General features: G+C 51.0%; 5 protein-coding genes across 5 annotated transcripts; 2 read left to right on the top strand and 3 right to left on the bottom strand.

Moving 5' to 3' along the window:
- The first annotated feature begins 1,687 nt into the window (after positions 1-1,687).
- LOC100907941 (gastric triacylglycerol lipase) lies at positions 1,688-4,077 on the top strand. The gene is made up of 8 exons (XM_003743394.2): positions 1,688-1,715; positions 1,823-1,908; positions 1,991-2,310; positions 2,407-2,557; positions 2,768-2,878; positions 2,990-3,166; positions 3,281-3,436; positions 3,638-4,077. Exons 1-8 carry the CDS (start codon positions 1,688-1,690, stop codon positions 3,983-3,985), a joined length of 1,377 nt encoding a protein of 458 aa, XP_003743442.2. The 3' UTR covers positions 3,986-4,077.
- Positions 4,078-9,559: 5,482 nt separating this feature from the next.
- LOC100907801 (transcriptional regulator ATRX homolog) lies at positions 9,560-13,233 on the bottom strand. The gene is made up of 3 exons (XM_029111497.1): positions 11,905-13,233; positions 10,924-11,759; positions 9,560-9,635 (listed from the first exon to the last, which is right to left on the bottom strand). The coding sequence occupies exons 1-3, from the start codon at positions 13,231-13,233 to the stop codon at positions 9,560-9,562; spliced, it is 2,241 nt and encodes a 746-aa protein (XP_028967330.1).
- Positions 13,234-28,432: 15,199 nt separating this feature from the next.
- Positions 28,433-29,809, bottom strand: LOC100907663 (cytochrome P450 3A14-like). Its single transcript, XM_003743392.1, has one exon. It carries the CDS (start codon positions 29,807-29,809, stop codon positions 28,433-28,435), a length of 1,377 nt encoding a protein of 458 aa, XP_003743440.1.
- A 1,270-nt stretch (positions 29,810-31,079) lies between these two features.
- On the top strand, positions 31,080-43,302 carry LOC100907515 (5'-3' exoribonuclease 1). Its single transcript, XM_029111496.1, is given in 35 exon segments — positions 31,080-31,154; positions 31,614-31,756; positions 32,115-32,204; positions 32,323-32,598; positions 32,711-32,823; positions 32,909-33,091; positions 33,224-33,471; positions 33,565-33,782; positions 33,928-34,083; positions 34,169-34,327; positions 34,439-34,632; positions 34,763-35,061; positions 35,147-35,290; positions 35,380-35,550; positions 35,669-35,799; positions 35,964-36,158; positions 36,255-36,450; positions 36,548-36,658; positions 36,743-36,901; positions 37,018-37,161; positions 37,240-37,518; positions 37,625-37,787; positions 37,876-38,014; positions 38,127-38,445; positions 38,619-38,735; positions 38,846-39,056; positions 40,721-40,908; positions 41,022-41,330; positions 41,423-41,541; positions 41,655-41,817; positions 41,916-42,093; positions 42,260-42,456; positions 42,562-42,692; positions 42,902-42,992; positions 43,039-43,302. Coding segments are annotated over 35 exon segments (6,273 nt in total).
- A 752-nt stretch (positions 43,303-44,054) lies between these two features.
- LOC100906066 (trafficking protein particle complex subunit 2-like protein) lies at positions 44,055-45,121 on the bottom strand. The gene is made up of 4 exons (XM_003743383.2): positions 44,969-45,121; positions 44,619-44,746; positions 44,298-44,525; positions 44,055-44,183 (listed from the first exon to the last, which is right to left on the bottom strand). The coding sequence occupies exons 1-4, from the start codon at positions 44,999-45,001 to the stop codon at positions 44,141-44,143; spliced, it is 432 nt and encodes a 143-aa protein (XP_003743431.1). The 5' UTR covers positions 45,002-45,121; the 3' UTR covers positions 44,055-44,140.
- Positions 45,122-62,002: the final 16,881 nt, after the last annotated feature.

Raw genomic sequence — 62,002 nt, 5'->3', positions numbered from 1 at the left:
GCCTTCAAGTTGGACGATGGGAGAGTATGGCACGCCGACAGGCTCGCCCCGTGCGGCGACTCGTCCACCGTCGGAGAACACTCCCAGGGAGAGGGAGGGAAGACAAGCACGCCGAAATCATCAAAAGCGGGAACAAACGTCCAATCGCCTCTCTCGCCGAGTCCACCCATGTCGCTCAGGAGAGCGGATCTCGGGTCCGACACTTCGGAGGAATGGATGGACGTGAATGACGAGGACGGCGGCTTCTCGCCCAGGGGACTGAAAAGGTCTAGAGTGAGCGACAACAGTCTGGGGAGCGGAACCGAATGTAAACGACTCCTTGTAGATAGTGACTTCGATTCGAGTTCCGATGGAGGGGAGAATGTAGAATCCGTAGATGGAGATCGAGATAGCGCCGCCTAGCGGGAACCGATAGCATTCGGAGGAAAACAATAAAGACGTCTATCACTCGCGCGCGGACCGAGCTCGGCGTACGTTTCGTGTCTGTTTGATTCGGCCGGTAACTCTAAACATACCCACCGCTTGTCCGTCGGACCCCGCTTCCGCTCATGAGCTCCTTCTCCGCGTCTTTCTGCACAAATCACGGATTGCGGGAATTCGCGCTACCCTTATATCTCTCCTCGTTCGCGAAAAGTGAAACCTGAGGATTCGCATCAGTCAGGCGCCTGCTCCCCGCCGGGTCCCCACGAGGATCCGGCTTACGAGGCTTCCCGAGCTCCTGATTCTGCTGAATTATTCAGATCTCACGTTTCCCCCTGTCACGTCTCGACCTCATGTGCTGTTATCGATTGAAACACTCAAGTTCCGCTCAATTTCTCGTGATTTTCGGAATATTGGGTGCAGCAATCGACTTACGCGACGAGACAGTCTTGAGCATCAGGGACATGTCCGTCCGTTCGTTCGTTCGAGGGCTACAGGAATCGTCTCTCTCTTCAGCTTCGTCAGTGCGCCTACAGGGCAGATAATAATCCGTAATGGCACTCGAACTTGCTCCAGGTTTCTGCCCATCTGAAGGAAGCGAAGCATGAAACGTAAACGAATTCTGCACTCGAACAGCAGATGGTAAATCCTGAGCGGCACTCAGCAGCCGCACAACGGTCGGGGTGGGATTGAGCTAATGGTATGCACAACGATTGGCGAGAGATTCGCTATCGGGAAATCGAAGCGCTCGGAGCGAGGGAGAATGAGAATTCGGATTCCGGAGGACCAACTCCAAAGCGCCTATTCATAGGATTGTAATGGTGAATATTTTCCGAGGGAATAGCCGCGGAAGCCGTGCGAGAGGGCGCCTCCTGAGTGAGGACGCGACGTAAGCTGCGTGTGAATACGGCTTCCACCCCTGACTTGGTCTTTCTGAGCGCACGATGAACTCAAAGTCGTTTTCTGCTGGAGTCCCTGCTAGCCCATTCCATAAAGCTGGAGAGATCCCGGATGTCGGGACATTCTTAGAAAGGAACTTGATCATTGTGCCGCAGTGACGCGAGAACTTCCGTTGTTTCCACAGATCTGCTGCTTCGTTCTAACGCCTGTCTTTCCGTGGACCATAGCGGACAGGAAAAGAAGTCTGGATCGGACCATTGAGATGTCAACAACGTTGACGGTTCAATGGAGCGCACAGCGATGTACCAACGTCGATTGAATGACTTCCCGAACTCTCGGCATTTCCGAAGAGCTCTCACGCTTGGAAATGGCGTCCGAGAGAAATGTCAAAGGATGTGAGTCTCCTGATTTTCTCGAAGTTCTAACCGGCGTTGATGGCGAATAATGATGCACGGAATCGTGAGTCTAGCTCCTAAGAAATTCTATAATTCCCTCTCTTCAGATATCCTGGTACTCGCCGTGACTGTTTGCTCGGTATCAGCTTTCCGGCTTGACCAAGAATTGGACCTACTCAACAGAACGAATCTGGTGAGGGATTAATTCTATACTGCATCGTGCTCTACGTCGCATCTATGCAGGAGAAACTCTGATAACGAGATCCACCCAGAAGGGTTATGCTGCTCTACACGGAATGACTTTGGAATCTGTGGATGCCGTGACAGCCGATGGCTGGGTCCTCCAGCTTCATCGAGTCCGGAACATGAAGACTTTCAAGAAGTCCCTCTCAGCGCCTGTGCTCCTCTCGCACGGTTGCGCCTGTTCTTCCGTTGACTTCATGGTCAATCCGCGGAATGAGAGCTTGGCTTTCATGCTGGCCGATCGCGGTTACGACGTCTGGGCGATCAATTACAGAGCGAATAAATTCAGTGACAAGATGATCAAGGGCGGAAGGGCCACAAAACCCAATGCAACCGACTTCTATCGCGCAACGTGAGTCCGTGTAGCAATCCGATTTTTCAATGACTGACCGCGTATTTCTCTGAATCGTTCGAGCCTTCCTCCGACCGGTATCCTGGCTACTCTCAGGTGGCAATATATGGCCGAGTACGATTTTCCCGCTGCTCTGGATAAAGTACTCCAGGTCACCGGGCAGAAGAAAGTATATCTCATCGGGCAGTCGATGGGAGCTACCACCTTGTTCGCCGCCTTGTCTGAGAACAAGAAATACGACGATAAGGCAAGGGCAACCCTCATTTTCAGTTTGAGTTCGAATTCTGGATTTCGTTGCTGAAAGAGAAGTTTCGGAGCTCCCCCCCCCGGAATATTCCTTCTTTCTCTACCACTCCCCTCGAAATCGATGTGACATGACATTTCCAAGCGTGAGAGCTCTTCGGAAATGCCGAGAGTTCGGGAAGTCATTCATTGAGTCTGAATTTCTCCTCATCAGATTCTCCTCTACGCGGCGCTCGTTCCGGTGATCAGATTCGGAAATGATACCGCGGAATCCTTGAAAGCGTCTTTTTCACTCGCACCTACTATACCTTCGTTGGCGGGTCCGGTGAGTCTGTGACTGGGAATACTCGGCCGACTCTGTATAGGCCACCCGGATACGTAAGGGCCATGTCCGGTACGGGGCCTTGTCGAAAAAAGCCGCTGGATTTATTTGCAGGAAACGTTCGAATCTTTGTTCGGTCGTCAACTCTTCGATTTGAGTATTCCTGGCGTCGAAGCTCTCAAGGAGTTCATACAGAGCACAGTCTGCAGCAAAGTACCGGAATTCTGCGAATTGATGTCTAGCCTAATGGAAGCCCTGATGGGCGGAAATGCTAACCCCCACATCAATCAGGTGAGGAAGTTTTTCAATTTTCTGGAGGGGTACACCCTGGCAGGGAAATGAATGGGATCAACAGATCGGACGAGCGGTACTCGAGAGCCTCGAAAGAGCTGCTCGCAATTTCAGACACGCGAGGCTCTGTACAACATTCATAATCCTGCGGGTGTGACGGCGATGAATCTGTATCAGTTCGCGCGTCAATTCGGCAAATCGGTCTGGGAGAAGATGGACTACGATGAAGTCGCACAGACTGGAAAAACCAACATGCAGGAATACGGAAAGGTATAATTCAGAAAGCTGGGGATTTCAATGGGAAACTGTATGTATGCTCCCCTTCTCCGCGACGCATGTCGCTCGATCCATTTCTCTCACGAATTTAGCCACGACGCCGACCGGAGGACGAGTTTCAAGCAAACTAAGGAATCGAATCTTGATCGCTGAGCTCCACAATAATTGGTTATTATCAAGAGGTGAATATTGCAGACGAAACCGCCGCGATACAACTTCTCCGACGTGACTGTCCCTGTCCAGTACTACTTCACGAAAAACGACAAGTACTTTGGGGTGGCTACGGCACAGTCCCTGATCAAGGATTTAGGAATCAAAGATTCTGATTACAAAATGATAGACGGAAACGGGTTGGAGCACCATGACACCGTGTGGGGCTGGGATGCCCGTTGCTACGTCTACGACCACTTGCTCGATCGTCTCGACGCCTTAGAATCATCGAGGAGTCTGATCAGGAAGGTATTCCGACAGAGAATGTCAAGGTCTGCGAAAAGCCTGCCTTTCGAAGACGGTTGTCCAACCAAGCCCAAAAGTCGAGCATGATTTAAGCGGGGCACCCAAGAGGATCCCGTGACTAGCTAGCGTCAAGTTCAAGTTTTGCTGCTTCTCCGAATGCTGAGTAAATCGCTCGAATGCTCGAATATTGTTCTTCCTCTCTGTTTGGGGCCGAGCGCGATCCCTTTGACGCGATCCAAAACCAGTGTACGCTGGTGCCTTCTCCCGAGGGTGTTAGGACGGTCATAGCCGAAGTGTGAGGAGATACGAATCCCAATTGTGAGCAGATTTCAGGGTTTCCATTCAATGACAAAAGTATCCATGCAGAACAGAGCTCCTCCATAAAGGCATACCCAGCGAGCCATGCATTCTCGGCTTAGAAAGGGCGATTCGAGTAGTCCAGACACGCCGTGTATCGGAAAGTCGAGGCGAAAGCTACAAGCTAAAGGCATCGATGAACGGATCGTGTCGCGTTTCCAAGCCACGTTGCTCCCGACAAATGTTTCAAACCGTGGAGGATGTTCTCGCCGAACAGCTCGATAAGTTTTTCGGAGCTGTCCTTCAAGAGCTGGAGGAACTCCCCTGGATCACACGACCCTTCGAATATCTCACGAAAAACTCCGCCCTGGAAATTGAAGGGCCGAAGGGCCCCGCGGAGGGACTGGTGAAAAAGCTGGACGTGGAGTCGACGCTAGAACGTCGCCCTAGAGAGGAACGAGGACACCGTCGACAACGCCGATTCGGATTTCCTCGGTCGTACTGCGAACGATTCCCGGCCAGATATGACGTCGTTCCTAATACTGACCGCTCCGAGACTCTCGGCATACGTCCCTCTCATTGGGTCCCCTGTTTCTTGTCGGAGCCGATTGTGGCTCCAATTGTGAGATTCGCAAATAATATCTCCGCCGACCTTGGGAAGTTTCCGGCCAAGGACCCAGAAATGGTGTACGGGTAAGATCGGTTGTGAAGAACATCATGGCGCTGCTGACGAAATCGGTTTTCAGATTCAAATTGCATGCTATAAGTCTGGAATTGTTGCCAAAGAATGGGATCGGGCGTGGAGACTTGAGCGTAGCGATCCGTTGAGTTGAGCGCATCCCACGGCTAGACAATGAAATTGACGATTCTCGGGAGGGGGAGGGGGGGTTAGAGACGATCTTTCGATGAGGGACCTCTCCCTCACCTATACCGATGCGACAGTGTGCTCGAGACTATTCGGCAAGACGAGGTTCATATTGCCAACACTTGACGGTGGAATATCTGGCGAGGCTTCGATGACGGAATCGCAAGACGCTGCGATCTTCTCAGCGAAACCCTCCGGAAGTGGTTGATACGGTTAATCTACGTGCTATCTTGTTTTTTCGCGTTTGTCGCGCCCCTAGACCGCTCTCTTCTACGTTTTTCGTTCGAGAATCCATTGTTTGATCTCAGGTTCCGGAGTCGGGAATCCAGCTTTGCTTCTCCTGAGAGCGTGCTCTGCGATATATTGAACTTGAGCTACCCTTATCGTCCATATCGTCGTTGCTCGAGGCTTCCAGTTTCCGTACAGCTGTGCAGGACATCCTCGATCTCTTGACGATCCGAGATTGACCCCTGACGTCCCTTGATCGGGGACAAGAATCAGCTAGGACTGCGAGTGGAACACTTATCCTCCAGCTAGGTACTACAATCGAAATAATCGACGGAATCGATAGCGGCTATGAGAGAGACGGCCACTCGCAAGAGGAGAAGCAGCCGATCGGGTCGCCGCCGATGCACGAATATCTAACGGAGGTGGGGCTGATGGGCAGGCAGTGACGCCGACCGGTAGCCGCGGCGCTGCGCCGATAGAAGTACCTATGGGCAAGAATAGACGGTCATATTTCGGGCGATTCGAGGAAAATACAGGAAGATATTTCGGGACCGGGCGACTGGATCTTCGCGCGAAAGTCACCATATCCAGAGAGTCCCATGCTGGCGCTTCAAAAAAACGCAAGGTGCTCCTCTCTATTTAGCAGCCGTGTGCGAGTGAGATATCTAATATGAAAGCGACCTTGAGCGGAATGTCTCGTATACGCATAGCTCCTCCACCGAAGAGTTCCGACCGCGGAGAGTTCCTCATTCAGAAAGTCCTCGCTATGGGGAGATCCCCACACCACCAGCAGGTATCATTTACAAAAGTCCCCCTTACAGAATGTTCCCTACACTCGAAATCCCTTGCTGAAATATCTCAACACTATTACGAGGCGTCCATCTCGGCGGGACTCCAGTGAACGAGATATATCCGGAAATGCGCTTGATGACGGTTCCGTAGGCTGAACTCCGGATGATCCGACGGCTCCAGAATGGCGGTCCCTCGATGAGCGCACGGCCGGGAGCTCAGGTCATGATTCTGGAAGCGGAACTCAGATTTCCCTTTCCTCAATATGGATGATGCCCTCGGCTCTCCAAGAGACTTCACGGATGGTCCCTGTTGGGCGGAATCTCACTGCGAGGCGCCCAGAGAATTCATATATCTCATGATCTTGTAGTCGAACTGCAGGACGACAGCAACAATGGTCACACAGAACAACAGGTACTTGAGGAAGCTCTGAATATCTATGGTGAACGTGGCGACTTTCAGAATATCGCAATCATCTCGCACACGGAGAAGTTCAACTAAAGCCGCGTCGATTTTGTAGGGGCCGCTTCCCTTTGAGCTCATCCTCATCGCTCGAGCTTCTGTTTTCACATACTTCTCCCTGATGCTCGCACATTTCCGGACCAAGGAGAAAATCAGGATGAAGTTACATAGGAGACATATGACGACGAAAACGCGTATATACGGCTTAGGCTTCTGAGCGAGGCATTGGTTGAAGGAGAATATCACGAGCATGAGCATATGCAAATGAAACAGGATCAGAGGAATAGCGAATAATTGATTCGTTTCTCTCACAAGATCCCTTATCCGCCTCCTTTGGCTCAGTACAGCGTCCCTGAAACCTGAGATATTTGGGTTTGTGAGCGCGAATTCGAGGTTCTCCTGCAGACTCAGGATGTTCGTGACAGCATCGTGGTACAGAATTATGGAGCTTATCCTCCAGATTGCGTGGGACAGGAAAGCGACAGAGGAGACCCGTAAGAGGCGATCTTCATTCCCGATGATGCTCCAGAGGGTGAAAACCAAATGGGATGAGTTGCACAGAACGGTTAGGCTCACGTCCCTCAAGCATCGACCGCTTCCCCCCAGGACGAACTCGAAGCGGTCGTTCTTCCTGATGAAACTCATGTTCCAATACAGGGCGGAAAACAGAGTGATGCCTATGAGCACGAAGTCCGCGGATGAAGTCAGGCTCAACCTCTCTCTTTTTGAGGGAAGCCTCGCAGTCACGTAAGTTATGAAGCCTCCACAGTAGATGGCCGTCTTAAGGAAGAAGACAACATAGCAAAGGTGTCTCAAACGAGAGTTGCGCGCTACTCCCAGAAAGAGGCCATCAATGGCGCAGAAAGCCCAGAAGAAATTGTCCACTGTCATTAGACGCATCAAGCGTTGAATCATGGATCGCACAGCTCCGCGCGATCGACTCATCCGATCAGGGACCGACAGCGAGATCCGGCATGAGATCGCCGGTTGGATGCCAATGTTCTGGCGAGGGCCCGAGTCATCGGCAGAGGTACCGGGGTTGTGTGTCATCCAAAGAACTCAGAAGACGGAACTCCCGGATCGATTCCGAGCTCCTATTCACGATATTATTCGAACGATTGAGATCGGGGGTGAGACACAATCCACCGTGATCCATCTCGGATCGCCGTGGATTCGGTTACGGAGGGTCTGACAAGTAGATCGCATTGTGGGAGGAATTCTTCTTTCAGGCTCTGTCGAGAGTCTCAAGCGGGGGAAGGGGGTGTACATGACACAGCGAGCTCCAGCGAATATTGAACAGAATTCATCTGGCCGGAGCCTACAGATAGAATGGAAAGAGCGTCCAAGTCCCTCTGAAAGGTGCGACTTCCTGGACGGGAATGCGGTGAATGAATTTATTCATGAATGTTCTTCTTTTCGAAGGCTCCCAAACGGAGCATAGCTCTACTTCCGATTCAGGGTCCGGCTGCGGGAGAACGATTGCTCCGAGATCAGAGCAACCCCGATTCTGGCCTCATGTGGATGTTTTCACTCAGATGACTCTGTTTCATGCATTAGCAGCGAAAATCGGAAGACGTAGAGCTCAGCTCTCCGCTTAGCATTTTCGCCAGGGGCCAGGAAGCCCGATGGGCGCCACAAATATGATTCTTCGATCGAAAACGAATGACACATTTTTTATTTAAAGTCGGTACCGGCTCTCTATTTGTCTCTGGGCTATCCGATTCAGGTTTGATCGCCCAAAGAATTTATGTATCCTATAATTCTGTGGTCGAACTGAAAGACAACGCCGACGAGGGTAATGCAGAATGACACATACTTGATAAAACTATGCATATCAATTGTGAATGTAGCGACCTTCAGTGCATCGCATTCATCTCGCAGACGGAATACCGCGAGAAGACTTCTGTCGATCCGAGAGAGGTTACCTTCAAGCAGGCTCATCTTGATCAACTCACCTTCGATTTCGAGATTCTGTTCCCTGACTCTCGCACATTTCCGGACTATGAAGATAATCAATATGGAGTCACCAAGCAGACATGCGGAGAGGAAGCCGATCCTGCCTGGGTCAGATTCTAAGGCGAGAAGATGATCGAAGCAATATATGACCAACATGAGCGTGTGTGAATAGAACACCGTCAGCGGGATCCCGAAAAATTGATTGCATTGGCTCACACGGTCTCGTATCTGCCATCTCTGACGCAGCCAGTCCTCCCTTGCCGCTGAGGTATTGGGACATTTGATCGAGAGACGGAGGTCCTCTTGAAGCTTCAGAATATTCACTATTGCGCCATTGCAAAGAATCGAAAAGTTCGTCCTCCGAATATTGTGGAAGAGGAAAGCGATCGAGGAGAGCCGCGAAGGCCAGTCCTCTCGTCTGAAGACGATCCAGAGGGTGAAGACGAAATGGGAGAAATTGCAAAAAACGAATAAAAGTACATCTTTGGAGCATCGATCGAGTTTCTGCCGGACGAAGTCGAAATGGTCGTCTCTGAGGATGAGCGATACTCTCCAATACAGAGAGCCGGAAAGCGTTATGCTCATGACAAAGAGGTTCGCGGCTAGGCCTAAGCTGAGTCTCTCGGCCTGGTTCGTCAATTTCGAATGAACGTACGCCGTCAGACCTCCGTAATAGAGAGAGGCTTCGGCGAATGAGAGCACGAAACAGATGAGTCTCCAACGGGAGCAATGAGTCGATCCGAGACAGAGGCCGTCGGTTGCGGAAAGTCGCCGTGAATGCTTGTTCCGTGTTGTCGAGCGCATCGGTCCGATGACCCTGGGGGTTGAGGGACCCAGGAGTCACTCCAATGAATTCATGAATCTCGACCGAATGCGGAGCTTAGGAGCGAGAGTCGCTCGCCGAGAACTATAATCCGAACATCCAGCCTCTCCAGGGTCGGTGTCTTGGTAGTCAACGAAGGAGACCGCTGGGCGGAACTTTCGAATCGATGCCTTGCCCTTCTTCTCGGAAAGCGATTCCCTAGGTTGGGGCTGGAACACACGACGCCGCAATCGATTTCGAGTCAAGCTACCGCGACGCGAAAAGTCTGACAATCGGAGCCTATTGTGGATCTGACATTAGGGTTTGTCAGGAATGTTCTGAGGATGTATTGTGCCCGAAGCCGCGCAAAGCAGTCATTATATGTACAATCGAACTCAAGCGAATAGCACTCAGAGTTCAAGAACAGCGCTGGACAGGCAATGGAATATCAGCTCGAGCGCTGAACGAGGCAACGAATACGTCATTGAAAGTCGCATGCAGTACCTAGTTAGATATTTCTTGGAAACTTCAGGGTGAGTGGAACCAGGATGCATGGACCCGCTGGCGCTGACTAAGGAACTATTCCGGGACTAGGCCACTCCTGTCCCCTCCCATGCCATGCCTGGACCCGGAATCGATACGATTCTCCATGACTGCGGCGAAATATACTAACCGCAAACAGTCTCATATTGGGCGGTTCTTCACTGTGACTGTTTGAATTCCGGATTGGAATTCCATCAGGTCGAATGTGGCGCCATTCGATGCGAGGGAGGAACATTGTGGTCCAGGCCCTGCGGAACTGTGCAGGCCACGGTCATCGAACGCCCAATTGCTAGCGCGACTTTCCCGTCGCAAATATCTGCCGCAGATAGGGCAGTATCCAAGCGATTCGCGGGCGATACGTCTTTCCTTCCCCGCCCCCGCTCCGGAGACACTGCGGCTCCGCGCTCTGATGAGCAGGGGATGCTGCGTGCGAAAACGACGGGATTCGTGGAACTCCAGGTCTACCTCACTTACGGCTGTGCCCGGCTTGCGGGTTATTTACCGTGCGAGACAGTCGAGAAGAGAGAGCCGATGATGAGAGAGAGAGAGAGAGAGTCTTGATGATGAACATAGCCTACTGACTAGCCTTGGAACCTCCCTGGAGTCAGACAGGGGATCAAATAATGATTTTAGAGCGGTCATCATCGACGTCATGTTATCTGACATAGGCGCATTCTACACGCACGTCCTCACGACGGATTTTTCTTAGAATTTTTCAGTGGGGCTGTCAGTCCCCATGCCGCAGTATCCAATAACTGCCCGAAGGAGGAGTTTTCGGCCTGCGCTCATGCCACTTCAGGCTTCTGAGGGGGGCGAGGGTTCATTTCGACCAAGGAGGGTCTTCGAAGATCCGTAAGGAAATCCCATCGATGCATTGAGCCTCTTCCCGCAGACGAATCACTTTGCTGTGACCGTGTCTGCTTGTGGGAACGGCCGCGCAGATCACCTGCGGAAGGTTCGATTATTTATTATTCAGGCGGACTGCGCTACTGGGAGCCTGAATCACGCAGGCATGGGACGCATAGAGCCTACTCTCCATCGGGTGAGACATGGCGGCTGGCCCGACATGCTGGGGAGAAGAACTCACTCTGTCGCTCCCGCTCATACTCCAGCCAAGCTTGTTTTCGTTCCGCGTCGGTCAGCTCGACCTCGACGTCTTTGCGCAGGAAAGAATCGTGCTCGTGATAAGCCTGAATGGCTCCTCTGCAATTCATCAGAGTTTCCGCCAATACGCGATCTTTCGGGAGGGCCAGCGTTCTCTTGTCTTTTTTCTCTGGTTTGAACTCGTACATGGCTTTGAGATCCGATTTTTTGAAATGACGCTCGAGGTGCTTCTTGTCGACGACACTCGAGGCTAGCGCTAATTTATCCACTTGACGGTGGTAGATCTTCTCTTCCATGGTGGCATGAGCTATCAGACGGTAGACGTAGACAGGTTTCTTCTGGCCGAAACGGTACGTCCGGAAAATCGCTTGGATATCGTCAGATGGATTCCATGAGACGTCGACTACGATAATTCGATTGGCGCCCGTCATGTTCGTTCCGATACCGCCGGCTTTCGTGCTCACCAGAAGCAAGCGAGCCCTCTCGTTGTCCGAGTCGTTAAGTTGATCGATGTATCTCTCACGGGCTGCTACGGAAGTGTTCCCGTCTATTCGAAAATAATCCACATCGCGCTCCCAACGTCGAGAAACGGCATGCTTGGGAGCTCCTCCCATGCGCGAATACCGCTCGAGCTCCAAATACCGCTCGAAGACGTCCAACGAGAGAAGACTCGTGCTGAACAGGATCACTTTATCCCTGACGAGCTGGCATCCTCTGAGAATATTCATTGCGACTTGGAATTTCGACGAGAGATCCAGTTTCAATAGATTCTCGACTTTCCCGACCACGTGAGGACGCCACCACGATGAATCGTCCTGTAAGAGTCTTTCATTATCGGTCTTTTCCACAGCGAAGGACTGTGCCGAGCTCAGAAAAATAAAGTGTTTCATGGTGAGAGGGATGCATCATTGTCCTCCGTTGCCCACATTTGTGGCCATCGATTCTTGCTCCGATCGTCACCTCTGAACGATACTCCGAACTCTCAGCTATCCGATTCCTTTTTCGTTTACTCCGTCTTTCGTAAGCCCGAACGACTCGTCTATAGTCTTCGCTGCGGGAATCTTCAGTAGCGTCGATCTCGGACTCGGAGTCCGTTCCGGAAGCATCGTCCGGGCCTCTGTCCGCCTCGATCGCCTTCTTTCGTCTTTTCTCACTTTCCAACAGTAGGTAGGGGTGTGACCACACCATTTTCAGGACATGGTAGTCCTGGAGGAAGCTTCCTTGCGAGTCTCCTCGGATCGTGACCCTCCTCGAGCCAATACCTTGTAAATACCGCCGGTACAGTTTCGTTTGCAATTTTGAGAGATGGATTGAAATCACGTATTCGATCTTGTTCGGTAGATGTGGGGCCAAATGACTGTAGTCACAACGATGCACGGTCTCGCTGAGCGCTTTGTTCAGTACATGAACTCGCGCTTTCATCTTCCTCACCACACTCTTGTCGGCGTCCGCCTCCTGGCCGAGCGTGATCGGTTTCACGAAGCGCTCGTTGAACTCCGCTCGGGTACCGAGCGAGTCGGGTCGTACGAAATTCATCATGCAATAATACTCGATCATGTTGTTTTGGAGAGGGGTCCCCGTCAAGATGAGTCGCCGTCGCGTTTTTATTGAATTCAGAAGCTTCGAAAGCTGAGTTCTGGAATTTTTGATGATATGGCCTTCGTCGCAAATCACGAGGTCAGCTCCGGGATTGAGAAGTATTCGCTGCCTCAGTACTTTCAGCTTCGATTGCATTTGGGTCATTATCCTGAACATTGAGTAACTCATGATGAGGACTCCTCCCTTTTCGTGCCACGATCTGAGCATTTCCATGCGGTCGCCAGTGGTCTTCGCGTGACGGAACTCGTGGGTCTCGATCTCTCCCTCAACTCGGTCGTTCCCGTCGATCCATTCCCTGATTTCTTTCGCCCAGTTGAGTTCGACATTGCATGGACAGAGAACAATGACTTTACGAATGTGCGAACTGAGAATTTCGTTGGTCAGAATTGTGTGTAGGAAACAGATGCTTGTGAAGGTCTTGCCCAATCCCATACAGTGAGCCAAAATGGCTCCGGAACCGATACCGCCTCTACGGACATGAGCGACGGATCCGATGATCGTATTGTAAGCGAACTTTACGCCTTCGATCTGATGGGGTTTCATCGATTGAACGAGCGCTCTGTCGACCTCCACGGGAGCCTTGTCGTCCCCAGCACCGTGCTCGAGAACGCACGAAAATTTTTGAACGGTAGTATCGGTATGATCTTCGTTTGACGCTGACTCCTCAGTATTGACATCGAGTTTGATCATCGGTAGTTTCGATTGGGCTCGGGGTTCTGACCGCCTCTATCATTATCTTGTGCACTTCGTTGTGCTCGCATGTCAAATCTCCTATCATTCCCCACGAACCGAATACCGTCTCTTCCATGGAAAGAACGAATGTACGAGACAGAGAGCTCGAATCCTGTTGTCGAATTGGAGAGCTATAGCGACGCAACTTGTGCAGAATGCTATAAATCTCAGAGAATTCACGGTATTCAACGGGGAAGAGGCTACTCGCGGAGCGTCTCATTCTCCCCGAAGCGTTTTACCCACAGGGAATCCGCGTACCATGATGGATGACCGTGAACCGTTGGAATCATGGGCGCATGTTCGAGCTCGAGGCTCTGTCCCATGAGCGTGTTTTCGGACAATGGAAGGTGTAGGAGACGCTTGACAAAACGCGAAACAAGCAGGACCGTCGTTCCTCGGGCCTCAACGACGCGATCGGCGGTGCCGATCATTGGCCTACGATAGATTTGGCCTATCGCTTCCCAGATACCGCTGGCGAGCATTCTCCAACAGGTTTTGATGTTTTTTTGTTACCCGCTTCTCCCCCGAGTTCTGCGCGCTCATCCTCAGATAAAGGTGTCGGCTGCCTTCCCTGTGCTGGTCGATGCTCCTCTAGAGGGGAGCAGCTTTCCCTCTCAGCTTGAAACGTCTGTCGGATATCCGGGAGCAGCGCGGAGCTCCGACCCCGCTCTACGCTGACATTGGAGCCGACTGACTCCATTCATGGCAAGAGAGAACCTAGATGTCCCAGGGCTCTCACCATTTTATAGTCGAATTGTAGAGCCATTGCGACGCATGTGATGCAGAAAGCCAGGAAACTGAGCAGATTTTCGACGCTTAAAGCGAAACAGGCTACTTGCAAAACATCCCATTCGTCCCTGAATGCGATCACTTTGAGAAGATTCACGTAATCCATGTGATTTCCGCCAGAGATCCGTCTGACGACCAGGTATTCGAGCTCGACGCTGAGCGCGGCGACGGCAGAACTTTTCTTGGTTATGTGGAAAATCACGACAATCAGACACAATCGTAGGGCGCTGAAGATCGACGTGTCCCGGATTGTGTTCTTTTCCTCTAACATCCGAGAAAACGTGAAGATAACGATCATTACTATCTGGCAATAATACACCGCGAGAGGCAAGGCGAAGAGCTCGTTGACTTTCCCGATCAGTTTCCGAACTCTGCATTTCCGAGAGATGATGCGCATCGGATTCAACGGTGAGAACGTTTCCCCCACGAAGGCCGAGACAGCGTTGACTCTCAGAATGTTGTTGATAGCATCCTCGTACAGGACGAAAAATGTCATAGCATTGAAATCGAAGTACAGAAAGCACAATTCGATGAAACGTGCCGTACCGTTCCTCGCCGCGAAGCATCGCTCTACGTGTAACACCTGAATCGACGTTACGCAGAAGAGAGTGAGAGCCATGTCACGGGAACACCTCGTGCGGCGCTTCTGAAGGACGCGGTGATAATCGTCGTTTCTGAGGATGAAGAGCAGCCTCCAATACATGCGGGCTAAGGAGAAAAAGACCACGTTGACCACGGTGATCAACTTAGCGAGGTTGAGCGGCTCCTCTCTGAAAAAGATGTCTCGTTTCAGGAACTCGAAGAGATAGAAGCACCAAAGGACGACGTTCGCGAAGAGCGTCGCCGACGATACGAGCTTGAGCCATGGATTCTTCGAAAGCCCCAAAAACTGTCCATTGATCGCGCACACGATCCAGAACACGCAGTCGGGAATTGGGGAACCTTCCACGCCTTCAACTCCGGACGTCGAGCGTTTCCCGAGTATGCGATCGGGTCCGTACCAGCGCTGGCCGTTCACTTTTCGTAGATTCCATTGATCCGACCAGTCATCGAAATTTCCTCTAACGGACATCGGGGAAAATTCCTCGTCCTTCGCCTCGCAGCGGTTGAGATCGGTTCTCCGAGTGAGCATCGTGAGCCGTGAGAATACCGGCATCCAATGAAAGCCAACGAGCGCTGGATTTCAGCGCCGAATCGTCCGAGGGTAAGTCCAAAAGCCACGCTCGAGGGTAGGGGGGATCGAATCTCGAACCCATCCAGATCGGAGTGATGGACGACGACTCTATCGGGGGAATTCACAAAAGTTTCTCGAGACTAATAGCGATTGAGTGCTCTTAGCTCGGGAGTGCGCGGGCTTCGGATATCGGAGTGATGCTGATTGACCACACGAACGACTCGTCATATGATTGGACGAGATCATACGCCTCGACCTTCAGACTGCTGGTTTCAGTCATTTTCGAAGACGGGGAAAGTACTCACTGTGGATGGTTCGGCAATTTTTAGGAGCAAGTCGTTCTCGGACTAGTTCTTTGTTCTCGGAATCCTCTTGGGCTAGACCTGGATGGACGTCCCCGACCTCCTTGTTGATAGTCATGCTGCAACGCGGAGAGACGCCCGATCCGGAAAAAGCCACCAGCATTCGAATGTTCCTGAGTTGAATGAGCTCCTATGCCCCGGGATGTTTACTGAGATATCGCTCGTGAGGAGGCATGGGGCTACTTGGTCTCAAATTTGCATGAGCAGAGAACAATCTCACAACTCCGTTTGGTCGAGCGATTGCTAGGAGCTAAAGCCTATTTCCGATCAGATAATGCTATCATCAGTGCCGCGATCTCGGGCAGAGGACTCCGAAAGTTCAGGGAGAGCAACTGCTCATCCAGTCTCTACATAGATTATTCTGTCCTCTGAACGGACGCTAGGAGCACGCCCCTCCCCCTAATATAGGTTTCCGCCCCTGCTTGATATCAAATCAGAGTATTCTGTATTTACGTCGAGAACGTTGGCTCTCAGCGGGGCTAGATACTGCTATGTGCCCTGCTAGAAAGCTTTATCGGGTCGGATCGTCGATCAGTTTGACCCGCGGCAGAGCATCGAAGCCTGGCCTTCAAATTATTCTCTCTGCCTGGGCTCACCATATCCGATCCCTATTGATTCAATTCATAAGAAACAGAACAAGCCGGAGGTAAGCGTCGCGAATACAGGCGCGAAATTTTATTCATTTCAGGGGACTCCATGCACTCCCCGCAGTCGCCCGACCCGTCGCCGTCGCAGGGCGAGCTTTTCACCGCCATTGAACATCGAGCTCAGCAGAGGACTAGACATAGCGCTTCCCTACGAATTGCCGCTCCAGCAAGAGGTTTGTTTCTGCTGTATGCTGCAATCATGAGGGACTCGGAGGTAGCGAGCTCAGGCGAGATAGAGCCCGCAACACCTTGTAGTCGAACTGAAGAATCACGGCCGTGCATGTGATGCAGAAAGCTAGAAATCGCAGGAAATTCGCAGTGCTCAGATTGAAACACGCTGCTCGTAGAACATCCCATTCCTCTCTGAAGTTCAGCGCGTCCTGAAGATTCGTGCACTCTGGGTGATAGGCTGCCGCAGTTCGCCTCATAACAAGTGACTCGAGCTTGACACAGAGCGCGATGACGTTCGAGGCCTTTTTCGCCAAGAGGAGGTGGGTGACAATGAGGAAGAATTGTAACGACATGAAATTCGCCGTCTCACGGATGGTCGAGCGTTTTTCCACTACCCTGGAAAACGTGAATAGAACTGCCATGACCACTCGACTGTAGAAGACGGCGAGTGGCACCGCGAAAATCGAGTTCACCCTCTGGATCGTTTTCCGGATCATACATTTCTGGGAAACGATGTCAGCTGCGCAGAAATGTTTCATTGTTTTTATCGAGGTCTTCAATCGTGTCTGTAGTTTGAGTATATGATTCATCGCGTCGTCGAAGAGCACGAAAAATGTCATTGCGTGGAGATCGAAGTACAGAAAGCACACTCCCGTGAAGAATGAGACCGAGTCGTAGCTCCCGGAAAGTCGATCGATTCGCAATCCTTGTATGAAAACGTGGCATACTAGAATAGCGGCCATATCGCGGAAACGTCTGCCGCTTTTCTGGAGCAGATTTTCGAAATCATCGTTTTTCAAAATGAAGAGCAGCCTCCAATATAAACACATGATGGTGTACACTATCAATTCTGGCAGCATGATCAAGCCGGCAAGATTGAGCGGCTCCGCCGTCGAGAAATTTTCCATTCGCGCGAATTCAAGAAGCCAGAAGCACCACATGACGAAGGTCGCGCACCATATGAGGACGGCCAGAACCCTCAGCCAGGGGTTTCTTGATAGATTGAAAAACATCCCAGCCGAGGCACACAGGAGCCGAATTGTTTTATCGGGAAGTCCGTCACCGTCTTTCCGATCCATTTTGTAGCTCGAGTTCCCCATTTCGTTGAGTTTCGGAACCGCGTCGTTGGGAAACCCCGAAGATCGACCGAATTTCATCGATAGCGAACCTTTGGACCAAAGTGTGTTTCACAGATGCCAAGTAGGATTACCTCGACTTATGAAACGGGACATTCCTCTCACCAAGCGTGAGCGTCATGCGCGACTTCTATCGCGAGGTCAGCGACAGCAGAATGTTGAGCGAGTGAGGATCGGCCGCGGTGAAAACTGCAGCCGTATCTAGTAACATGAACAGCATCCCGTATAATCAGCAGTGAGCGACCTGCACAACCATTCTCAGGCATTGATTTTCATCTCGTGACTCCAATCTCGAAGCGGTCGAAGGAGGGGGGAGTATTCCGAAATCGGCGTCGAAGTACAGAGTACCGGTGTCGGAACCGATGGATACTTTGCAAGGCGAAGATTGAATCGAATCGATACTTTCTGCACGGAATTATACGACACAGCGACGTGATCGTCGTTCGGTGCCTGCTGACTTCGACCGTGTGTCAAAGCAGGGGGACGGCAAGCGATCTATTGTGTGATCCATAATGACTTTCTCAGAAGATTTCGGCTCGGCTAGAGTTACCCTTCGGTTGCATATCCCAACTGGGAGATTTTCCGAGAGCCCGAAAGCATTCAAACTGCCCAAAAATTTAGATTCAATTGGTAATTGAGCTCAATAGACTCAATGATCTTACAACTTTGTAGTCGAATTGTAGAATAACAGCGACGCATGTAATACAGAAAGCTAGGAAGCTCAAGAAATTCTCTATGCTCAAAGGGAAGCTACCCACTTGCAACACATCCCATTCTTCTCTGAAACGGAGAGCACTGAGAAGGTTTGCATATTCCAGGTGATGACTTTTCGCAATCCAGTCAATGACGGAAGATTCGAGACTCAGACTCTGTGAGATTACAGCTGATCCCTTTCTGGCTATAGAGAAGTACAGATAAAACAGAATAAATTGAAATATCAAGAACCCCATTGTTTCGTCGAACTGTGAGCGTTCCTCTACGACCCGGGAGAACGAGCCTAAGACCGCCAAAACGATCTGGGTGTAAAACATGGTCAGAGGAACAGCGAAGATCTTGTTGACTTTCCGGATCAACTTGCGTATTCGAAATTTCTGGAGCACGATGTCGACTTCGTTAATGTATGTGTATGTATTTGCTTTCATCGAGGTCGTCAGCTCGATGTGTAGTTTTAGAATGTTGTTGACCGCATCGTCGAACACCAAGAAAAATGTCATCGCGTGTAGATCGAAGAAGAACTGACAGAACTCAATGAAGAAAGACACCAAGCTCTCTGCTTGGAAGTGGGATTCGAATTGCAGAGCCTGTATCAAAATCACGCAGATGAGAATTGGAGCCGTGTCTCGGAAGCGTCTACCGCTTTTCCGCATCAGGATTGGGAATTCATCGTTTCTTAGTACGAAAATGAGTCGCCAGTAGACACAGACGACAGAGAAGAGGACCGTTTCAAGCAGCATTATCAGTTCTGTGAGATTAATCGGTTCCGTTCCCAAGATGAAACCTTGTCTCATGAATTCGAAAGTCCAGCAACACCACAGAACACACGTGAAAGTGCATAGCAGAATAGAAACGACCTTGAGATGGATGTTCTGCGAGATGAGCAGGAACTGCCCGTTGAGGGTGCATGAGATCTTCATCACCATGTCGAGAATCGTAGAAGCCTCTTTCCGTATCCTTCGGTGTCGTGAACGCCGCATTAGCTTACCGCGGAGCACGTCAGATCGTTGACCGGGATCTTGTTCGAATCAATCGCAGGATGCTTAGTTCTAGCGCATTTTATTCCAGTAATTCACTCCCGCCGACTCTGCGCCTCGCAAGATGGTTTCATCAGCAGATCGAAACTACGGTTGACGAGTCCTCGGCTGGTCTCGGACGAAGAATTGCCATTATCCGGATCGATGCGAATCGGGAAATCTCGTCTTCTTGAGTTGGTGGCCTTGACGAATCTCGGTGGTCGCACGACTTGTACAAGAGACCGAATATGACGTCTCGGCTTGACCGGAACAGTGCGTTCAGAACAGATCGCCGGGATTGGGTGCCACGCCTCTTTCCCTCATGCACTCGCTTCTGATGCAGACTGCCTACCGGCGAATATACTCTACTCGGGGTATATCCCTGATCGTCCCGATCGAACAAGGTGAAACGGGCTCACCACACCTAGGTATATCGCTCTAACCGGACGAAGCTACGATCCGGAGCGGAAACAAGAACCCCTGTAGCACACAGCAATCGCTCGGGAGTTCCGAAAAGCACTGAGTGAGACTTCCGCACGATCCGCCAGTACACCTTTCGGACTTTTAGAGTCTCTCGGAGTTGAGGCAATCGGTTTCCTTCGGAGCAGTAGTTAAGGACGTGAGCTCAGGCGGGACAGAGACTTCACCACTCTGTAGTCGAATTGAAGGATCACGGCCACGCAAGTGACGCTGAAAGCTAGGAACCTCAGGAGATTCGCGATGTCCAGCGGAAAACAGGCCACTCGCAATAAATCCAGTTCTTCTCGGAACCGAAGCGCACAAAGGAGATTAGCAAACTCCACGTGATGCCCTTCCGAGGAACGCTCGATGAGGGAGGATTCGAGCTCGACGTTATGCGCGGCGACCCTCGAAGTTCTCCGAGCGAGACAACAGTGCATGAGAATGACAAAGAATTGGTACAGGACGAGGTTGATGGTTTCATGGGTTGTCGAAGCTTCGTCCAGCAAGCGAGTGAACATGAACAGAACGGCTATCACAATTCGACAATGGAGCAGCGCTAGAGGAGTTGCGAAGAGCTGATTTACCTGACGGATGAGCTCTCGAATTTCATACTTCCGAGATAGGATATCTGGCGCGTTCATGCACGTCGTTGCCCCCATCGCCGTCTCCAGCTTGAGCTGAATCTCCAGAATATTACAGATGGCATCGTCGTAGACGAGGAAAAATGTCGAAGCGTGGAAGTCGAAATAGAATGCGCACAGGCTCGTGAAACGTGAAGACCACTCGCTCGCAAGAATGTATCTCTCCATCTGGAGCCATTGTATGCACGGCAGACATACAAGGTAGGCGGCCATGTCACGGATACGCCGGCCACGTTTCTGCAGAAGGAGTCGGATGTTCTCATTCTTGATAATGAATAAAAGTCTCCAATATAGACAAACCATAGAGAACAAGATGGCGTTAGGAAGCATAATTATTTGTGCTAAACTCAGCGGTTCCTCCTGCAGCAAGACATTCCGTTTCAGAGTTTCAAGGAGCCAAGAAAACCAAAGGACTAGTGTCGACATCCAGAAGACGACGGACAAGCCTCTGAGCCACAGACTCTGCGAGAGGCAGAAAAATTGTCCATTCATGGCGCACACGATCTTTATCACATGGTCGGGAATTCCCTCACGTCGTCCCTGGTGTATAGCTGACTGGGGTGACTGCATGATATCGTAGCTCGTGCGAGTTCCTGACTCTCACGACCAGGTTCAGATGCTGGAACGTCCGGAAGCAGGTGGAGAGAATTTGATCCGACTCGCGTCAGATAGCCTGTGGAAATTCGTCGTATTAACGTCGAGCTTCGAGGACCTTTGAAACGCGGCTCTTGGGCGCCACGAGCATTACTCAATCCAGCCGGCGCGGAAAAAACGGCGAAGCAGCATCACAAACTCGATCCGTGACATCGATAGACGATATCGCCTCCATGTGCGGATATAGATATTGATCATAGCGAGATCCTTGGAGCCTCTCAGCGAATTACGAGGATCGACGCGTGACTGCGGGCGAGCAACAAACTTTGCCCGATGCGTATCAACTTGGCTTCTAAAAGCCGAGGCAAGATCCAAAAGATTTCGTTTTACGCGGGATCCAGATCTGGAGAGCACCTGCCTCTGAATGCAGGTGGAAAACGTGATCCTACGGTGGGGAGGGACGCTCAGCGAGGAATCTTACTCCAGTCGCACGGTTCTACGGGGAGCGATGGGAGGAGGAGAGGACTATGAGCCGCGATCACCTGAAGGCCCGCGAAAGTCCCAAGCAAGTTTTGGTCCCGTTGAAGGAGGAGAGTTAGTTCCGGAGCTCTGTAATTAGAATCTTGACTCAGTAATTAGCTCGCTCTCATTAGAACAGAGCCGGATCGCTTGGCTCGGGTACGTAAGCGGTATTGAGGCCCTCCCAGTCGACCACTGCGTAAGCAAGTAATGGACGTGGATGTTCGACTCTAAGGCATGATCGCGAACACGGGGCCTGCTCAGGAGGCTCGATGTCTCCTCCCGAAAATCATTGCCAATGAGAGCTGCCAGAGCTGATTTGGGGTGTCTCATTATTTTCCGTCGATTGCTTCTGCGAACCATTCTAATGGAAACCTCAGGTCTGCATCGAATACATATATGTATGATGTCGCGAGTTGCCAGACTGCTAGCCAAGCCAGTTCGAACAGAAGCGAATACGGAGCGCTCAATGTCACAGGTGTCTAGCAATCAGCGACGGTACGGGTTATTTCGAGTCCTAGGGTTGTCAGGGCTTCGCGCCTCGGTTCTCTGGAATATCTCGAAGAATCTGGAACTCAAGCTAGCATACTAGAGAGGGGGGACAGGAACTGCTCTTTGGGAGCTCAAATTCCAGCAACTGATGCTGATTTATTCCAAAAATTTACAGGTCAGTATCTCATTCAGCGGAATATTTAGAAAATAAGATTGACGATGTACGTTCCCTCGATTCTCGTTAGGCACGCTGAGCGTACGGTGATGAGGCCCCAAGAATCTCGTGAAGGCTTTCGCTTGAACGGAAAATTTTTGGACACTAGAACGGACTTTCCTGGACGGATTCTTCGCAACGCAAGCCGACGCACACAACATTAGGGGGTTCGATCGCGCTATCAATTCAAAACCTCAGGAATTTTCAAGGTTCAATCTGTATATGGCTCCTACGACCTTATAGTCGAACTGGAGGATCACGGCTATGCACGAAACGCAGAACCCCAGATACCTCAGGAAATTCGAGAGACTCAGAGCAAAGCCGGCGACTTGTAGATCATCCCATTCCTCGCGAACGCGGAACACTGACAGAAGGCTTGAGCGCAGTTGTGGATCGTAATGGCTGTCTGATATTTCCTCAAGCAAATGGCGTTCGAGGTCCGCGTTCCCCGCGGCGAGGATGGAGCCCTTGCGAGCGAGAGCGCGTACTTGCATGAAATAACAGAAGCGACAGGCCGTGAATTGAGCGAATCTCCACATGGAGATTTCATGCACGAAAATTTGGAACAATGTGAAGAGAACGACTGCAAGTAGCATCGAGAAGAAGGCAGTAAGAGGCAGCGCGAAAAGTTCATTAACTTTCTGGATGCTTCTCCGAATCCGCCATTTACGAGATAGGAAAGCACTCGCATTGTGGATCAGAGCGCCTTTCATTGAAGCAGTCAGAAGATTTTGTGCTTCGAGGATATTCGTGACCGCGTCATCGTAGAGCAAGTAGAAAATCTGCAGAGAGCAATCCGATATGACGAAGAAAACATCGCCGAACTTCGAGAGCCAACCGGGTCTCTGGACCAATAGCCCGATATCTAGGAGAAGATACATAGAGAGACCAACAATCGCTGGAGCTATGTCCCGTGAACGTCTACCATTCACCCGGAGAACCGACTCATATTCATCGTTTTTCAGCAGGAATGTGAGCCTCCAGAAGAGGGCGATGACTGGGAACAAGATCTGGATCATTATCGTCACCATCTTGGCCAAGTTCACGGACTCCTTCGTGAGCTTCGGTTGTCCCGTCACGTACCCATAGAACGAGCAAATCCAAATAATTATAGCCAAGAGCCAAAGGCCGTAGGCAATGACTTTTAAACGTAGGTCACGGGAAAGTCCGGTGGATAAGCCGTTCAGGAGGCACAGCGCATGGAATATTCGATCTGCGATAGTTTGGTTTCCTTTCACACGGGAACTCAAGTCTGGCATATGCATTCCAACTTTGACACCGTTCGGTATATCGGTGGGCGATCTCATGTTGGGGAGCTTCGCGCTAGACCACAGCATCCTCGTGAATATCTTGGCGCGCTAGGAACCGCAGCGATACGACGTTTGATTATTGCTCTTCAGATATCGATATCGGCAGCCTCCTCGGCAAATTCAATGGACCGGAAGATCGATCCTGCCGAACAACAATTGCTAGTACTTTGACACAGTGGGTCGCGTATTTCTAGGTAGCGACATAATCTATCATGTGTCGCTGGGATAGTATCATTGTCGCTGTCTCTTGTCGGTCGGTGATATTCCTCAAACTCACAATGGGGTGCCGATCCGAGGATCGATCCGCCGAGCCGACTGCCCGCGCTTGAGAGAATAAGAACCCGCGTCGAGGAGCCAAGGTTGACTATCGTGATTTTACACTTACGTGTCGGAGGTAATATAAACTAGGAACCTCGACGAATCTCGTGCATGATTACATGTACTATTCGCGCAACCCCAAAAAATAGAATTCGCAGACCTTCAAGCTGTGTAGAGAAACCCCGACGAACTGAAATTCTTCGGACTGAGTGAGGGAATCCTATGAAGTCGCGTCGGCGGCACCCGCTAAATGGGAACTTACCGCGAATCCGATAAATGTGAGAGATATGCAGAGGCTGGAGAATGCTGTTACTGATGACTGATGACAGGCATCAGATCGAGGATAAGGTCGATCGAGAATCCCCATCCAATCCAACCTTCGACAGGAGAATCACAAAGGTAGCGTGACAAAGATGCTGTGTTTCTCCCCTTGAGACACTCCTTGGGTTCCGAAACTTCTGACCGACCGGAGACATGACCCGAGAGCTCGTGTTCAGACAAGCGTCGTGTTGGAAACCGTTTTGCTTCTGGAGCACCTCGACTCTGTGAGGAGTCTCTCTGCTCCCACGAGATCGGTTCGACGTCCTCCGCTCGTTCAGCAATAGATCTCTCTCGTTACTTTTGTCTACGATACGGTTATGCTAGATCATCGCACAGGTCCGAACCGTCTCGCAGTTGTTTTCAAATTTCCCCGTTTGCGCTTCCTTTGCAAGGAATGATAAATAATCCATCCCTGAAGGGCGAGCTTTCTCGGGGATGTCACACAAAAAAGGTTCGAGAAGTTGCGAATACTAGTATGGATGTTTATGTTGCTCGCGGGTCGTAGCATGCGTCTATGTTGATCGTAATCGACTTCGGCGAATAGTTCGACTTCCAAGAGCCACCCGGATCCCTCGAGATGGAACGTTCTGTCGAGTCCAAGGTTTGGCTTAGTCTAGCTGATGGGGTGGACAGAAGCACGTGATACAGAGAGTTGGGAGCCCGAGGCAGCTCGGAGCTCCCGGAGAGAAAAAAGCCACCCTCTGAACATTCTACAATATTTTTTCTCGATACGCAGAATCTTGAGGAAATCGGCCAAGTCCATCGGCTGTCCATCTGGACTCCGCGACATCGCATAGGATTCGAGTTTAAGGCTCTGCGAGACCAGAGCGCAAGTTTTCGAAGCGGGGAGACTCTGCTGGAGCTGATGGGGCAGGATGTGGGCGATCCGAATGCTCGTTTCGAGTATATATGCATGTAATACTCCCGCATCAAGGAGCGGATAAACGTGGCGACTACCCTCATAAGAATCTGCTTATGGAACACACCCAGCAGAAGCGCAAGGATTCTGTTGATCTTCTCGATCGAATTCCGTAAGCTGAATTCCTGAGAGAGGACACCAGCCACATTCGGGGGCTGGTCCCCGTCACTCCATTGAAATGTCCAGTTGTAAGCGAAGCTTCGGGGCCTCGTTGCCTGCATCATCGTATATCAGGAATAATTTCATCATGATGTCACTGAGAAGAGCGTGGACCGCTTCGTTCAGCAGCCAAAAGCGATCGGTGGCTCGGTGCAGCCGCAGGAAGTACCCAAGTTGTGTTGAGGCATAAGAGAGAACTACGTACGGACTCGAGGTCACGGAGTCTCCTGCCGCTTGTTAAGTTCCGAAGGCCCAGATTCCTGCTGCTAGCAAAGTGGACTGAGGGTGATTTTCTGGACGCTGATCCAAGCCAAGTCTCAAGATTACGACTAGAAGTGGAAAGAAAAATTTAAAGACATTGGATTAGCTGAGAACTTGATCAAAGAGGAATTCGAAGAGATTTTGGGGCAAATGTGAGAAACTAACTGGTCGAGACGACGATGACCAGGCACATAAGCGCCAGTCCGATGCACCAGGCGATCTTGGAGCACTTCCGAATGTTCCGCTGTGGGGAAACGGTCGGCAGGCTACGTGTGCTGACCGGAGAACCCGAGGCGTTGGATCGGAGCTCGATTTCTTGAAGCTCGTCTCCAACCGCACTCATGTCGATCTCGGCGGACGAGTCACTGTCCTTCAAAGTCCGATACCGGCGATATTCCGGCCTGGCGCAAAACCAGGAATACTCCCACTCCGATGGTTTCGCACGATGCGAAACTGAACTGTTCTTAGAGAACAGGGGCTCCATGGAGACTGGAGCAGTAGCGCCGGATTCGTCGAACGGGGAGAATTTCCTACGGACCGAGAGCGACGTGGCTGTCTGTCTGAATGGACGACGGATTTGTGATAACAAATGCACAAGTGCTACCAGAGTGCGCGGAAGGGATCAAAGGGAACCGCGATACGAGCGAGGTGGACGTCGAGAAACACAAACGTGGAGTCGGAGACGATGCTTCACACCAGCGGTTCAGCCTGAAGGAGCACGATCTCTCGATCCATCCATGTATACATCTCCGATACTGATCCATGGGTCAGCTTGAACAAATAGATAACCTATGTTCAGCTCCAGAAAAAAGAAATGGACTCCATTAAGATTGAGGATGACTGGGAGCAGTCCAACTGGAATCACCAGGTGGAAGAAGACTCGGACCCCGAGCAGCCCACTGCGATGGAACGCCAACAACAAATCACTGAGGACATCCTTAAGTATGTTACATCACTGCAAGACTCCGTCGCCTACATGAGGCAAAGGATCTCTGGGAACCAAGAAACCAGAGAGGAGGTGATCAGGATCTCCCGAAAAATCGCGAACGATGTCAGCGAAATCTTTCTAGATGTAGTTGGTCTTCGAGACGAGATCTGTTTTGTCGAGATTTGAAGAGAGTCTCTCGAATGATCGAAACGACGACGCACGACTATAACGCACTGTCAACTGTCAACACTATATAATATTGTTATCTGTTATCATATATTCCATTGTAATGAGATTGAGCGACTGACGAAAAAAGGGGGAGTTGTTTGGAATGGAGCCAGTTTGGCACAATTTTTTAAGTTTTCCCCGGTCCGTCACAGAACCTAAAGGCTGCTGCGTATCAAGTTCTTTTGTTCTAATAATTGAGCAAAACTCTAGAAGTTATAATTGGCAGAGCAATTATATTTCGCAATACCTAGAACTCGTCGACATGGGTGAGGGTTTTTCGTGCCTATATATATATCACGCAGACCTAGGTGCTCTGCCCCTTCTTGAACAGCGCTACAAGTGTATGTTTCTGTCGTATCAGTCGTTCCGTAAAGTATCAGTGTCTAGTGAACCACCCTCAGTCCACAGTGCTAGCAGCAGGAACCTGAGCCTTCGAAAAAACCGCTCATCTGGAGTACGGCTCCAAAATCCTTGCTTCTCGTGACAAATCGGAGCATCCAATAGAAAGAGGTTATCGAGGAGACTATCCCGGGAAGCACGAACATTTTCGTAGCTGAACCCAGTGGTCCTTCATCTGACAGAGAACTCCTTTCCTGAATATAGCCCGTAGAGCCAGAACAAGAAAACGGCAGAACTCGAGAAACGAAGCACTGCTGAGAGCACTCAGAGATTAGAGTCCCATTTATGGCGAATGAAGAGCCCTCTCACCGCACATATGAACAGGAAGAATCAGATATCTGTCCAGCTCTTTCCTGATTCTTCGCAAACGAGATGTACTTTCCTTTGCTTGTGAAGTGGAGGAGGGCGAGGTAGCTCAGGCGAAGGAGCGTCTATCCGCGCTGGCTTACGGTTGTCCCTGTCTGTGAAGAGGATGAAGATAATGAGAAAAAAATCATTCATTCGGTCACGGACTCTCGAGGCCGCTAAAGGAGGAATATGAATGAGCTGATGGATCTGCAAACGGTGGAGCGAAGCATCTTGCGGCTGGCTCTTTAGCAGCTCTAAGGAGAGATTGGAATCTCCGATTGAATATGTCCCAATCGTCAGCCATCAAGCCCGTCTACGTAGACTTCTAGCTCTACCGCGATAGGCTTTATGTTGAGATCTCGGAGAAACGACAACCCAAGAGGTGCTCGACTGCAGATCGTGAGATTCAATCGAGTCAAGCAACCGGCTGATCTTCCGTTCCGCAGGATCAGAGGCTCCGAGTAACCGCGAGCGCTCCGAAGGTAAATTCTCCTTCTCGAAATATTTGGAAGTTTTCGATGATCGATCCCATCGTTCCTCCCGTGAAACCGTCTTTTATGTGACATGTACTCGATATGCAACATGATTCTTCGACTTGAGCGATCGATCGTGGACTTGTGGAGGGCGGCGTCCCTCAGCCATCGGGATCGATCCTACGGCGGAAGGTACCGGAAAAGCATGGTGGAATACATGAGTGGGACTGACTGTCCCCGGATGATGGGCATTTTTGTCAACTCATTCCTCGCTCGGAAAGGAGAATGATTCGATCCCCTCCTGCATCCCTGCGGATCAACGAAGCTCTCGGTGACGAAGCAGGTCGCTGTCGATACCACATGACTCCGCAATCCCCGAGGAGGCATCCCCCAGGAGATCTAGGATTGGCCGAAAGGGAAGACATCTACTGTTCCCGCAGCACGGCCGCTAGCGGCTGTGAAATTTTATTCCTCTGAAATTCAATGTACATTTGAGTGATGGACACCGGGCGTTACCCACATCCCCCATCGGACGAAAGGACGGATGCGAGCCTTCATGATTTCACTCTGTGCGAACGGACTTCCTCGGCGCGAGTTTAATCTTCAACTCCCGCTTTGGAAAAGGCATGAATATTTGCCCCGGAACTCGCTCGATCTCTGACTGGTATTCGAGCGAAGGATCGAAGAACTCATCATCGTCTGCTGGCTCTAGGCGCACCACCCGAAGGAAGGCTACCAATAGGACGAGCATCTGGAAAATGGCGAGACGTTGCCCGACACATTTTCGCGGTCCATCGCCGAAGGCTACCATATCGTCCACATTTCCACCGCCATCCAGGAATCTCTCCGGTCTGAATTTCGTCGGCTCCGGAAAACGTTCGGGATCCATGTGGACGCTGCTCAGCGGGACTTGGATACCAACGTGCGGGTCTAGAGGAACTCCTGCAATGGTACACGAAGAGACTGTGACACGATCGATGGCGTGATCCGTGGGATACAGTCTCAGTGTTTCGTAGATGGCGGCTTCGAGGAGTTTCATCTTGTGATATTGCTCGAAAGTGATGCTATCTCCATCGGAAATGTTGTCCTCAATATCTCGGAAGATATTCTCCTGCGTTTTCGGATGGGTTGCCAATAGATACAGAACGTACATCAGAACGTAAGCAGAAGTCTCGTAACCCGCTGTGAGGAAAACGAACATTTGCGATATCATCATGGCGTCAGTCAGATCGGGATTCGTCGTCTGAACTTCGAGCCAGGCGTCCAGCGCGTCCGGATCGTCCCGTTTTCGACTTTCTTTTCGGCGTTTCCTCAATAGGTCAAGCGCAAAATCCATGAAGAATCTCTCGGTCGATACCGACGGGAATTGAACGAAGGGCAAATTTTCGAGCATATGCGGGAAAGCTGTCAAAACAGTCAAGCCCAGACAACCGTCGAAGAGACCTGTGCTGTGCTTGACGAAAGGGTTATGAGGATCCTCAAGCGCGTCTACTTCCAAACTGAAACTGACAGCTGCCACAGCGTCCATCACTGCTCCTTGAGCGTAGGTCTTGGTGGGCATCTGCGCATTATTCTGAGCGAGTCGCTGCAGTTTCGCGGCCAAGCGATTGGCAACTCGCTCGAGTTTGGACTTCATCGCCCGGAGTTTCAGTCCTGTCAGTACATGACTACTCAAAGGTCGGTACTTTCTCCACGTTTTATAGTCCGCGTTATATATGTCGTTGTCCCAGAGCTCGGAGCCTGTTTTCACAGCCATGGTTTTTTCGAAGGCGAGGTAGAATTTTTGCGAGAGTGCTTCTTTGATGTGTTCTCGAGACGAAATTCGAAGGACAGGCTTCAAGCCCTGGTACGTACCGTAGACGTGTCCGTACATCTTCGTTTTTTCCCGCAACGTTTCGAAGTAGTCCTCGTGATTTTTTCGGAAGAAGAAATATTGCATGTAGCTCGCAAAGGACTCGTGAGGAATGCCCTTGTTCTCCCAATAGCGGGCGGTCACATATATTCTCCTCGCGAGCCGAAGCACCAACACTACCCAAATCGTACTCAGCAAGCAGGAGAGGAGCATCCCTCCGGGAGCGCCCTAGCTGGATCGCCACGGTGGAGAATTCGAGATCGCTACGGAGAAAAGTGGGACTTGTCGGCCATGCCGTAATTGGAAGAATCTAGTATCAGGAGAGGATATCACAAGGCGTTTCGTATTCTTCCGGACGGCAATTCAAGCGCGTTGCGTTATCGCCGATTAAGGAAGAGGAGGATTACGTAGATGGTGTCAAGATCCTCGAGAAATATTCGCGGAGTAGGAGGAGATGTTCCTGCAAGCTTGACGGATTAGAGAATCAGAGAGACTGATACCGGCTCTCGCTCATGGGATCGAGTTCCAGTGACCACGGAGCCTCGGAATAAACAAAGAACGTAGGGGAGTCATCTGGGAGCCCCATAAAGCTTTTCAGTGGAGGGCGAATCGGGCGAGCGAGTCGCCGTTTCGCTCCTATCGAATGAACTCTCATGGTATTTGAGTGGTCCTCTAGTTTCTGGTTTGATCATTCTCTACACGAGATGAATGGATGTCTCTCACGGGTATTCCTCCCAGGAGTCGGCAAAAAACCCGGCTCCTGATTCAGATTCCGAGCCGCGTCGGCTCGTGTACCAAGTCGCGGAGAGTTGGCTTGAGTTCACGGATAGTCTCCCGGATAGCCCTAGATGAGCGTCTACCCTCGATTAAAACGCTGCGCACTCAAGGGACTGCGATGCTCACCGTAGCAGGCTGAGAAATCGGGCTGAAGGGACCGCCTGATACCAATCGAATTTCCAGCATAGATCATCGACATCATCGTCTCCACTTTTCCATCAACAGACTCTGATCTCGAACAGTTTCATGCCGCGTCCTTCCTGTCCGCTTCTGCCGCAGGCTCAGCACATGTACTAGCGTGCATTATCTCAGGATCACGCGCAGGCCTACGAATCACGCCATACAATCGCATAAGTGTACAAGCCGAGTTTCGTGTCTCGTTGGCGGCGGCGGCTGGAGGAAGCAGACCGAATTTCTCTCGTGCGTTCGAAAGCATAGATGCGGCAGCGTTCTGGACGGAGCAGCTGAACACGAAGGAAATACTAGCTACCCGAGCGTGATTCCTCCGAATATCAATTTTAAGTGATCGAGAGCGCTCAGAGTGCTTCAAGTTTGCGTCCTCTCTCACCAACTCAAAATCATGGGAGTCCCAAAATTCTACAGATGGATATCGGAGAGATACCCTTGTCTTTCCACGGTGGCAAGAGAATACCAGGTAATGTCAGGGGATGTACTCAATGATCGGAAACTTTTTCACAGACGTTTTAAATTTCGTGACTCGGGTCAGCTTCCCCCTGGCACAATGAAATAGACTTGGCGCCTCTTGGCTCCCGGGGTTCACAGCCAACATATGTATGACGCAGGTATCTTCCTCTCCGCGAACACCTACAGTGGCCGGCGCGGGCTCGGAGGGATGATATTGGAGCTCGAAACTCCCCTTCCTTCTGTCAGGTTCGGAAAGATGAACCTCTTCGGATGAGGGAGCTCTTGCTAGCGAAGCTCGAGCTCGCTACTAGGAAGCCATCCCTTCAGCTTTTCGCGGCGCGCGGAAGCACTCGGATCGAGAGCGAACGCGTCAAGCTCCCGGTCGATACGCGGGTTAATCCCCCGAATGAGAGTCGGAGCGAGCTCCTGGTCCATCGTCCTGAACTCATGCTTGCCTGTCGAATTTCAGCTGCCCGATTTCGATAATCTCTACCTGGACATGAATGGTATCATTCATGTCTGTTCGCATCCGAACGACGCCGATGCTCATTTCCGAATCACTGAAGCCGAAATCTTCAAGAATATTTTCGATTACATCGACTTCATATTCAGGTTTGTCACTAAGAGTAGCATCGTGATGTTTTAGGCACAACATACAGAACTCGAATATCTCAGCTGATCGAACACATTCTGTAGTGAACTTCATGATGAGCGAGCCAGCCACATCCTGCCTCGATGTTTCGTTCCGAATTTCCCTTCACTTCAGTTTTGAGGTGCCGGAAGGAGAAAGAGCTCCGGGGAATGTTGCAGAGAATTGTTGAAATGTCGTCATTGCCGAAATTTATGGGAGGAATCAAGCCACTCCTGACCATTATTGCATCACATTCAGTCTTGATATCGGGGAGTTCTTGAAATCTGACAAGATTTCCTGGGGGAGTCTAATCCAACTAATCCATACAATTTCTCCCAGGATGGTCAAGCCGAAGAAATACTTCTTCATGGCTGTGGATGGTGTAGCTCCAAGGGCTAAGATGAACCAACAGAGAGATCGCCGATTTCGGTGAGATATACGTTCGGAAAAGCGCCTACAGGGGAATGAATCCGTTCAACATATCGACAACGTAGAGTCCGAACAAGTATGATTGATCCAGATTGAAAATCTCTTGAATACTCGGCAGCTCAGCGAAAGAAGCCCATGAATCCGAGAAACAAGCAAAGCAGAAAGGCGAAGAGCTCCCGACGGATAAGCGTTTCGATTCGAATTGTATATCGCCTGGAACCGAATTTATGGAGCGACTCCACGAGCAGCTGAAATACTTCGTCGTGATGAAATTATCGACAGACCCAGTCTGGCAGCGGCCCAATTTGAAGATTCATCTCAGTGGTCATGACGCTCCGGGGGAGGGAGAACACAAGGCCATGGACTTCATCCGATATATCAGATCCCAAGACGAGTGAGTTGAGAAATTACCAGGGAGCAATACGAGGTGGCGTTCTCGACTGCCATCTCTTGTTTATGTGTATCTACTGGTTTTGAAGATTAATGAATGGGGAATCTCTCCACAGTTATGATCCCAACACGCGTCACTGCATTTACGGTCAGGACGCTGATCTCATCATGCTTGCCTTATGCACCCATGAGCCCCATATCGCCTTGCTAAGGGAAGAAATTGTATACGGTGAGCATTGCTCCTTCAGATTCGGAGATCATATCTGGGACGCTCATAAAGAAGACTTCTCATGAACCGTCATTCTAATCCACAGGAAAAAATACCCAAAAACGAGTTCAAAGTGCGGACAAAGTCACGTTCCATTTACTCCACGTGAATTTGCTCCGGGAGTATCTCGACCACGAATTTTCGGAGTTGAAAGCTCCAGGAGTTTTGAAACAGGGTTACAACTTGGAGAATATCATCGACGATTGGCTTCTGATGTGCTTTTTAGTCGGTAAGAATCTCGAATGTTCCTCACCGCTCTGGTGGGGGACTGGGAAGTAATCAAGGGAAGATCGATGTCCGAATCGGATCCCTTCCGGATTTTCGGTGGAGAATAAACTGGGCATCTATCTCTGTATGTCAGGTAATGACTTCCTCCCTCATCTCCCCAACCTTCACATTGCTCATGACGCGCTCCCGATCCTGCACAAAACATATTGTTCCGTCCTCCCCACTGTGGATGGCTATCTCCATGAGCAAGGCAAACTGAATCTGAAAAACTTCGAAGTCTTCTTGAAAAAACTCGGAGAAAGGGACAGGGAGATGTTCGAGCGTATTGAGGAGAAGCACCCAGACGGCATGAAAAAGACGGAGAGGACCGAGATGGAAGCGGTGAGTCCCTCCCCGGGGTCGAGTCATGCATCGATGAGCGAATTAATTGTCGATCAGGTGAGGTAATGCGAGGTTGTTCTCCCCGGTTATCAGGCACGCAAAAAGTTTCCCGGACTCGATATACCCGACGTAGATAGCGATGAAGATATTTGGGAGGAGGAATTCCGCCAGCGGAAACGACACTACTACATGTCGAAGATGGGCTACGATGAAGTCACTGAGAGTGTTCTCCGAGAACAAGCTGAGGGATATATCCGGGCGGTTCAATGGAATCTTCATTACTACTACAACGGAGTCCAGAGTTGGAGCTGGTGAGAAACTCCTCGATCGACAATCCTCATAGGGTTTCGATTTCTGTGGTCGGTCCGGTGGAGTTTCCCTACTCCCGATTTTGGATCACATGAGACATGACCTCTGATCTAGGAATGATGCTGATAACGAATGATTGATCGACAGGTACTATCCTCACCATTATTCACCATACATATCGGATATAAAGAACTTCAGTCATCTGAAGTTCGACTTCGAGCCCGGTAAGCCGTTCCTGCCTTTCCAACAGCTCCTGTCCATCATGCCAACAGCTTCCAAGGAGCTGGTTCCCGCCGCGTACAGGTCGGTTGACCAACGAGACAATCAACGAAATTCCGACCGCTCATTTGGCTCTAGTGAGTCTCACTTTCACGTTCTATCTTACAAGGCGTCTGATGACGGAAGACGATTCTCCCTTGAGAGAGTATTTCCCTGACGATTTCGAGACGGATCTCAATGGAAAGACACAAGAATGGGAGGCAGTCGTCCTGATCAAGTACATTGAGGAAGACATTCTACTGAATTCGATGAAAAACTTTGACCACCTGTGAGTATCCAGCGGCTCTAACTGGAAACATATCGCGCCTCTCGAGGAAGAGGTCCCTCGACAGAGTTCTCCGGAAGCGAAGTCTTCATTCAACCGTTCGATTTCCCCCAGCCTCACGGAGACCGAAAAAATGCGTAACAAGCATGGAGCTCATCTGGAGTACGAGTACACACCGAAAGCTTTAGAATCCTATCCGTCGCCGATTCCGGGCCACAAATGGTTCCCGGATATCATCACATCACATGCGAAACGAACGGAGTTCCCATCCGAAGAGTATAGGCTCGAGATTCATTCCTTGAAGAAGGGTATGAGGAACACAGAATGATGGTCATCGGTATTCATGATTGGTTCACTCAGAATCATCGAAATCACTTCTATGGTCGCTCTGGAGCCGAGGAAAATTCTCAGAAACAAATCAATTGCCGTCGTTTGTAGGTCGCTTGCCGAACACCCAGAACAGCTTCTATTTCCCCGGTTTCCCTTCTCTACGTTTTCTGCCGCACAGAGCCGAGCTGCTTCTGCAGGGCTGCACGGTATTCCAGCAGGCTTCGAGAGGCTATAACATGATTTTGCACCTGGAGGACAAACCAGCCGATGTGGACACGTACGCAAAACTCATCGGCAAGGAGATCCACATAAATTATCCGCATCTCAAACAGGCTATCGTGGCGAAAGTTTGCTCGGATAACACGATAACAACCGCCGATGGAACGAAGAAAATGTCCGAGATTGAAGTGAGTTGGGAGCATCGCGCTCTTCATGCCAAAGATTCACGAGACCCCGATTCCTGCAGCTAATCTGAGGTCCTCATTCCTTCAGGTCAAGGACCACGCCCGGAAACTCGAGTCGCTCCATAGTGAGTTGAAATTCCGTTGGGGAATCCATACTGGCAAGGCTCCGAAATTGATTCTCTATTGCAAACCTCTCATCGGTCGGAAATACATGTACCGCGGGAACGATCAGGTAAGAGGTCCGCTAGAAGTTCTCCTATTCTCTTTATCCGACTCCGCTAACTTCAGAATAGATTCCTGAGAGAATTTATTTTCCTGAAGGTCACGATTGAGAAGGAGTGGTCGGATAGTGAAGTGCCCGTCTTGCACAACACGATAGTCACTGATCTATTGGAGCACGAAACCGAGGTGAAAAACTTCAAAACTTTGGATGAGGTTTTCATCGAAAAGACCCCAGTCTTCTTGATGACTCTCAATGAATACGGGATGCAGGTACGAGACAGCGTGACCGGAACTCCATCTAGGAGATCCATCTTATGCGTCGATTTCCCGATTGGCTCCTTGCTGAAGGGTTGTCGCCTAATGAAAATCGTATTCGCCCATGTCTTAGGCCGCAGTGAAGTCGATTCTTTCCGAAGGCTACATTCTCGTCGAAAGCGAATTCCGAGAAGAACCTGACTTTATGGACATTCGCAAACGCGAGCCCGAGTTGCGCAAAAACGACTTCCTTCCATCGTTCCGGTGAGTATCCTCGGAACAATTTTCCCCAATCTCGACTTCCGAGCTCTGCGTCTGCAATCAGTGAGGCGGTCCAACACGGAACCGGGGGGTTCGTTGGGAATCGCGAGAATCCGCCTGTAGAGTTAACGTTTCCCGAGATCTAGAAGACTTGATTTCGGTTCCAGATTAGCTCGGGAACTCGGCTTGGAAAATCATTTAGTTGCGCGTCTCACCGGCTGCGTTCAGGTTCAGTTGAACTCACAGGAAGCCGATACAAGTCAAACGATAAACATCGGTCTCAACTTGAAATTCAATAAGAAAAATGAAGAGGTTGTTGGTTTCTCGAAACGGATTAAAACGAAGGATGGTCGTAGCGAATGGTAAGCACAGCCATATCGAGCTTTTCCCAGAATGTCGACCGGGGTATTCAGATCAAACTCTGATCTGATCGACGAATTCGTCTCCAAATTCCGCAGGAGATTCTCTCACGCAACTCTGAGCACTCTACGAGACCTGCTCAATACGTTTGGAGAATTCTATGCGAAGCTCCGGGACTGCTTTGAAATGGACAAGATCCCATTGGAAAGATGCTTCAGCGGCGACGCTTACGGACCCGCTCTGAATAGAGTCCGAGAGGTGTCTAAGTGGATCAAGGAGCGACCTTGTTCGAAGGTAGGCTCTCTCGTCCCCCGTTCCGCGAGCGGGTTCATCGAAGCAGGACTTCTCTGCCGGAGGTTTGACGTCTAACAATATTCGAAAATCTCCGCAGGCACCGCGACAGAAATCAGGAGGCATCGTTTTCGATGAAGGCGTCGTTGAGGCCATACAGCGGCATGTGGACAAGCACAATGAAGCTCCGACCCAGTTGATCAGCGTCAAGGTGGGTTGGCCGACGGTCGATATCGAAGCACTTCAGGATCGGCTAATGCGGCTCATCGAAACTAACTGACTGCTCAACAATTAGGCATACGCAAGCGACATATATCTCCCTGGATTACATCTTGGACTTTTCGCGCCGGACCCAAAAGCGTTCTTCTGTATGTACGATAGAATCGTAAACATCAGGCCCGATATTACCATCCCGATGGGCTTGAAAGGAACCGTGATAGGCATCCACAAGTAAGTATCCCAAGTGAGGAATCCCCGGATCGTTGCCACAGATATGACTATGCTGTTCCGTCCGTGACCCTTCAGACCTGAGACGGGAACATTCTCCTTGCGAATTTCAGAACCGACGAGGAATCCGCGGACGACCGAGAAGCCACCTACGAAATACTTTTCGATGAGGATTTTCCCACCGGGAACGAGAGCCGCGGAGCTCGTGGCAAGCGTGTCGCTACTCTGTCGAGCGTGTCGATGATCAACATTACGCATGGCGCGCGGGTGGGTGGCTGAAAAGTCTGGAAAAATTCTCCGTGGGAAAATTCCTCTCACTAATCGGAATGATTTTTCTTCTCTCAGATGAACGGTTCGGACAAATACCATCAAGAGGTTGCACGCAAAAGCCAAGGAGCGTGGGGCTCTCAAGCTGAAACAAAAATGAGAATCCTTGGGAAAGCTACGCCGGCGCCAAACAAGGACAATTCGCGGAGAAAGTCAGAGAAGCACGTCCCGGCGAAACCTGCGGAGGAAGCAAAGCCCGTCACGCTGTTGACGAGGACCCAGAAGGATGGAACGACACAGCCGAAGTCGAAACCGCAGCAGGCCGACCAGAAGAGCGAGCAGCAGTGGTTCCAGCCGGTAAGGGATCGACGCCCGTTCCCGGTGCGACGATAATTAGGGTCATTGAGATCGATCCGACGACAGCGGCATGAGCGGGGTAATGAAGAGATTCGGTAATTTCCAGTTACCTGATACCAAAGGCGACCGCCAGCCCGGCAAGAATAGCAAGAAGGGAGAGACGGGACGCTCCCCGGAGAAGCCCGCCCAGACGACGCCTCCTCAGAGAAGACCTCCACAAGCGAAGGAAATTAACATCAGTGTTGCCGAACTTTTCAACGAGATCCCAGGTGAGGAGCCCCGTAGCACGCGAACTTCACTATTCCGGATTCTGCCACTCAGCACACCGAATGAGTTTGATTCCAGAGCTCGTTCCAGGTGTAAGAGCGGAGCAAGGCTCGAGGAGCTCGCGGCAGCAAGTAAAACACCGCCAGCCGCAGCCGGAACAAGCAAAGCCGAAAGTACAGCAACAGCGCGCGCAAGAACCCCAGCAGCCGCAAGCAAACCCGGCGCTTGGGTACAGAATCTCCGTGGAGGAGTTTTTCAAGTCTTTCCAAGGTTCTCCGACTCCAGTATCGTCCTTGGGCGCCATAACAGCCCCAATGGTTGTCCCTGCTTTGCCCCCGCAGCTCCTCGCACACAACCCGGTGGAGAGACCCGACATCAGCCAAAACCAAGGTCATCAGCAACATCCTCATCATCATCAGCAACATCGTCATCTCCATCAGCACCAAAATCCTAAGATGGTCCCCCGCCATCCGCACGATCCTCGAGGACACCATCATCCGAAACATCAAGCCGGTCCACCTCGGCCCCTTGATTTTCCAAGTCGGGGACCTCGAGGACATTTCCACGGGAGACCAAGCCATGCCGGATATGCGTATGGCCCGCCACAACAAACGTACAATTGTCACCCTCCACATCAGCACCATAATCAGCAGCCGAGGCGTAACTATCACGAGGATCCAACAACGCGGGCCAAGTCGAACTCGAAAGCAGACAGAGGCTTCATACCGTCGCAGGTGAGCCGATCCACGAAAATTCATGATTTATTGTATGTACAAGGCTTCTCCGTCCCATGTTACGCAGGCGGATTTTGACCTCCATCGATTCGTACGCAGGTTTTGCTCGCACAAGCCGGCAGGAAAGCCGGATCTGCACCTGCGCAAAATGACAGCAAGCCTGGGACCGAGTCGGGCAAAAAGGATCAGAAAAAGAGGACCCCGTTGGTGTGTGAGGTAAACGAACTTTCTTTGGACGGATACGATGAATTGGCGACGATCTGTCGATAGCCGCCGTCTGCTTCGATTGGATGTTCTCGTCGCTCTCATGGAGCTCCCGATTTCAGGTCGCCCCCATACGTGGACCGATGTGGAAAAGTGAGGACGACAAGTCCGACGCAGTTGAGAAGCGTGCTGCAACGGATGCGCGTGCAGCAGACTCCACCAAGAAGCAAGCGGATTCTCAGAAGCCTCAGCCTAATCCTGCGAAGGCGCTACCTCAACAAGAATCGAACTCGGCAGGAGCTACTGAGGGACCCGCGGTCCGAAGACGGACTGGTAAAGCCAATCGGATGGGCGCGATGTTCGAGAAATCGAACTGAAGGTGATCGCATTGTGATTCGCTCAAGCCCCATTCGGTCGCATCCAAATTGCATGAGAAGTGTACGAATTCTCGATCCTATCAAAGGAATTTTCTCATCGAGAAACTGGACCTCAACTCGATCATTCGAAAGGGACTTCGTTGCGACAGCTCCGTGCGCTCTCTAAAATTCACTCGGAGTCATTGAATGATGGGGGTAGGCGGCGTCGTCCTTGTATACTTTGATTTAGCTTTGCTTTGTTGCCTCGAAATTCGGAACCCATACCTCGTGCCTGCTCTGGGAGGGGTACCAAGATTCACGTTATTTGAGTCTACGATTTCTACATTCGCGATGGGACCATTCAAGCTAGGTACATTATTTTCATGTTGTTTTCGGTCGATTTATGGCGTCACACACCACGGGTAGATTACTAGTCTCTCGAATGTATGAGAAATATCTCATCTCGGACGAATTTTTCCGAAATTCAACGATCACCTGAATTGATCGGTTCTGGCTGTTACGAGTGCAGAATCGCTAGCCTTACATATGGTCGACTCTGACGCCCACACGGGAGATATACGAGAACCGAAATAAAAGCTCGATCCAATATGAAACCATCGCTCTCATCTTTTTCTCAAACTCAATCCGACCAGAAGAGGGAGAGTCAGCGCGTATTGTACGCGGAGGCTTCCCGGAACCGCGCGCTTCACACGCGTTCTGCGCCGCAAGACCGCTCAAGATTCGCCACAGCAGCACGAAATACCCAAGACAGCGGACGGTATATGGCAACCCCGCGTTGGAGACTACCACCATAACAGAGCGATGATAATTATTCTTCTCTATATCCGAGTGAAAAAGTTTCACACTTCACGGTAAGCGCTCCCTTGTTCGTTCTGAGGAGCCGGAAGTTGGAGAAAAGGACTTGGAAGTTCGTTGACTCTCTATCGACATCCCGATCACCGTCCGTGACTCGGAACCCCCTGTGGTGTTCTGGTTACAGACCGGCGCTGAGGAACTTTGGAAACTCTTTCATATCCGAGAGGATAGTCCTCGAAAGGCTTTTCCACGAGGGAGAAAGCTTCTGACTTTGGCCATGGAGCCTTTACCGTTCCGAAGCTGTGGTCCACATCACGACGTAATCGCGCGCCCTCACTATGCTTATCCGCAACGAAGCTAGAGGTCCACATCCCTCCCGAGAAAAACTTGTCACCGTCGTTGGACTCCATCGACTCGAGGGTTGGATCAGAGGATAGTGGTGATCGACTTGATTTGTGGAATTGGCGATAAGGAGTCCCTCAGACCCACATATAGGAGGTATACCCAGAAAGCTTTGGGCCTACGACTTTTCGCAGAAGACCCAGTCTGCAATGCTTCCGTGGTTCAAGCTCTGAGACGAGACTGCCCGAAAATCTCTCGACGGAACGAGCTCCTTGGGAAATCTGACGCCCATCAATCTTTCCTCAGAATGAACGAAGCCGCCCGAGGGGAGTGAGGGCCTTGTTCCAAAAGACACTTCGGACATCATGCTGTCCAAGAAAAAAGAGAAGAAGATTGGAGATGGCATTCAGGGTGAGTTCTTCTTCGAATCCTACGTTTCGACGTCAACCCCTCGGAAGTGCTAACCGCGAATCTCTCCACTAGGGAAATACGTTAAGAAAGAAACGCCACCGAATCTCACCGTTGTAAATACGTGGTCCGGGGGGAAAACCAAGAAGACCAAAGGAGTCAGCTGCTCCGGGGTGCGGGAATGTTCGTCGTTGATGTCACTGGACGATCGAACTCCCACACCCACATCACTCGCTGAAAAATGTGCCAAAGCAAAAGCTCAGGTAATTTCCATCCGCGAGGGTGGTTGACTGAAGGGGAATCGCAATCGTTTTCCCCCATTCCACGACTTTCCCTTCTGGGGTCGAGCGGTTGAGACTTCGGCATTCTCCTTCAGGCGAGCGGGACGACTGCCCCATCGAGTGCTTTGGCGCGGGGTCCTGTACGGAGCTGGCCCGCGCTCCAACTCGCCGACCCTATGAGCAAACTTTCTCAGCAAACAATTCTCGTGATGCCCTCCCAGGCAACGTGCGCGGACTACGCGAATTTCGAACAATTACGCCGGGAGCAACTGCAACCAAAGATGCCGCAAGTCGAAACGATATACCTTAATGCGAACATGGCTCAACAACTGGCCGCATCTACGATGCTGACGCCGCCCCAAAGTTCATCTAGTCAATCCTTGGTGTCGTGTTCGTCCTCGCAGGTGAGTCCCCACTGTCAGAGAACTCATCGAAAGTTCGAATCGATACTGATCAATTCAAGCATTCCCACGATCCGATCGATGTAACGTTCCAGCTCGATCCGGTGACGCAGGAGCCCATATACCAAAACGATCCCAAATATCACCAATTCCATGGACTCGGGGGGTCCAGAGTGACGTTGATGCCGTTCGATCATCTCGGCTCCAGTTCGAGGTCGGTTGAATAATTGAGGCAAATTCCAGCTGAATATGAAGCGTTCTTCCTGCGATGCTCTTGAGTCGGATCGTTTTTTTGTTCGATATTCCTGGAATCTCCTCGATTTCCAGCATTTTCTCGCGTGCCGAGGATGAGGACCGTCTGTTGCCGTTGCAACCGGGGGTGACTCTCATGCATCATCGGCCGTCGGTAGGATCGTCCACTGCGTCATCCTCCTACTACGACGAGAAGAACTACGTCGGTTCCCAACAAATCCAGTGTCAAACACAGAATGTAGGTTCTTTCGGAGATACTCCCCCAAGGATTATCTCAAGGGCTCCCATAAGCAGGAAGGTGATATTCTCTGTGACATGATCTCATTCTTTCCACAGGAGAAACTCTACCAAAACTGCGATGAGCTCCCGCTACCGCCGGGCTGGTCAGTCGACTTGACGATGCGTGGACGTAAATACTACATCGATCACAACACCAAAACCACTCATTGGAACCATCCATTAGAAAAGGAAGGCTTGCCGACGGGTTGGGAACGCATAGAAAATCCAGATTTCGGTAAATAGAGTCCGGCACTGTTATGAAAATAATTTTGCGCTTCCGTCTCCCTCATTCTTGAGTTTTCCGTCGTTCGAGCGCGTCGTGGGTCGATGAACGAACGGAGCCGAACGTTAGTGAATAAATAGAATGGATGGATGCTCAGTTCGGCGGAATCCCCTTGCAGGAGTATACTACGTGAATCACATAAGTCGCCTGTCGCAATATGAGCATCCATGTCTGACGCATTATGGCCCCATGGCATCCCAGGGTGCGCTGGTACCTTCTCCCAGAGGACCGCCAGTGCATCACGAGTTCCATCAACATAATGTTCTTGTGCCACCGAATCCGTACCTGACGGAAGAGATACCGCAATGGTTGCTGGTGAGCGCTCGAAGGAAGATTATTATATTCTCAGATGCCAGTGGTGTATTCGAAGCCGCAAAACGATTCCCGAGCCTCAGAGTCTGAGGTTGTGTGGTATTCCAGGTTTACTCCCGAGCACCCGCGCTGCACGACCACAAGATCAAATGGTTGTTATTTAAGTTACCTGAGTTGGAATGTTTCCAAGCGATTTTGAGTCGGCTATACAAGGAAGAGGTTGAGGAGATCGTCATGAGGTGAGTTCTGGATCCCGCCCCGCTTCGACTATCCTCTCGTTCTGATCGATAAATCATTCTCGACATCCGCCTCCGTCCTCCCGGATAATATGGTGGAGTTGGCGAGCCAGCTCCAATCCGCGATCTGAGCTCTAAAGGGACAGAGAATTACAGATATGAAGCTGAGCGAGTTTCAATCATCCGGGAAATGATCCGGAGACACCACGAAGCGCAACAGCAACATCAACCAATTCAGCAAGCGCAACAAGCCCATCAAGCGCCACCACAAACTCTGCAAGTAGTTCAGGTGCAACAAGCGCAGCAAGTTATGCAGCTTCAGCAGTCTCAGCAAGCTCTTCAACCACAGCACCAGCACCTGCCACCGCAGCAGCAGCAGCAACAGCAGATATCGCAACAGCAGCATACGGAGCAACAACTTGTGGATCAACAACAGCAGCCGCAGCAGCAGCAGCAGCAAACCACGAAGCCGAAGCCCACAGCTTCGTATTCGAGCACCGCAGTGGTGTCTGTACAAGGCAATTTCCCTCAGCAACAATCGCAACAGCAACAACAACAGCAGCACAACAATACTCATCAACAGCCGAGCGAAACTACCAATACGAAGCTTTAGCGAGGTGACAATAGACGTTTCGCGGAACCATGCTCGAGTATCCGCTCAATAGAATGAATCCAAGTAAACTTCACGGGAAACGAGGACAAGATGCATGACAGAGTCACCGACGCTGGTGAGCCTTCGGGACAGCTTGTTATCCGTCGGATGAAGGAGAGCAAGAGGAATTCTCAAGCCGGGAGCCGACGAGCTCATCGGGGAGAATCCTTCACCCTGCAAAATTCCGAGAAACGGGAGTTCGGTCAGAATCTGACAGCGTTCGCATGTCGAAAAAATCGAATTCGAGATGTTCCGAGGCTCATGTGATTTCGACTCTCGATGCTTCAATTCTGCGCCCAATCCTCGCAGCGCTCTTGCCGGAAGTGCCTCATCAAAATTGAATGTTGAGAGATTATTTTTCCCTGGTGAGGTCAAGTTACAAGCCCCGAACTCACCCTCCAAGATGAGGCCATCCCCATGTGATAATGAGGGAAAGGTCAAAGTTTTCATAAAAGTTTGTTGAGAAGAACATCGATACCGTCCCGGACCTGGGTCCGAGACAGCCGGCGTGGGTATCATAAGAATCGGAGGCAATGCCGAAGGGGAAAGTGGCAAAAATCTGACGATAGAAGTCAAAGAATGTTGTTTGAGTATCTGCTTCCTAGGTTGTAAATAAAGAATTAAATATCTAATGTGGGAATGACGTTGAAGCGACCGACTCCTTCTTCAAGAGAGAATCCTGAATCAGAAAGCAGCGGAGGAAAACTCATGAATCTCTATCATTCTTGGAGACTTTATTTATATATATTCACAGAACGTAACATCAGTATCTTAAGGCTCTATCCAGTGACCACGCATACTACTGCTTCCGCATGATGTCATTTACCACAGCTTCGAATTTCCTGCAAAACAATCGGGAACACTCATCAAAGGGCTAGAGAGAGGAAAGATTCTCCGAGTTGATCTCGAAGCTCTTCGATTCTCCTCAATCTTCGCTGATTTACATCCCAACTCACTTAGATTTGATCTCTTCGCCAGCGACGTAGAACGGATTGCTTATGACCTCGGTATAAGCCTGGTGCAGACGGTTGAACCAATTTCTGAGATCGTTGTCCCGGAATTGCACAGCTACCCCGAGCTCGACAATTATGACTATCTTTATCTTGGTGTTCGTCACGTAACCATACAGTTTGTACTCATCCAATGAGTAGAGAACCCCGAGACAGAGATCCCGCGAGTCGTTCCTAGGGTCACGGAGAGACACTTTCTCAGTCGCTATACTTTCTTGTCATTCGACAGAATCAGATGTAATTCGAACAGAATGAGTCCATACTCACTTGCCGGGAACTGATGAGTTGACTTTCTCCTCAACAACGTCCAGCGAAGTATGCAGCATGTACAGAAGTTTGTGAGCGACCTCTCCGTTCGCCGGTTCCGCGACAGTCCGGAGGTACAGCGGAGAGTTCTGAATTCGAAGGAAAAAGAGTGAACGGCTGATCGAACGTATTTTCCCTTCTGGACGATCGAATTCGTGAGGAATACGAGTTAGTCTCATTAAGCAATCAAGTGGATATTTTTCCCTCCAGTCGAGCGAACCATCGGGATCAATGTCTGAATGACAGGCGCTCTCCGTCTGTCCTGCTTCATTCGGGGAAATCAGCATTGTGAGGGTAGACTCCAAACTCACATCCTTATTTATCAGAGCTAAAGCCACGGCCATGGCCCCGAAACTCGAGTGATGCTCGAAGGCGGCACTTCCCCGGTCCCAGCTCGAGAAACTGAATCGAATTGGACGTCAGGGGCGATTCATGTGTTGTTATGTTATCGAACGAACGACGGTGAGTGCCGCCATCTTGGACCGAGAAGATGCGCGGGCGGTTTGAACGGAAAGTCATCATGTGAGTTTCCCTTAAGTTCTGGAAGAGATCCTAACCTCGGGCATGAATATCTCGCGTTGAAAGCACCTCATGCCCGAGATTCCTCTCCCATACTCCCCAGAAGTCACTGTCCCTCTTCCGTATCGTGATGGTGACCCAGAGGTGTCTCTGATCTCATGTCCCGTCCTTCCAGACCCAGAAGTATTCCCTCCCGTATGAGACGCAATGATGGAAAATGCGAGAATTGGCGACTCGAACTTGAGGCGCGCACCGTCCCTCGTTGGTACGTGACACCAATGTCTATCGAAGGCAAGGGAAGAAAACGGTCGTTGCCTCGCATCGCCTCATCGAATTCTGCACGCTACGCCGAGATGTTGCCGAATTTGCATCATGCGGAGGCGCTCGGAGGGACAGCCCCCATGCTCTCGATTCGAATCGACTCGGCGCGAGACGACTCACAGTGATCCCAGCATTCTCTTCGCAGTAGGAATGCTTCTCAAATCGAAATACCGATGGACTCTGCGAGGATCAGCATCAATCATCATGCTCATTAATTGGCAGGCTCTCATCAGTGCAAGGAAGGCTTCGGCTGATATTCGCTCCCGAATTCAGATTTCTCTTGAGAAGACTCTCCGAGCCCAATCGGGAACGCCGAAGGAATTTCCAACCGCCGGCGGAGCTCTTACAGTGGAATAAAGCGGTCTCTCTGATCATGTGCCAAGCCGAGAAAGGACCGAACTTCACGAGCATCGGTTTTAAACGATTCCTCCCCTGATCAGTACTTGCTCGGTATGAACTTAACGAGTATTAGGGTTTTAGCTTCTGCTTTCTGGAATTTTTGCTGGACATCGTGCCTCGACAGGGTGGCGCTTGATATCATAGATCGCTGCGGTCGAGATGATCGACGTAGATTTCAATGCAACAACTAACTTTCTATGGGCGATCTGCACCGGAATAATGAATCGTGAGTCTGAGCTTTTGCACCGTGAGTTTCGAAGGATCACATGTTGGCAGCTTCGCCCGTAATACATATCGCCTTCCCCCAAGCTGAATGCGAGCCGCGAGCCCTCGGGGACGAAATCATGAACGGCATTTCTTTTGAACGGCGCGGCGCATTCATCAGTCATCAGGAGTTCCGAGGAATTTCGGTGCTTCTCGGAGTCCGATATCGAATGGATGTTCTACATTGACAGTCATTCTACTCCAATATATCAAGGCTCATAATTAGACCTCCCACATACGAGGACGTTTCTTTTTTCCGTCCGTTTGGCCGTTTTTCGCTCGCAATGGAAAATTGTCCGCTCTCAAAGTTTGTTCTGCTGAATCGCGGATTCCCACGTATTTTTCACATCGTGGAATCTAGCGCCCCGGTCGACAGATGAAGCGATCTCGACTTCCGATGCCTGATATGGCATCGAGTAACGTCAATCTATGGGTCCCGAGTACAGAAGACGCTCCTTACAGCGGTAATTCGCTACTGCGAACTGGTTCCGTCGGCCCAACTGTGTTCCTTGCGACGAGCTTCTGCCGTCTTCTTCTCTTTGGAGCGCCAACGGAGGACGCTCCTCCTCGGTGTACGAATATATCGCTACGGATCGGTGACATAGCCTGTCGCGATCCAATTTGAGGAGATTCCTCTTGGTTCCAAGCAGCTCAGAGACTATCATAGGAAGTTCGAATCACCTGCGATAGGAATGCTCAATCTCGGCCATGTCCGAGTTTTAATCCATTTTCACTAAAATGTCCGCCGAACGAGCATCCGCTTCCCGTCGGAAAAATGTCCTCTCATATGGGAGGTCCACTCCTAATACTGTATAATGATAGGCGTGGCGTCTGCGGATCTTCAGGAGCGAGACGCAGGAAGAAGAGCCTTTCAGAGGCCGACATACGATGTGGGGTGTCGAATTCCCATATGATTGACACCATTCCTGGGCCGAGGTCATGAGCCCGCTCACTGGCGCGGGTGTTTGCGCTCCATTACAGGACGCATCGCTCGCTTCCATCTCTGCTCTATGGGCTACCATGGTATCTGCGATCGCCGTTGTGCTCATCGTTTTTGACGTCATCACCGCTACCATCATCATTACCGTATCGTCGTGCGGGGCACGCTGACGGCGGGTCCCCGCTGTCTTCGGTGAAACGTGAAATGTTCCGGTGGAAGTCCTACTGCGATAATTTACGTACTGGGCTACGAATTTACGTCGTTGGACGTTGGGATGGAACGTCGAGCGGTGACGAATGGATTGAGTATATCGACATCAACGATGAGCGGGGTTCCTATTTTCGCGTTCGAGATTTCTGAGTGAAGGCCAAGTCAATTTCTCCTGCAAGGGGACTTGATTCCCCATCCGAGGGACGTAGGCGAAGGAGAATCGCCGTAGATCTGGGCGACAAACGCATTTCATTGATGCGTTTGGCATGCGGGAAATCGTCTTGATTGCAGTAATTGTCCATGCGCATATGTGCCTTCTCGCTCAGTCTCGAGGAAGTGTAAAAACTGGATCCGGAATTGTTCTGGCCCGCGGGCGACAACGGGGTGAGTCTGACAACACTTTGTCGGAGAGCCCCGAGCTGGTAATGAAACCTGAGAGGTTTTATGAACAAGGAGAAGCATCCAGGGAGGAGCGTTCCCGGCGTTTTTCCTCACGACGACGCTTAATGGCGAATCTGGCGTCGTGCGAAGTTGATTGTCACTGTTTCTCGATCATATGTCCGTCGTCTCGAGCGGAGCCCGACCGAATACCCTTCTCTCTCTGATCATCATTAGAATTATTATCATTATAAAGCAAGAATTAATTACCATGTTATAGTTGCTAATTTCTTTTTGATCGTCATAATCGAATCGTACATTATCATCAAAGAGCAGCGCACGGAGGCTTCTGGATCTCAATATCAGAGATTTTTGGAATCAGCGAATGATTCCTCGAGCGTGAAGCGATTCATCTCTGCCCTGCGCCATCGGTCCGAGATCCTTATGTTGGTGTCGATCCGGATCGGACTCTGATTCGACTCGGAGAATCGGATCCCGACCGTCGGCGTCGCTCTCCTGGATCTCATCTTGGCGCCTCATTGGGATAATCGAGTAGAGAGATGGAAATGGAGTGGCATAGTATAATGAAGCGGTACACGCGGAGGGAGAAATGAGCTAAAATGCAGGAAGAGAGAAAGGAGAAAGGAAAGAGGTGGTGGTCGATGCTTTGTGCGAGGCTTTGTGTTCATCGACCTGACGGCGGAAAAGGGAGACGACGTCGACTGCTTCATCGTTAGGGAAAAGGCTTTTTTCGCTTTGACAGGAAATACATTATCGCACCCACTGCCACATCTCACTCCTGATGAAGCAACCAACCAGCGTACGAACCAACCAACCAAGCGAACAGCCGACATCTACGGCGGGCGCGGGCTCTTTCCCGATGGTGATTTAGGCTTGCTCGTTACTACCTGTTCTCTACGGAAAAGATTCGGCAGCTGTGAATTAGCGGGCCACTTCTCCACGTCTTCGGGCGGAGGTGAACGAAGAGCTGTCACGATGAGCCTCGTCATCCGTATTCCCACAGGAATGATTCTCTTGAAACGTCACGCCTTCCAGAACGCATGAAATTCCGACAGAAAAAGTTGCCGGATGGAGCTACCCGGGAAGCATCGGAGACGACGGAAGTATTCATTCCCTTGATGGAGAATGAATGCCCGCTTAGTTGTGAATTGTGAATCGCTGGACGTCTTATGAACCCCGCTAAGGGTCCCTGAACATGTGCGCGTCATCGTTTTCGCGACGATCGTAACTCATTCCGTTTAGTCCATTCCCCTCTGAAAGAGAAAGTTCTGCCAATTGCAGGTTGATAATGCCGCTACTGCTGCCGCACAAATAGAAAGTCCACGAACCAGGGAGCCGATCAGCCGGCCGCTTGCCCGGTCGTCTGGCTGGACGAATGAATGAACGGGGAGCCGGCAGAGAGAAACAAGTAAAGCAACGCCTGCAGAATGGCCAAACTCAGTTTGATTAAGTGTTCAGCTCGGCGGGAATTCCTATTGTTTGCCTTTAGTCACGCAGGACCCTCCTACGGGGCCTCATTGCACGCTTCGGGAAAATAAAAACAATGTTATACGAGGAATCGGAAACACGAACTTATACAGCTCCCCGGTGCCGGATTTATTCAAGAGCAAGCCCTTCACTCTGTGGCGCCGTGTGGGGCGGAGGTAAATCCTTAATTCGTCCGGTGGTGACCCAAATAAATAGAAACAGCGGACCGGGACTCGAATGTGTACTTCCTCCAGGGTGATTCGCTTTCGAGTCGAGGAGGGACGCGAAAGGCCGTTTCCCGGAGGGCTCGGATCGACCCTGATCATCGCAAAGTCAGACACAGGCATGAGCACGTGAGCCCAATGCTTGGATGAGGTTGAATCTGGCAATCGTTCGATGAAACAGTTCTACAGAGGAACATTCTGAGCACTTTCGTTCGATGAACAAGCGGCTCGAGTTGCTGCCGGCGCTTCAGGTGGGAAAATGCCATTTCGTAAAGGTTTCCCATTGGAAATGCAGGCCCTTTCACTGAAGACGAGGTGAGGACCGATTTTTTTCGCAGAAAATCAGCGATGCCTCCCGCGAATAGGAGCGCTCCTCGGACGTGCTCTTATTAGATGGAGTTGACAGGCTCTCAGACGCGCCTCATAGGTCTATACCAACGCCTGTGTTCGCATTCTCAGGAGATCGTCCTTGAAGGATGCATCCCGAGGACCTATAGAGCGCCGCCCTGGACCGCGATCCGTACTGCTGGAACAAACATTGACCGAAGCAACATTTTCGAGGAGCGAAAGTGAAGCCGAGCTGATTCGACGCGCGTGACTCGACGAATCAGAGGAAAATTGAGGGTTTGTAATGAGATGACGGATGCAAGAATCATCTCCTAATTGTGCTGAGACAGCGCTTCGACGGTCGGATCCATTTTAGAATGTCGAGCACGTTACCTCGGAATTCAACCTTGACAGAGCACGTGGCGAAATCCTTCGAGGAAGAATCGAATCTCGCATGTTGATGTGCTGCAGCTCCGAGGGGGAGAAGGGCTTTGATTTTCTAGCCTGGCTTTGGGCCGTTTTCGCCCTTGAGGCTCATTCGGGCCACAGCCATCAAGGAGGTTAGGATGAAGTGTCGGCTCGATTCATACCTGTCACGTATCATATACGGAAGACAAACAAGCCTGATCGGCGCGTACAATGGCGTTTGCATTTCGTGAATGAGTTGAGATACGATTTCAATTGACCAAGAGATCAGAATGTTTCGCGACGATCCTATAAATCGACCAGTGCTCCAATCGGAGTTTTCCCCGCCAACTGAGCCGTCAATGGTAAGGGGTCGACATCGACCGGGAAAGACTGCTGGAGAGCTGTTTTGGGGACGATTCCGTCCGGCGATTCCCCTTAGCCTCTAAAGAATGTCGTTCGTATTGCCTGTACCGAACATTGTCGCGCTTCGGACCGCCGATGTTCCCTCCGTAAGTGTTCGACTAGAGAGAACGAAATCGGCGGGCTCGCGCGCATGAGACGCCGGTCGGTGCGTGAGCAATGCAGAGAGGGAGGAATTAAAAGAATTCGAGAGGTCAAAGAGGAGGAACGATGCTATCCCTGTCGGAACTCCGAGAGCGAGTCTGATGCCATCGGACCGATAGGAGCGATAGCTCTAGCTAATTTCTCTGAAATTCTAAATCCACTACTCCCGAAGGGGAAATGAAACACTCAGTGGCGTTCCTAAGGTGAATGGCGCCACCTTCCCCCTTCGGAGTTCTCTGCCCGAAGTACATCTAAGCCGAGACTATTCCCCCCTCACTGGGGAGCTCATTTCATTCTATCCTTGACTTTTATTCGTCGAGGCAAGAAGTACACCCACAAACTGACAAAAAACACTGACTAGTCGCACCACCGCAGCTATCACAAGAGCACACGCCTAGCTTTTTCTCTCGCGAAATTCTCAATGACAAGGCTGAAATCGATACTTTCAGCCTGGGAGTTTCCCTATCGCTAGAATTGCCAAGTTACTCAAGCGTGGAGCCGACAGGGTGGATTTTAAATATGACTCACATTAATCAATTTGATATGGAAGAGGAACGCTCGCAGCTGACAACACTGACGGCGACGGTCAAGAAGATTCTCAACAGGATATAAATATTGGGAACACTGTCCGTTGAGTTGAATTTTACGATGAACCGCAAGGGTGGGCGACATCCTGACATGCACTCGTCGACTTCCTGTTGTCTCTCGACTACTGAGACGGAATGACGCAACCGCATTCGTTCGATCAGGAATTCCTCAGGGTCAATGTCGTCGTTATTGATTTCCCAAGTAAATTCGACAGTCAACAAGTTCTTTGGCTCTAGAAACGCGAACTTTGAAACGAGTCTCCGGAGATGATGGAATCTTGCAGCTATCTCCCGTGAGATCCTGTCGATAGACAGAGTCATGTCCCCGCGAAGTTCATCCTCTAAGTAGAGTGCAATATCTTCCTGTTCTTCGCTGAGCTCCTTCTCCTCCATCCGCGACGTTTCAACCGTTCTATCCAGAATTTCGCGCCCCCTCGGTACCCTACTGGGCACACTATTTCATGTAGCTCCTCCTTTTGCGGGAAACTCAGAAGGATTTTCGCCTCCACTCAGAAGCGAGACGGAAAAATGCAAAATCCCCCCAAGCAGCTCCTGATCATTAACCCTCTTCCCCCCACCCTGACTAAACTTCGACCTTGGGGCAATCCTATCTCGCGAAGAAGCCAGCGAACTGCCTCCGGGAATACTTGGCCGGATTCCGACTCCACTCCGATTCATCGATCAAATGTTTGATCATCGGGATAGGACCATTCAGGTCCGACGACACTTCGCGGGGCCGGAGCGATGCCCGGAACGGATCGCTCTTGTATTACAGATTCAACAACGAAATTTGATAAATCTCGGAATATCTTGGTTGTCGGTGGCCGGAGGGAAACGTCTGCACAGGCACAGTATTCTTTCGCGTCGATATCGGAATCCACTAGGCTGTGGAATTCACGTCGAAACAACCCGACCTGCAAGATGTCCGTGCCAATGGTGGTCCTCTCGAATTCCGACTACAAAGGGTCGTTGATCGTCCCTGGTGGATCGGGGCGATCCCCGGTCCTGATGCCGTCCATAGCGATGGCGAGAGCAAACGAGCCACCCCCCTGTTACGTCTTCGCCTTACTCGGGGTCGTGCTCACCGTGCTCTTCAGCTGCATCGCAATCGCTGTGCTCCAAACTTCAGTACGAGACTGCGAGATCATATCAATGACGTTCATAACCGGCGAAGGCGAATAATGACAGTCCCACGCGTGACTTAGGGAGTCTGGTCGCGAACTCGAGCCGGAGGATTTGATCGCTCGAGGAGGAGGGGTCTGCGACATTTACGTGGTGTGATTTTGAATGCCAAACGGACGCGCGACTCCCTTGAGCCTCAATCGTCTGTTTCACTTGTACACTGGTTGATGTAGGATTTTGTATGGGAATTGATGATATTGTTTCGGAATACAGAAGCTTCACTGGGGTTGAAATTGAGTGCTGGATCTGCTCACAGAAAAAAACTGTTCTCCTTATTACAAATAGAAGAAGTTTCCGAAAGATGGAACGATTAATTCGTTGTGTCGGAAGAAATACCTCTCATAGATACCTCGGATGTGCACCCTTAGGATCAGTGGTGACCACCGCCTGAACCCGAGCTCATCCTCCAGAAAAGCTTCGCCGAATTCCAACTTTGCAAAGCTAAACTTGGAATTGGGACATCCGCTCATCTCCGTGCTGGAAGCCTCAATTCATTGTTCCGGCGCGTTCTAAGATGACTCTAATGATTTCATTCGTGGTGAACCTCCCGAACGCCCCGATATCATCCGGTATGAGTTGAGGCAACGTATCTCGAAATTCGAACTCTTCCCAATACTCGTCTCGCGGGATGTTTTCCTATTCGGGCCCATGTCTGAGAACTCCCTGAGATGATCGGTCCTCGCCCTATCCGGCATCCGCATGGGGTTTTCTCTAGAGATTTTGAGCCTTTCTGCCCCCACCAAAACAGGAGCCAGAACATGCCGGTACACGAGAATCCGCGCGGAGCCAACCAATCATTCGAACAAAATTCTATTTTCACATTTTAAACAACGACTCGAATGCGCTATGTGGGAAGCTGAGCTACGAGATATCCATGAGGACAAATTGAAACCTATGGGATACTGTATTGGAACCGATGAGGATATTCTCTGAACTCGAGCGCTGACTTCCTCAAGCTGACAACATGAGTGTCCCAATGATGGTCGTTCGGAACGGCGAATACAAAGCCTCCATGCTTCTTCCTCCTGGAGTTAATCCATCGACTCTGATTATGCCCGAAGCGCCCCCGAAGAAAAGTGATTTGCCGGCGTATGTCGTGTACATCCTGGCATTTTCGATACTCACAATGCTCATGACGATTGCCGGAGTCTTCATGATTCAGATCACAACCTCGTGCAAGGTACTCGACCTGGACTCTATCACAGGCTGATTATGGACTCCTTAGATTCCATAATAAACTTCGACTTGTCCGGCTTACGAGTTGTTCTTCTTCTAGTTTCGATATTCGAGGGTTTTCCGGGGTGATCTTCATCGATACGTTTTCTGCTACTCAGCCTGGAACCTCGGGCAAAATGCCATAAGTGCCTTTCTTGCCTTCCCCGTTTCCTGGCGACTTTTCGCCCATCTCACGCTTCCTCACGGCATTTTTGCCATTTCCGCCACAAATTCAAGTTCGAATGCTGCTTAGAAGAGGTTTCAGTCGAGCGGGAAGTAAGCTAGACACAGGAAAGAGCTCAACTGTGTCAGGTGATTAAGGAAACGCAAAACTTTCGAATGAGCGACAATCTGGCGGATGCAAAACACCAGAGCAAGCCTATCGTGCGTTCAACGGTCCCCATGCTAAGAGCTCCCAAGATTTATGCAAGTTCGCTCGAACGAGGTAGACCTATCCTTCCCTGGGACAGCCTTCCGTGAACCTCCAACCGGAAGAAAATTGAAGTCTTCAGCCGCAAGGCCGAAACTCGATGGAAGTCGGTGTTGCGGTACGCCACTCGACGTAAGTGCATTTTTCCATTGGAAAGCGGCTCTCCTCTGGCCTTGCCCGGATAGATACGAGCTGATTTACGTAGTAGAAGATCACGAGCAGATGCGTGACGGTATAGCCATGCTTTCGAAGTGACGCTTACCGCGACTTTTCAAAACACATCCAGTTCCGTCGACCGGAGCCGCTAACAGCGGATACGGCCGCTTCCCGAGTCGTTGTTATCAGTTCGACATGAGATTACCCCGACGTTCATTCGTTCTCGTCAAGCAAACATCGTGAGCAGGGATGGTACTGAAAAAACGTATAGAAGGACGCACGTCTTTTATAATGACCAAAAAGCGCGCCTCGAGCATCAGAGACTCGTCCCGTATGAGCGCCCTCAAAGTTCGGTCGCTCTTCCGGGGCTTGAGTTTGATTCGGTGTTTACTTCAGTAGCCCGGCTGGTGATAAATACTCCTTCCGAGACGCAAATGAAATATCGGAAAACGATCTGTTCTTCAGGGAGGGAGGAGGAAAGAGGGTCCGGGGTGAGGGGAAGCTGTGGCAGCAGTCACAGCGGGATCCGAGGCCCCGCTTGCTCGCTTGCTCCGTCGCTGCAAGCGGGTGTCGCTGTGCAAGCGGTGCTAATAATGCCGCCCCCCACTCGATTATTGATAGGACTTTCGGGGAATAGGAGTTTTTACATCGAAATTTGTCCACTATGTATAAGCCAGATCGCTCCAGACATACGACTGATTCCTGAAACGAATTCATTAGCCCAGGGGTCCACGATACGTGTCCTGCATGACCCGGACGGGAAGCTCCCGTTCGAAGCTCCGAATTCGAAAGAGCTCCAGCATTATTCCTCAGCGCCCCGGTTTCCGAGGTGGTTCCTCTTGTTCCTTCTGATCCTGCTGTGAATATCCTCAACCAGCCGGATGAGGAGGGGAAAAAACAGAGAAAAACGAGCGGATAAACCATGATCGTGAATATATGTGAGCTTGCAGAAGGAGAGTCGTGGAATCACAGAGCTCTTGAGCTCATGGGAGACGCCCCGTATTTTACCACTAGATAAAGCACCGATGCAACGCTCGCGCCACATGGGCCGATTGTCTCTTTGTCTCTGCAGGTGGTCAATGGGCCATTTACAGCTGGGCAGTCGAGCGTCTGGAGCGGGAACGGTGGCGAGCGAGCCTACTGGCGAACAGTTCTCTGTCATTCGGAACCTTTTCGGTATCTTCTCCGTTGTGTCGGGAAGATAATGTAGCGCTTCTTAAAGTAGGCTTTAGTTTTGCTCTCCTGATCTTTGCTTCTCCCGCTGTTCGAGGTAGCATGAAGAATCTGCAGGGATTTCCTCCTAAGCCCACTGGCCGACGCCACTTTCCTCTTTCGCTCGCCCGCCTCGCTTTTCTCCGTTGTCCGCCTTCGACTCTTCACTTACAGTCGACGTTTCGGATATGCATCTCCAGGGTCTGCGTATATATCTTTCCGCCGACCACGCGGGTCGTGGCTGGTATTGCCGCAGCCGTTCACGTCCTGGTCTCGCCGAATCTCGTATCGGTCTAGAAGAGTTGCAATGAAGAATACTGCGGACGATCGACCGCATGCGAATCCCGACATGAATATTCGAAAATACAGATAATAATAGTATACGAACCAGGGAACAGGACTTTGATTTTTTTCCGCTCAGTCTGGACGGATGAAGCTCAGATCCCTCCCCGACCTCGTCCGGATCGCGATGCGAGGCTCATCGGCCGCTATTGCCGTATCGGGAAGCCAAACGACTGCAGGACCCGCACTCTGCGGTGTTCTGGTGGGAGCGCATCGCTGAGTCGTAATTCGGCGAACATTTTCAGGATTGGAACAGGTGTGGGGGAGTCGCGTCACGCTGCTTTGCCGTATGCCAGCGAGTGCAGCAGAGCGGAATTCAATGTGGGAGGACAAAACGACATCATATCCGAACGTCCGCCCCGCCATAGCGCACACAGAGACGCTGCCCATGACCGCGCACACGCGACCTGCTACGGTTCGCGAGCAAACGAGAGACCTACGCCGAGTGGTCGTTCCCAGCTGATCTTAACTGGTACATTCGTCGCAGGCAAAGCAGATAGAGTTTTGGTGAATCCGCTGCGACCGGATGACCGCCAGAGAGAGCTCACGCTTGATTGCATTGAACTAACTTGTGATGCATTGTGCCTGCTGCCCCTGCTCCTTCCCCCACTATCCGAGCTCTGGCGGCTGGGCGAGCTCGTCGGCACGGTCGTGGCTTCGCAGAGGGCAGAGATCGTCTGGGGGACCCACAGATGAACGAAGCGAGAGCTATCTGGATGTGGACAGACGAACAGATGTTGAATCAGGCAGGCCCGTCGAGAGAGACCCAGCGGGTGGTATTTGACGTTGTGGCCTTGTTTCGTTATCTGCATTGTTACAATGGGCCACCTCTATCTGATTGAAAGCAGTTCAGTTAACGGTCACGCCGTATTGAATTCCACTTACGCCTACCTCGTTGCACACTCGTGTGAGCATTGGCTCCGTGGCGCTGATCGGGTCGATCATGGCACGTTTCGATTTCGGCCGCGAGGAAATAATCTATGGAGGAGGCTCCTGATTCGAGGGCTATATACTCACGACGATGATACTGTGCTGACTCTCGTCAGTGGACAAGCTCGGAGTTTTCCAGAAAAAAGCCCATCCTCGAACTGTCCCGGCGAGGGCGGAGTTTTCCTACCGGGTTCGAGCTACTGCCTCGACACCGTAGGCCATTGTGATCGTAGTTTTTCCGAGAAAAATCACGAACAGCTCCGCAAATGTATCGAGATTTATCTGGATGATGGGATACCTCGACGAGTTCGTCAGACGAGTGCTTGGTATTTCATGGAGGAATCACGAATCGAGACTCAAGCCTTCAACCTTCTACTTCAGATGGATCGTCTGCCTATGATCTTTAATTACGTGTTATCCTCTCGGAACCAGCTGGGCCCACGCTCATTTTCGATGACCTCCAAATGAATGGACAATCTGACAGGTCTCGACCGGTCTGGATGGGTCGATTGCCGGGCAAAGGACACGCTCGGGCTGAGTTCAAACAGATGGTGTGATCAAAACCGAAGAAAACTCCAGCATGATTGGGGTTTGTCTTCAACGCTCTAACCCTGCCACGCGCAAACAAAATAACGACATGCACCGCCCAGTATGGTCTTGATGCGGCGAGCAGCAATCAAGAGAGGAACGACAGCGTCAGAGAGATTTCGTCGTCCTGAGAAGCTGTAATCCAGTTCGCTGTCAAGACTTTGGCGGGAGATTCCCTCCATCCAGATGGGAGCACGAGGCGCTGAACCGTCTGCATTCACCAGCTGCAAGGCTGGTGGACTGCTAGCAATCCACACATAAGCAGTCCGCTGCCGGAAAGGAAGCTTCATTACATTTTCATCTTGTTCCACAGCTTTCGGATGAGACGATGCCCTCCCACTTGATGGCATCCTGTGCGAGCGCACACTGAGGACCTGGAAACCGAGGAACGCATCTGGACAGGGCCCGAATGCGAAGCGTGTTGCAAATGGCAGATGTCGAGTGAGCTCCCGATGGGAGGGCCCCGACAAGGAAAAAAATCGGAAATCCCCGTCGGATTCTCGCCATGACAGACTCAAAATATCGCTCGGAATGCGCCTGAACGGCTCCACGGAGGACGCCGACGGTGCCCCGGAGCCGGGAAGCGAGGCAGGCTACATTCGCGAAAGAGTGAATATTCCAACGATCATTATTCTAATTCGCATCGATCACTGGACTGGATAATTTTAAACTCCGGTCTTGGTGCTGAAGGTGGAACTCCGTTGAATCTCGATGATCGAATATCTAGCGTCAATAATGGAAGCGCGGAGGTCAACATCGTGAAAGTTTCATATTCGGTACAGGATCGAGTCGAATCGAGAGTGGCTCGCTCGACGTCTCGGACGATATCGATAGGTGCGTGTAGAGCGCGAGTGCAATCAACAAGGCGAACGGAAAATGATACATGTAGCGGTGAGCATCGCCAACGCTCACCTCGCGACCAACGTATCCATCGCCGAGTTTGCCTCAATTGGATCGAACCCGCGGAGCCGGCGGTCATTACCATCGACAACGCCCCCGTGAGCCCTGACGACGGGGTCGTAACCGACGATTGAGAATCTCAGCTGCGGGCTTGAGTCCGGCCCTTGCGGTTGCGAGTTTGGAATCAAGAATCCCCCTCCCGAGCCGGGATGGGGCAGCGGATGAGAAACGAGAACGTCTCGCGTTTTCATCCGCGTGAAGCCTCAGTCGGAACTGGCGGTAGGCGATCGAGAATTCCATTCCTCACCCACAACTCCGCTTCCCACGGTCGACCGCGCCTATCGCGATACGCGATGCCAGTTCACTTCCTCCGATCGATACGTTGATAGCGCTCCGAGACTCAAGTTTCCGACTCGTCCCACATGAGAAGCTTGGAATACGTTTCAATATCGAGAGACCCATCTCCTGACACTCTGGGATTCAAGTATCTCCTCGAAACGGCTCGTCGATTCCTTATCATTTCGCACTCGATGATCGACTCGTCGAATCCTCTCCAGGAGCTCCGTGGGGAACCCCGAGCTTCGATGGGCTCTTCAGAGCCTAATTCATCTTATCTCGGCTCACTTCAGCGACATCTGCGGGGAATCTTTCTCTTTGGGCGACCCGGCGACAGCAGGTTGTGTGGCATCTTCTCTTCGATAATAATAATTGAGACACATGCTCATCAAGGATAATTTCGAGCTCAAATAATCAGTTCTGTGGAGCCGGAGAGGGGGTCGTTAGGTATTAAAGGGGCTCCGTGCAGCGTAGACGAGTCGGTGGAGCAGCTTGTCAGATGCAGTCCGTTCTATTAAGAAGCACGAGCGCGCGTTGAAAATATCCGTCTGGCGAGATCGAGCCCGTCGCCCGCCCGACTTTCCCTGCAGGACCTCCTGGAGCTACCTATCCATAAGAGAGGGAATCCTCCCGGAGTTTGCGCCGATTTCATTGAAACGATTCGAGCTGATGATTTTATTGAGCTCGTATGTACGAATCGACGGATATCTTCCCGCTTCCATTGGGCCACGAATCCGGGCTTTCGACCCGTCGCGTCTATCGGAGGAAAATTTTATGGGACGTATCATTTTCCTCGGTATACTCGGTGAAAATATGATCTTGATCCCCGCGACCTAGCAAGAATTGCGCCGAACGCGGTCGTTCTGGCCGACCGGAAAGGTTCGCGATGTCAGATCGAGATTCGTTGGAGGCGATCGGATTGGGCTCCACAATTATCCAAATTTCCTTTCGGACTTTCATGAGCGACATGGTCCGGGACTGGGGTCATCGTCCTGCGATGCCGCCAACGGGGAAGGCTCCGAAGTCGAGCTTGCAAACCCTCCGTGACGGGAATGACTAACAGAATGACCTCGGACCAAACATTATGGTACCCTTTAATAATGGAATTATACACGAGGAGAGCATCCCGCATTTCTAAGTCGGGGCAGATGCAGACTGCTCGACGAGACGCCTACAACAAGAGTCCAGATGTTGAGCGCGGGAGCCAAATAAACACATTCTGTTTGATCACACGACGATGCCAGAGGACCGTAAAATACACATCGCCATCCGAAATTAGCTCTGGAGGGTACTCTCACGAGAGCCACTGCTCGTCCGTACGCACAGACAAAGGCAATTTCCGGGCTTGAGCCGTTCCGGCGGGCAAACGGTGCCCGGGCAAGGATGGGACAGGGAGTCGAGCGTCCACACTGCTACCACAATCTCGTGCTGTCACAGGGAGTACACCCTCGTATCAGGGGCGCAAAATATCTCCCGCAGCGCTGTCCTTTCGTGCGAGCTCGCGTCAAAGTGGAAGTGACCGCAATCTTGTTGAATATATAATAGAAAGTCTAATCTACATCTTTATTAAATCGTCAACCGCATAAATATGATAGATCGTATCGACGCTCGGCTCATATCCGGCTCCATTTGACCCATCGCCGTAGCTGTCATCGCGGGAAGAGACTCGTTTTTCTCTTGTCGATATTCCCTGTCGGCGAAGGCAGTCGACAGTTTTCAACTCGTCCGGAGATTCCGACTCTCGTCCGCGGAGATAAATAAATAGATCGGTATCCGTTTCCGCTCGAGCTGGCCTTGGAATTTCAGAAACCCATACCCCGGAGAGAAGCCGCCCCGACGTTCTCGAACATACAACAATTTGGCCGGTGGTGTGTATATCGGAAATAGACGCCAGCGGATCCGTTTTCATCTTTGGCAGACGCTCAGAATCGATGAAATGCGAGACGCTCCTCCGGGAAACAAGAGTTGAAGATTCAGCGACCAGTTGGTTGCGGCTCGAATTTCTTTACGTTAAGAAAATAAGCCCCGGAATAGGCGGCAGCGGATGGATTCACCTGAGAAACCCATGAATCCATTTAGATAAAAATGGGAGAATAATAATGGGAGAAGGAGTGGCTCCCGAAAAAGAATGACTCCCAACTCCTCCGCCGAGCCTTCGTCTCCAAGATGCTATGACATTTCGAGTCCCAAGGCCAACAGGTAGCCTCCGCTTCCTATGGAATCGGATTTCGGAAGTCATGGTGGAGCTCCGCTGCGAGTTAAACCATTGTTCAAGAAGCTACTCGATTCTTCTCCGCAGCGAGCGCGTGTGCTGGCCTGCATAAAAGCTCTCGCTCTACAGGAGCAGCCGAGCGGAAGGGAATAACGATCCAGGCAGGGAGCCGTGTATAATGGTCGGAGGTTCATTGCTTTGTGACTGCGCTCCCTTTGTTCATGGTCCACCACATCACTTACCGGATAATTCTGAAAAGACTTTAGAGGGCAAGCCTAATAATTTATCGTTATACTGACACATGAGATGTCTATTCCTGATGCTGAAGTCGGATCTGCGTCAATTCCTAAAATCGGAGCCCTTCTCTCCGCAAATCTTCGAGTCGGTTTCGTGAAATCTCAGGAATCGATCTCTTAGCCGTCGCAGGCTCAAAGAGCCACAACTGACAGGCAGTCTACGCTTCCGGTAGTCAGAACCCGCGGATTAGTCGGCGGTGTGACGGAGCTGAAGAGGCAGGGGTCGGGCCGCGGCCTGCTGGCAAAGGATGCTCCCTAGACTACGCCGAAACTTTCCCTTGTCAAACAACGAATAACTCAAGAATCAATCAGCTTCCTGCCGATGGCTCGAAGGATCAGCAAGCGAGGAATACTTCGAGTCGTGCATCGGCCTACTTGCTCCGGAATACGTCGAGTTCGCAATGTTAGAATTTCTACAGGGACGAACACGACGGTGCCGAGAGGTTAAAGGCGGTATGTTATTCACGTACCCATATCTGAGTACATTCCGCTCTTCGCGGTCGGCTGCAGCTCCCACGACTCGGATTCCGAGACTTTTCCATCGGAACGAACGTCGCGTGTACGTGTCGGGGTGCGAGTCGCGAACGAACAGTCTAAAGTTGTCGCCCGCTGAAGAATATTTTTTGCGTTGTTTCGATCACGTCAGCAATGGGAACGACGTTGGCAGCAAGAGGGATGGAGGAGAACTTGTGAATATGATGGGCAAACCTTGCGACTTCCACGATTCCACTCCATGGCTCGTTTCTTTTTCCTGCGGCCGAAAGTCCTTCCCTATGAACGTTCTTGGTTTTTGAATTCTAGGCAGGGAGCTCCTTCCGAACTGCGTAGGTAAACTTACTTTGCCCCGAGAGGCGAGACAGGATCTATAGGTGGATCGGGAGAAATCGATTTGGTTAATAGACGATGAACTGATTTAA

Source organism: Galendromus occidentalis, unplaced genomic scaffold (assembly GCF_000255335.2).
Source record: "Galendromus occidentalis unplaced genomic scaffold, Mocc_1.1 scf7180000077443, whole genome shotgun sequence".
Classification (NCBI taxonomy): domain Eukaryota; kingdom Metazoa; phylum Arthropoda; class Arachnida; order Mesostigmata; family Phytoseiidae; genus Galendromus; species Galendromus occidentalis.
Note: the sequence above shows the minus strand (reverse complement) of the source record. Positions and strands in the feature narration are given on the sequence as shown.

Bases quoted from the DNA above. Each gene is read 5' to 3' on its own strand.
- LOC100907801 (XM_029111497.1), bottom strand. From the start codon at position 13,233: ATGATCAAACTCGATGTCAATACTGAGGAGTCAGCGTCAAACGAAGAT. The intron at 11,760-11,904 runs GTGACGATCGGA...AGACTCTTACAG, and splicing joins GTTCGGAGTATCGTTCAGAG to GACGATTCATCGTGGTGGCG. The intron at 9,636-10,923 runs GTTCTTCTCCCC...ATACATCCTCAG, and splicing joins GAGCGGGAGCGACAGAGTGA to AACATTCCTGACAAACCCTA.
- LOC100906066 (XM_003743383.2), bottom strand. From the start codon at position 45,001: ATGGCCGTGGCTTTAGCTCTGATAAATAAGGAT. The intron at 44,747-44,968 runs GTGAGTTTGGAG...CTTCGAATTCAG, and splicing joins TAGCTCTGATAAATAAGGAT to AACTCTCCGCTGTACCTCCG. The intron at 44,526-44,618 runs GTGAGTATGGAC...CCGTGACCCTAG, and splicing joins AACTCATCAGTTCCCGGCAA to GAACGACTCGCGGGATCTCT.
- LOC100907941 (XM_003743394.2), top strand. From the start codon at position 1,688: ATGGCGTCCGAGAGAAATGTCAAAGGAT. The intron at 2,558-2,767 runs GCAAGGGCAACC...TCTCCTCATCAG, and splicing joins ACAAGAAATACGACGATAAG to ATTCTCCTCTACGCGGCGCT. The intron at 2,879-2,989 runs GTGAGTCTGTGA...ATTTATTTGCAG, and splicing joins TACCTTCGTTGGCGGGTCCG to GAAACGTTCGAATCTTTGTT.
- LOC100907663 (XM_003743392.1), bottom strand. From the start codon at position 29,809: ATGCAATATTTCTTCTTCCGAAAAAATCACGAGGACTACTTCGAAACG.